Genomic DNA, 72089 nt, shown 5'->3' with positions numbered 1-72089 from the left:
AATAAAATGTTCCAAAGATAATCAAATGACATTATTTGTATTCTGGGCTCCACTACGGGATTTGTCTTTGAATCCCAGCATCGTGAGGGTGGCATGTGGTGATGGGTTCTGGCAGATCCACGGTGTTTGATTGACTTGTTGGGTACCACCTCTCCCAGTATAAGGTTGAGCTAATGCTCCATAGCAAAGAAGACAAATTACACATTCATTAGTTCGTTAGAGTCTGGGATTACATTTCTATTGTTTGCTCTAAATGTTTTGTTTAAACTAAGCTCTCTGTTAAATGAGTCGTAAATGGTAATGTTTGGATGTTCATAATTATAATTGAATTTTACAGGTCTTAAATCAGCAGGAGCTCAGGCTGAGTGAAAAGTTTTAATACCTGACATGTGACACTAAGGGGTTAGCTAACTTATTTTAGCTATTTTTGAGAAGAAAACTATGAATTCCAACTCATCAATTATCAAGTCCAATCCACTATTTGGCTTTAGAGGTAACATACGTACAAATGGCTCAAGACAAGTCACACCTCACATTTGCACAGAGTTTAAAGGACACGGAGCTCTTCCACACGTATCTGCTGCATTCCTGGAACCCCCACACTCAGGAGGGTCTTTTCTCCACAGATTTTCCCACCGGTCTTCCAGGATGGTTTCCGCAGGGGCTATCTTTTCACTCATCAATTTTAAGGTTGATTTTGTTCACCCTTGATCGAATATATCTCGTTTTTCAAAACATGTTCTGAGGGAAGCATATTCCCCTCATTCATCTGAGATCCATCATGAGAAAACTCCCTTCTTATAACTGAAGACATTGAGTAAACTGTGATTTTCAAAACGTTAACAGTTTTTTTTCCCCCAAAATCTTATGCAGAACGTGGATTTATGAAAAACAGACAGAGACAGACTACTCTGCCTGGACTCTGGTGGACTCCAAAGTGACAGTCCTCATGGCCTCCCTTGGTGACCCTGCAGCTGTCCCTGAGCCACTGTCTAAGAAGCTTAAATTCATGCGTTGCACGTTATTCATCGAGTTGATTCTGGAACATGCAAAAGGGTGTCCGCAGCCAGTGACTTCCGAGCCAGTGCCGCCCTGGGTGATGACCGCCAGAGCCTCACGGAATGTGGTGGCTGGGGCCAGGTGTAGGAACCTGGTAGTCCTCAAGTAGAGTCCTGTCCTCCAGGCCCAGCCGGTGGGGTCCTTGGGGGAAGAGTCCCAGAATGTTGCCCTGAGCAGCCACTCCTGCTTGCTGCAGGCTTTGCTCCCCCAGGACCTTGACCAGGAAATTGATGTACCTCATTGCCAGGCGAAGTGTTTCGTTTTTGCTCAGCTTTTTGTCTGGAGGGTGAGTGGGGATGAGCTTCCTCAGCCTGGCAAAGGCACTGTTGACATTCTGCTGCCTCCATCGCTCCCTGGTGTTTGTGAAGATTTTCCTGGTCATGTCTGAGTTCCCGAGACTGAAAAGAGAAAGGGCCCCGAGGGCCAATACTTTATAAGAGACCTGGTTGTTATCATATGTTCTGCCAAGTACTTGAGAGGTTAGATTTTTTTTTGCACCCAGATTTTAGGAAATTCATTTCCTCCTTTTCAGGTTTTTTGAATCTTCCTTTTGGTAAGAGAAGAAAATGTGGCAGGCCAGGCTCAGTGGCTCACACTTATAATCCTAACACTCTGGGAGGCCAAGGCAGGAGGATCACTTGAAGTCAGGAGTTCAAGACCAGCCTGAGCAACAGTGAGACCCCATCTCCACTAAGAAATAGAAAAAAAAATTAGCCAGGCAACTAAAAATAGGAAAAATTAGCCGGGCTTGGTGGCACGAGCCTATAATCTCAGCTGCTCGGGAGGCTGAGGCAGGAGGATCACTTGAGCCCAGGAGTTTGAGGTTGCTGTGAGCTAGGCTGACACCATGGCACTCCAGCCTGGACAACAGAGAGAAACTCTGTCTCAAAAAAAAAAAAAAAAAAAAAAAAAAGAAAGAAAGAAAAAAGAAAAGAAAATGTGGCAGAAGAAAGGGCAGGGCAGGATAAGAGTAACACCCTTCACCTTTTCAGAACCCTGGTTTGGCTTTTGGCTCTACTTCCCCTGGCCCTGTGATGTTGAGCAATCTACCTAACCTCTCTGTGCTTCAAATGCTTCATCAGGAAAGAGCAACTCAGGGTACTACTTCACTGCATCATTGTGAGGACACAGAAAATAATCATGTAAAGCACCTAAGCTCAGTGCGTGGCACACAGTAAATGTGCAATAAATATTAAAGATTACAGTTAGTATCTCTATAAATAAAACAGAAAAGTAAACGATGGTTGTAATTTGTAATTGTTTTCCTAATGAAGAGGCTATAGTGCAGTAGAAAAGGTCTCAGTTCTATTTACATGTCATTTGTTCCACTTTACAGGAGTGTATAGACAACCACATGTGTGTAGATGCAGAGCAAAATATCTGGAAGGATTCTGGCCAAATGGTCAACAGTGGTTCCTTGGCAGAGGAGAGTGGGTTGCGAAAAGATAGAAAAAGGAAACTCGCGTGTTTTATTCCATATACTTTGGTATTGTCTTACGGTTTCATAAGAAAGTATTCCTGTGTTATTTACTTCATAATAGACATTTTGTTTTACATGTTTATGGGCTTTAAAGCAGAAACACCTAGCTTTACGTCTCGGCTCTCAATTTCCTAGTTGTATGATTCTGAGAAAATCAACTAACCTCTTTAAGCTTTGGTTTTCTTCTCTGGCAAATGGAGATAAGGGCACCAGCAGGGCGCTTGTGAGGATTGCAGGAGATGCAAAACAAAGCACCTGGCACATAATTGCTAAATACGAGCATTTTCTTTCCTATACAGATGGGGAAGTGTCATCACTGCAAAGAACCGCATTTTCAACCATCTATATGACCCGTTCTTTTCTTGTTGCCTTTCCTGTTTGTGTCTGGGTTGGAGAGTCCAGTGCTGTGCTGAGAACCCCCTGGTAAGCTGGAAGCACAGCAGCCCAAAGTCACTTGAGTGGCTCCTTGTCCCCTCCACCAGCCACTTAGGCCAATTTCCTCTCTCAGTGGAGACACCGCCAGTTAGACCATGACCCTTGGCACCAACACTTATTGACACTACGCACAAGGTACTGTGCTGGCTGCTGAATACTGAATAGCTAGCTGCCTGTGTCGGCATGTGACAGGGAAGCACAGGGACTGCAGGAGTGGGAGAAACAGCACCTAACTGGGCACTCTAGTGGGCTCCCAGGCAGACCATGTCTCCTTCCAAAACCGAAGGGGGTGGACCAAGTGATCCCCAAGGCCTTTTTCTGCTCTGAAATGCCACAATGCCCTACCCATTGCCTTTTATCTAACTTAAGTCGTTTCTGAATAATCCGGCCTTGGGTTCTACAATGAAAACATGAGCGTTGTCAGAACTGTACCCAACTATACCTGAAGTATGAAAGTTTAAACCTGAATCAAGGAGATTTTTAAGATAGAAAGAGAACTACCAAGTTTTGTTCACACTGACTCTGGCCAGGACTGTAGGCACAAAGTTACTTTCAAGCTTTTCTTGTCAAAAGAGGGTTGAGCTCATTCACTAAGTCAACTCTGATCCCACGGGGGGTCTTTTTTCAAGCTGGAAGGAAAAAAGATTAGGCTGGATAAACTAACTGTGGTGTTCTCTTCTAAGAGGGATCTATCCCATTGTACCAGAAGCAGACAGAAGAAACAGAGAAGAGAAGACTAGCTTCTAAAACATAGCCTGCCATCTTAGGAGGTGTTTAATAATTCCTTGTTGATTTATCCTCAAGTGTGTTACTCTCCTTCTCCACAGGGGGGAATAGAAATCAGTGATTTAACAAGCTAGAAAAGCTCAAAGTAGAGGTCACTGGAAAATTACTGAAGTACTTACTAAATCAACGGAAAATTGCATTAGTGTTTTTCCAGTTGCAAGGGCTGATTATTGCTAATCTGGATTTCAGAGTAATGTAAGAGCTAAAAAAATACACTAGATGCTACAGAATCAGAGAACAATTGATAGATCCTGAAACAGAGGTGAAGCATTTAGACCACACTGGGACTCAGTGGCAAAGCCTGTGCCCCAAGCCTGGGTAATTATGCATTTACATCACCATTGAGGACTCCTGCTGGGTCAGGGTCCATAACCTTTTTTGTGTTGTGGAACCTTTTGACAGTCTGGGGAAGCCTAGGGATGGATTCCTTTTCAGAACATTGATTTTCAATAAAGTAAAAGGCCTCTGGTTCCCTTCTCAGAATAACAATTTCAAATGCATAAACTGAAATACACAGGTAAAGAAAATAACCAATTATATCTAGCAGTTATTAAGATAATTTAAAATGCAATATAGTAATACATGTGCTTCATTTTTAACACATTAAATAACTAGACTTATTACCATAATCTCTAAGAAGTGATATGTAAATGATTTTTTTTCAATAGATCTGCAACATCTGTGACATCAGATGCAAGTACCTATGATTTCTATTGGTGAAAAATTCACCACCACTGCTAATACTACTGTAGTCATTACCCATGTTTATAAATAAAGGAAATGCTACCTTTAAAGTTTAGTAGACGTAAAGACGTAATTTTTCCCCATCCAAATTCATAGAACCCCTGAGTGCTATCTACAGATCCTTGGGTGGGTGGGGGTTATGTACCCCAGGTTAAGAATGCCTGAGCTAGAGGAAAGCCATGGTAAACACAGCAGGAATATAGATGGGCACAAACTTCTCTATATTGTCACCACTGAAGGAAACACTTTACCAGAGAAAAGAAGGACAATTATGCCCCCAAGAAGGTGACCAATGCCCCCAACAGGAGCTGCTACTCTTTTGTGCCAGGAGTTCTGGGACACAAAGCCCAGGTCAACTAGAAAGGAGACAGCACAGCTCAGGGCTAACATTCACACGGGGCCCGTCCCCCAGGCATCAGACTCGCACAGCTCTTTTTTCACCCAGCTTTAAATTTCTCTTCCTGGCATTTGATCCCACGCATTTGTCTCTTCTTTCATCCTTCTCTTGAAAGTAAGCGAAAACACTTGCCAGAAAGGGAGAGATGAAGGGTGGTGTATATAGTTAGATTGGAAGAAGGTGCCTAACCTCCAAGACTAGACACAGCTCTGCCTTTTGAAATTATTATAGAAGTAACACATGTTCATTTAAGAAAAAAAAAAATCAAGCAGTACACAAGTGCATAAAATAAAACGTAAAATACTCCCTACCTGTCTGTCTACCTACTCAAGCTCACTTCCCAGTCACAGTCAGTTTGGTGTGTATGTCACACACACACACATACACGCACACACTCCTACCATTAAAAATCACTATACATACTATTATGCAAGTTACTTTTCTCACTTAGGCAACTCTGCATGTTGATATATTAAATGAATACCACTCTTTGGGAGGACGCCCTAAGCGGGGGAGGTTCGTCCAAGCCTCACACTGGGGGAGCCACCTGTTCTAAGGTGCGCTCCACACCTACACCTCCAAGCCTGGGCGCACCTCCAACACCCTGCCCATCCAGCGCAAGCGTCCGCCCGCTTCACTTCCAGGCTTTCCAGTTTTTCCTTTTATAACAACTTTTGCTCTCCCTTGCAAACTACGGCCCTGCCGAATGAATAAGTATTTCAGGAGTCCAGGAAAGCATCTTGTGGCTGTTTCGCATCCGCCAGGTGTCCGGGAAACGTTCACGGAGACGCAAGAACTATCTAAAGGGCCCTGGGCAATGCACTGGGGGGAGAGGAGACACAGGGTTCCCAGCATCATATATTAAAGTGAAGCTGCCCCGCCAACACGCTAGGGGGTTAGCCTGGCACCCCAGGAATCGTGCCACCGCCTGTGCCCCAAGAAAAGTCCCCAGGTCTTCCCTCTGAATCGCCTTGGTGGCTGCTACCAAGTCGCTGCCACGCCCCTGTTCTCGGGGCGAGAGTGGCTCAGATTCGGGGGGCTAAGCCAGAGACCTGCGAGCCTACAACAGCCCAGCCCGGGTGGCGCCCACGTCCCCCCGGAGTGGACACACCTCTTTGCCAGAGCCCGCGCCGTCGCTGTCGCTGTGTCGGTTGCTGGCCCTGTGCGCCCTCGCCTGGACGCCGCGCCTCCGCCGCCGCCGCCTTTATAGGAAGCCGCCCTTTGTCTGGCAGGACCAGGGGGCCCCTTCCCGTCGGGGACTCCCACCGCTTCCTCCCCACTCCCTGCGCCCTGGCTTCCCGGGACCAGCCCTCCCTGGTGCTCCGAAATGGGAGCAGGTGAGGAAGGAGAACCCCGCTGTGTGCGAGGCTTGACAGCGGGAAGGGGTTCTGTCACCTACCTAGGCTGGGGGTGCCGCTTACCAACACCCTTTCCCAACACAGACAAACTCGGTCAAGTCCGTAGCCATCGTTAATTCATCGGATGTTTATTTAAGCCCCGATGAGCCTCCAGGGGTAGACCAGGAGCCACTTATTTCAGAATTACGAGCTGGGATCCCAACACTTACAACCCAGTCCCACTAAATCAGGATTTTGGGGAGTGTGGTCCACAATCTGTATTTTTTTTTTTTTACTAAGTACCGCAGGAAATTAAGACGCACAGCAAAATTTGACAATCACGGCGCTGGACAGATCCCTGGATTTATTCATCTCAGTTTCCACAATGCCCAATACAGGACCTGGTTATTTCAGCGAGAGAGGGGCCTCCTAATTGGTCTTCCTGCTTCTGCACTTGCCTCCTTCTGTCCATGTTCCAACATCACTCAGAATGATCCTATGAAAACACAAGTCAGATTCCCATCACTTCTCTGCTTAAAACCCTTCAGTAGCTCTCCAGTCCACGCAGAATTCAGCTGAAGCCTTTATAATGGCCCCCCCAGGATATGCTTTATCCCTCTGACCTGCCGGTCCCTTCTCTTCCAGGGGTTAACTCAGCTCCCGCCTCTCTGTTGTTTCAGGAGCACATTAGACACCCTCCTGCCTCATGGCCTTTGCACTGTTTCCTCTGCCTAAAACACCCTTCCCCCGAGTTATCCATATAACTCCCTCCCTGACTTGCTTCCTTTCATTCATTCAACACATCAGTACCCAGTGCCTACAATGATCTAGGCCCTGTTCTAGGTGCTGGGGATGCAACTTCAAACAAAACAGATACAGTCCCTGGCCTCAAGGAGCTGACATCCTTCAGGTCTTTACTCAAATGTCACCTTCTCAGTGAAGTCTTTGATCACACCATCTAAAATTGTACCTTCACACACACAGAGACTCTTCATCCTTCTGCCTGCTTTGTTCTTCTTAGCACTCATCTCTACCTAGTAACATTAATACTTATTTATCTTGTCTGCCTCTTCCCCACCCCACCCTACTCCCAGTAAATAGGTGCTCATCAAATGTTGGTTAATTGATGAATGAAAAGTAATGAACTTCTAAGCATCACTCTCTCTGAAAGACCTAGCATAGGATTTTGCACAATGATTTCACAAATACATTATAGCTTTGTGAATAAGAGCAAAGGGCTTTGGAGTTAGTTACATTACCCAGGTTGAAATTCCTCATCTATTCCCTTGTATAATCCCGGGAAAATTATATAACTTCTCTATGCCTCAGTTTCTTCATCTGTAAAATGGGGACAATGATAGGACTGTGAGGATTAAATGAGGAAAAAACAGGTAAACCATTTAGCACTGCCTAGGACGTGGTCAGTATATTGTGAATTTTATTGTGGTCAGAACAGCTTCTGGCTCCCTTCCCTGGGAGAGGATTATATAGCCCCACTAACTGCCATGTGATTGGCAGTGCCTCCTAGGTAGAGGGAATACACTGCTCTGCCCTATTGCCAGGCTTGGCCATGTGACTTGCATCAGCCAATGGAATGTGAGCAGACCTAACGTTTGCCATGATGGAGCAGAAGCTTTAAGAGTGGGTGATTGCTGGTTGGGCTCAGTCATGTTTGGGGTTGCTCTCAAAGTCTGCATGCCATGAAGCAACCCCATAGCCAACCACAGCCCTCATGTGATATGAGTAAGAAATCAATCTTTATTGTTGTAAGCCACTGAGATTTTCAGATTATTTGTCACACCCCCACCCCTACCCCCCACCCAAACTAATACAGTTTTATTATAAATACAAAAGATGTGTGAATTGCTAGGTTCTGGGGAGAGGGACAGGAAGGTGAGGAAAGCTCTGTATCTGCCTTCAAGTAGCTAACAGCAATTGGAAGGGAGAGGATATGACAACACGATTGAATACAAGATAGACAGTCCTGAGTTCCAGAGAGTGTTAAATTGGAGTTAGAAATAGAGAGGCAAACGATTTTAGCTGGAGGAGCAGAGGTTACTCATGGGAGGATGGCATTTAAACTAGGCCTTGAAGCAAGGCTGTCGCTGACATTTGTGGGGCCTAGGACAAGGGTACAAATGGGGACTTCCGACCCATCCCCATGCCCATTTTTTCCCAGCCCTTAGGTCTGTCCCGTTCTGTGAAGGGCCTTGTGTATATGATGTGAACTCCCAGACCACATGGACCTAAGGAAGAGCCCTACACAGGCTCTGAAAATGGGCTCAGGACCATGAGAACAGAAATAGAAATTCAGGGGTTCCAGATACCCAGAGTATGCTCTAGAAAGTGGAACATAGGGGCCAGGTAGGTGCTGGAGGAGGGCCAGAGCAGGGCCATCTAAAGCACAGTAGCCCAGGCAGGAGCCTTGGTAGTTTGGGTGCCTGGGTGGAAGGGTGGTAAAGGCTGGGTAGGAATTACAAATGTAGGATGCAGGAGAGGACATTCCAGGTGAAGGCAACTGTGTGCTTTGAACATTGGAATAATATGTTTAGTTACAGGTATGAGGCTCATTGTGGTGGCAGTACTGAGGATGGATTTGAGGGTGGCTTGGAGAGAATCAACTGGTCAATAGGCACAAAAGGCACCTTTAGAAACATAACCTAATTTTGCAGTAAACTTCCCTGATTTGCTCCTCTCCCTGCCCCTCCATTCTCTTCAGGAACAGAGAAGAGAATGTCGAAAGGAATTGCTGCTTCACAGTGCCCACGTTTTTTCTACCCTGCCCTATTATATGGCAATTCTGATAGAGCGCATTACCAGGCATCTACATTACTCTTCACCTTAGCCAAAAAAACTGTGAGGTGATGTTTTTTCAATGGCATATTTTACAGCTGAGAAAAAGAATTGTGGCAACTAGGGAGCAAGACAGAAATGTGTGATGCCAAATGAAACAACAATAAGCTGTGAAATAGGATCTGTGTGCAGGTGGACAAGAACAGAGTGAAAGGACAAGGGCTACAGAGAAAGGAGCACAATTGTGTTGGTGCACTGGAACCAGAGTTGACAATTGTTTTTTCTTCTCAAAACTTTCTTAAATGTTATTACTGGTTTTATACTTTCAGAAGCAGGAGAAACAATTTCGGTGAACTATTCTGCCAGCAGTGATCCTTCAGACTGATAGGCCCTCTCCCATGCCAGTCTCCCAGTGTGGAGAGTTTAGGGGCTGGGTCCTGCAGGGGAAGGGGTTGAAGTAGGAATTTACATAATCCGATTATTGGGGGATTAGGTTTGGGCAGCTAAACGCCTCTGTGTGCTTGAGCTAAAACCCTTACTATTCATGGCTCTCACCGCCCCCTGGAGAGACTGCACCTGCGAGCTCCTGGGGAGGGAACAGGGGCTGGGACGGGAAGAGCAGGTCGCTAGGAGAGCTTGGGCGCTGTCAGGCTTTCTGGTTCTGCTGGTTTAATTGATCTGTCTGGATTAGTCTGTGAACACTGGCCCTCTAGTTCTGTATGCGGGGTTTGTCAGTTTCAGGAAAGATCAAACCTGCGATTTTGGAAGGGATTTCTGCCAGCCCAGGTGGGTCTGGGTCAAGGTCATTCTGGCTAGAGGTCAAGCTTTGGCCTTATGTAGTCTTAAAACTCCTCTTTTTCCCACTTCATTCCTAACCCTTTTACAAAATCCCCAATTCTGCGTATTGAGGTCCCAACCCACTCATCCATCCTTCCATTTATCCAGTCAGCTATCCAACCCTTCCTTCTTCCATCCACCTATTGAGTGTGCAGCCACCAATTTATTTATCATATGAATTGGCTGGTTCTTGATATTTAATATAATTTATGAGTAAATCCTTCTAAGTAGGTTTTGTTCCTTCATGTGTTCTATCTCTTCTTAAATCAATTTTGGTTCTTTGACATATAAATTTTGATGTTTTCAGATTCATTAGTAGAGTGTTATATACAGTTATTCAATTAAAAATCTCTATATTTGTGTTCTCCTCCTTTTCATGCCTCATATTACATGTTGATGACTTCTTTCTCTCTTCTTGGTCAGCTTTGTAAATATTTATCCATTTTATTACTCTTAAAAAAAACTAGATCTCGGCTTCATTTATCACTTTTATGATTTTCTAATGCATTAATTTCTCCCATACCTTTATTAAATCTGCTCTTTTTATGTTTTTGTTTCCTCTCTACCCTCCCCCCATTCTTGAACTGAATGCTTATTTATTTTTATTCTTTCTTGTTTAGTAAGCATTCCAGGCTATAAACTTTCTTCTGATATACCTTTGGTGATACCCTGTATTTCTACTTGCAGTATCATTGTTAGGGTTTTTCTTTTAGAAAGTGTTTTTAATTTCCTTATTGTATTTTTTGGCAACCATTTGCTATTAATTTCGAATTTTATTGCAGTAAAGTCAAAGATATGCCCTGTATGTTTTTTGTTTTGGGATATTTATTGAGATTTTTCTCTTTGGTGAAACACATAATCAACTTTTATAAGTGCTTTGTAGGAACTAGAAAAGAAGGTATATTCTCTGTTTAAAAGGTAAAATGTTTTTGTACACATCCACTAAACAAGTCTCTATATTCTTGGAAGTACTGGTCTATTTGATCTAGTAAGGAGAGAGTTGTGTGAAGATCTCCCTTTACTATTTTGTGTCTATTCTCTGTTGTTTTTCCAGGAGTGTTTGCTTTACATCTTTATATCTTTTGATGCATTGCTTTTGAAGTATAAAGACTCATGGAAGTTTTATTCACTGAGAGAATTGTACCCTATATCAATATACAATGACTCTCTTTGTCTTGCTTTTTGTCATGAATTCCATTTTGTCTTATATCAATATTACAACCCCTGTTTTTAAATTTGCATTTTCCAAATAAAACTGTGCCCATTCTTTTACAGTTAACTTGTGGGTATACGGATGTGACTCTAGGTCATTTGAAACATTTTTTGGTAAATTTAAATTCCTTTTACTCTCTTTTTTTAAAAGGCACTCCCATCTGCATATTGAATTCTTCAAAACAAATCTCCTTCTAGTTTACTTGCTACATTGCAAACTTCATGAGGACAAGGACTTAGTATCATTGATCACTAGCCCCCAGGAACTGTGCTCACTGCATGTAAAACCTGCTTGATCAGATGTTTGTTGAACGAATGTAAGAAAGCTCTGACTTATTTCTCCGAATAGCTGCCTCCAGCCTGCCCTGCTTTCTGTCAGGAGACATAGCTTGTTTCCATGAGGCAAATGCTTCCAAGGCCATGGAAGGGGGGTTTTGGTTATTACTTGTTTTTTAAGAAGGACAAAACATTCTGTCTACCATATGGAGTGGGGCAAGAAAAGACCTGGTGGGAACTAGTTAGGAGGCCATGGCAGGGATGCAGGTGAGAGGGGATGATGGTTGGACTTGGTGGGGTGGCACGGAGCGTCAGCTCTGGGCCAGGCACTGAGTTCTCTACCCCCATTATTCAACGCTAAGTGCTAGGTGTCATGCTAGGCATTTCACCCATGTTTTCTCATTCAATATGAAAAATTATAGATATGAATTAGAAAGCTATATAACAAGTTATCCTAGACAAAACAAAATACTCACCCAAGCAAGTTAAATACTAAAACATATACTCAAAGAAACAAACCTTCAGCCTACAACTGACTGTTTCACTGGTGGTTCTTCGACAGACATCATTCCAGACCCAGCAGGGGCTGCAAATTCTCACGGGTGTCCGTGCCACTCCATTCACAGGGCCAATGGGGCAACTGAGTGAATGGCTCACATCCTCCCAGGCTTCTCCTGCCTCCCTCAAATAAGAAAATTATCAAGAAAATCCCAGCAGATGAAAGCAGGTGACAGGACACCAGGGTACCTAGAAGGGAGAAATACACTGTCGTGGCCCATATCTCCACCTGAGCAGTGGGAGGGGCACAGGAGGGGTGAGAGTTTTGGTCTTCTCTCATAAGCAAAGGGAGATTCGGTTATTTCATCATCATTTTTGGACTTCCCCGAGGTCTTCCCTAGTCATGACAAAAAAGGAAAGATACTAGATTCTGCAGACCACAGTCTCATATACACTGGTTTTGTGGTCCTGGACAGGTATCCTTCTGAGCCTGTTTCCTATAATACGGGAATACTAAATACTCATTGATTTGCTGTGGATTAAGTGAGAAAAGATACTGAGAAATGCCGAATGGCAGGGAGGTTAGTGTGGTAGCTAAGAAAAAAACCTTTGACTTGGCTTTGGAGGCAGACTGACTGGTGTTTGTATCACTGCTCTGATACCAGTTGTCATCCTGGGCGAGTTACTTAACTTCTCCCAGACTCAATTTTATCAACTGCAAATTGGAAATAATATCAACGTCATGGGTTACTGTGAAGATACAGTGAGGTGATGTACATAAAGTTAGCTATTTGGAGTAAATACTAAAAAATAGTGGTAATATGAAATAATAGTTACTCAATAAATATTTTTCTTCTCATTACCAGAAAAACTCTATCCAAAAACTAGATTGGGAATCTAAACACATGCCTCTGATTTGCTCCAAAGGGCACCTCCAGTTTTTTTTTCCTTTCATCTGCCCACCCAGCATTCTGGTTCCCACCTTTCTCCTTCAAGTGACTTGGGTCCTGTACTGATAAGAAGCATTTATTTCCTTCCACTATTTGGAGCAAACACGGAAGTCAGAGGGAAAAGAAAAACTTCTCTTGAGCATCAGGCCTTTCTCTTACAATTAATTTCCACTCTCCAGGATCCAGACCCAGGAACTCTTGGTAACACCCACACCCACACCCACATTTCCTCTCCAAGACACCTGGTGTTAGCACCAGGCGGGTATTTCTTCCAGAGCAAATGTTGACTATTGCAGCATAAAGCGTAGTAGCATAACTACTTCATGTGAGCTTCCCATAGTTACCAATTAGAGGGACACACAGCCCTGGGTGTGCCCAGCTGTCCACCTCTCAAGACCAGGCTGGCTTGGCCTTGACTCTGTAGGCCTGGAGCTGTGAGTGCTTCTATTTTCAGCCAATAAACCCAAGGGCAGCGGGGAAAGCGAGAGGAGGGGTTGGGTTGGGCAGGACCAGGTACTGGAAAAAAGAAAGAGGTGGGTGGGACTCCCCTTTCCCTCTTTATTCTCTGGTCTTTGTATAAGAGACATGGCTCATCAATGGGTCCCCTAGATGAGGATTTAGATGCTCTGTGGGCAGCAGATAAGAGTGCAGCCTACTTGCAGAAAGTAAATTCGCTGAATACTCCCCATAAAGTCAATATTGTCAGGCTTATCAGCTGTCCTCATTTCCCACTCAGCCCCCTGGGGACCAGACTTGAAATAAAGGCCACGGCTCCAGGGGCTGAGAGTGAAGGTGCAGGACGGGGCGGGGAGGGGCCTCTGCCCCTGCTGGGCTGCATTGCAGGCAGGTGGGAGAAATCTTCCAGGCTCAAGCTGCCCAGAGCCCTCAGCTTCCCAGACTGACAAATCCCAAACCAAACACAGACACACCCAGGGGATGAGGGAGGCACCCCCTTACCTTTCAAATCCAACAGATGTTTCCAGGAGGCCCCACCAGGGCTTAGGAAAATTAGAGGATGTCACCTTAAAGGCAACCAATACAAAACCTAGAGAGGAAATCTTGATTTTCTGCCACTGTTCTTACTTTTACTTTTCATAACACAGATACTCCTGTACTATTCAAGAACACATCCATCTTTTTAGCTAGTGGGGATTTTTGGTTTCTTTGCAAATTGTCTGAAATAAATAGCTTACCAGCTGGGGTTTCAGACCCATTTCTGAGACTCACGCTGTAGCCAAGCAGACTAGTTTAACAAGATACAACCTGTGTTTGGCCCCCCTCCCACTCACCATCCCTACGGTCTCTGCAGGGATTAAAGACCGGCCCAGGCCCCATCAGCCAGCAGTCCCTGCTTGAGCTCTCTGGCCCAGGCAGCAGAATCTGTCTGGGTGGGAATGCACAAGAATGAAAGCCAGATGAACTTGACCTGGCCTGATTTAGCAAGGCCCGGAAAGCCAGTGGAGTTCCAAGCCTTTTTGGAGGCGTAGAAGATAGGGTAGGGGAAGTGAGGTCAGTGGTTAGCAAAAGCTACTCTCTCAGTACAACTAAAGCAATTCCTTTTTACCCTTTGGGACCCATAGTCTCCAGAGGAGAACAGACAATAGGGAAATGAGCACTAAATTAAGACCTAGAATTTGAAGTCTCTACTGAGCCATCTCCCCTCCTGGCTTTGCTCTTCCCAGCACCCAGTTAAGCCCTGTTGCATCCCCACATGGAGAGTCCATCCTGTCCTGCAGCAGGTATAGAAATGGCTCCAGTCTCTTCGCCACATCTCTCACATTGCTTGCACTGTGGTGCTTAGGTCTAGCATTGACCATTGGTCTCCACTCTGCCATAGTGTTCCAAAAATTGCCTCCGTGTCTTCTCCAGAGCCCAGAACCTCACTCCTAGGTCTCCTGCCCCAATTCATCAAGTTGAGCTTTTGCCTTGGCTCTCAAAGACCTGTTCTAATTCCCTGGAGCCTTCTGGATAAGGCCCTGCTCTGTTCCATCACATTTCCTCTGTGTGGCCTGCAGCACTACTCTTGAGTGGCACTTCCCGGACCATCACCAAATTGCCCCCTGCTCACTTGGCCTCGAGCACTTCCTGCCCTTGGACTTCCTGTGTCCACATCTGGCACTGGCTGAGAATGCCTAGGAGTGACCTTACTTGAGACACTTAGGGTCTTATGCCCACCTGGCTAAATTTCTGTCCTCTGTCCCTGTAGCTGTCAGGATTCCAGGGTCTCTGGGATCAGTCTCAGTGAATCTGAATTCTCTCAAATCCCTGCTCTGGCCTTAAAGGGGCTTCATGAATGTTTGTTTAACCTCAGTCCTTAGTACAGTGCCAATGAGAAGTAATCAAGCCAAACGTGGTTACTGAAGTCATTACGCTCCTATTTAAAACTTTTCTCTACTTTCCCTTATCCAAACTCACTGCAGGACATTGAGACCCCCGTCCCTGCTCCCTCATATGTCCTTGCCCACTTTGCTGGTTGTATTTTTCATTATTATCCATAGGTAAGCTGATGGTCTTATTTACTGTCCCATAGAGTCTATTCTGTGAATTTACTGACTCCTTTTCTTCAGGAATGTTTTCTTCTTTCTTCATTTATTCAAATTTTCTGTTCTTCAAGTCCTAAGAACCAGGCGAATCTTGTTGCCCAGTCCTTGCCCTTCTCCCTGGAGCTTGCTCTGGCCTCGAGTGCTCGGTCTGCCATTTACAAAGTCAGGGACTTTTGGTCCCCCCGCCCAAGCCTGGTCTTTCAGACTCAACACGGTTGCGGGTGCGTGAAATGTTTTAACCCCATGTCCTCTCTCCCCAAAGCACAGGCCTTGCACCTGTGCCCTGCCAGGGTCACTTCTTATCACCAATCCTCAGGACAAGGCCCTCTAACCAGAAGGGCTTGGAAATACCAATCTTACAGAAAAAAATCATTACATGGGATTATCAGAAAAATAGAAGTTAACAGGATTTATGCCAACAGCAAAAATAAAAGCAAGGCAATATTAACAACAGCTATCACTTATTGAGCATCTACCATGTACTAAGCAGTGTACCAGATACTGCAGATTTCTTTTAATGCTTGTAACAAGCTATAAAGGTAGGTATTAATTTTAGGTCCATTCGTTGGGGGAAAAAAAATCAAAACTCAGAGGTTAAATAACTAGCCCAAGGTCATAAAACAGGGAAGTGGCAAATTCTGGATTGGAGACGACAAATCCAAAGCCCTTGGTGATCCCTCTAGATCTGCACTGTCCAATGTGCTAGATGCTAGCTACATGCTGCTATTTAAATTTAAATTTAAGCAAAGATTTACTTAATTACATTTGCCACATTTCAAGTATTCAACGGTCACATACGGCTAATGGCTACAGATACAGAGCATTTCCAGCATCACAGAATGCTCTCTAGATAATCTCTGGTCTCCCACCAGGACCCTGGGGAAAGATGGCTCCTAGCAAACCACAGCTGGGATGATAGAAGACATCATCCTGATAGGAGAGTTTTTCCCTTTGTTTATGAAGTCATATGCCAGAAATTTGATTTTTCTGCTATGCAGATTTGGCTGAACTATAGGGTTGCCTAGTTTAGGCTCCAAAACAAACTCTTCCACACTCCAACTATGAGACTGTCCTTCTTCTAAGACACTAGAAATATATTTGGTAGTATAAAATTTTCAGAAAATTAGCCACCCAATAACTTTTCCTGAAAAATTCACTAGAAAATATTCCCCAAATTATTGAGACTGACTAGGGAAAAAAATTTTGAATTTAGAAGTTTTAAATTAAAAAAAAAACTAGTGATAAATTAATTAAAGCTACAGAGACCTAAGAATAATAACACCAGCTGCTAAAGGGCTTTTGCTAATAAATCTATTTGGAGAAAACTAAAAGGGTTATTAAAAGTACAGAGTAAAGCAATGAAGAATTGGAGGAAAGAAAGGTGAAAACAAAGAAAAAACTAAAAGCCTGTCTTCCAAAAATTGAGACAAGATTATTCCTCTTTATTATAAAGAATGTTACCTATTACGTTTGTAAAATGTTTAAGGACATGCTAATAAAATCACAGTAAAAACAAACAATGGTACATAGTACACATTCAATAAGAAAACCATAAAAGAAACAACTAAAAAGATTTGGTGTTACCATTATTTTTAATTTTAGCCATTCTAATAGGTGTGTAATGATACCTCATGTGGTTGTAATTTGCATTTCCATGGTTAATGATGTTGAACACCTTTTTTTGTTTATTTGCCATTTGTATATTCTCTTCAGTGAAATGTCTGTTCATGTCTCTGCCCATTTTCTAATTAGATTTTTTTTAAAAAAATTGTTGAGTGTTCACGTTCTTCATATATTTAGATACTACTCCTTTGTTAGATGTGTAGGTTGCAAATATTTTTTCTAAGTCTGTAGCTTGACTTTTCATCCTCTTCATGTGAGTTTTGCATAGCAGTTTTAACTTTTGATGAAGTCCAATTTATCAACTTTTCCTTTTATAGATTATGATTTTTTGTGTCAAGTCTAAGAAAGAATTCTTTCTTTCCCTAGATCATGAAGATTTTCTAGTTTTATACCGTATGCTTAAGCATTTGATCCATTTTAATTTCATTTTTATATAAAGAGTGAGTTTTAAGGTGGTGTTTGTTTTTTGGTTTTTTTTTTGCCTACGTATATCCAATTGCTCTGACATCATTTGTTGTCCAAAATCAGTTGTGCATATTTGTACAGGTCAATTTCTGGGTTGCTTCATTGATCTATGTGTGTATCCCTTTACCAATACCATACTGTCTTGATTACTGCATTAGATTGCTAGGGCCGCCATAACAAAGTATCACAGACTAGGTGGCATAAACAATGGAAACTTACTTTCTCACAGTTCAGGAAGCTAGAAGGTCAAGATCAAGGTGTTGGCAGGGTTGCATTCTTCTGAGGCATTCTCTCCTTGGCTTGTAGATGGCCTTCTCCCTGTGTTTTCACATGGTCCTCCCTCTGTGCCTCTCCTTGTCCTATTCCCTTCTTATAAGGAAACCAGTCACCAATGAATTGGGATCCATCCATATGACCTCATTTTACCTTAATTAGCTGTTTACCTATCCCCAAATACTTTCACATTCTGAAGTACTGGGGGTTAGGACTTATACAAATTTTGAGGGCTGCAAGGCAATACAATTCAATCCAGAACAATTACTATAGCTATATATTAACATTAATAGTAACCCTTAATATTGGGTAGAGTGATCCTTCTCCTTTTCAGTATGAGGTTGGTTTAAAATCATAATCTGGAAAAAAATTTTTTTCAGACCAGCAGTTAACTAGAATTGGTGGAGAGAAGAGCCACTGGATTTCAAGCCAGAAGACAAGTGTTTAAGATCTGTGTGACCTCTAAATTACAGCTACCTCATCTGTAAAACAAGGGGTAACATATAATAAGATCTACCTTGTAAGATCAGATAGGATATCTATTTAAATGTGAGGAAAAAATCAGGTCTTCTGATTCCAAGTCTTTTTTTTTTTTTTTGAGACAGTCTCACTCTGTTGCCCCAGCTAGAGTACACTGGCATTATCATAGCTCACTGCAACCTCAAACTCCTGGGCTCAAGTAATTCTTCTGCCTCAGGCTCCTGAGTAGCTGGAGTGCACTACCATAGCTGGCTGATTTTTTTCTATTTTTAGTAGAGACAGGGTCTCACTCTTGCTCACACTGGACTTGAACTCTTGACCTCAAGCGATCCTCCAACCTTGGCCTCCCAGAGTGCCAGAATTACAGGCATGAACCACCGTGCCTGTCCTGATTCCAAATCTTTTTGCTACTTTTTCTTTTTTGTCAAGATTGCTTGAGCTATTCTAAATATATTTACATACATTTTGTTATAAGCTTGTTTATGCTTATGAAAAACTTTGCTGAGATTTTTGATAGGAATTGCATTAAGCCTATAAATGAATTTAAGCAGAACTTACATCTTTACTATGTTGAATTTTCCAATCCATGAACATGGTATGTATGTCCATTTATGTAGGTCTCCTTTTTATTTCTTTTATCAGCACTTTCAGCATACAAATCTTGTATATGTTTAAGTTTATACCTATATACTTCATTTTCTTTGGAGTGACTGTAAATAGTATTGTGTTTTTGTTTTCATATGTTTGCTGTTAGAATACAGAAATGCAAATGACTTTTGGGTATTGGTCTTGATCTTTATACTGTGACCATGCTAAATTCGCTTATTAGCTCTAGGAGTTTTCTGTTTGTTTTTAAAATAGATTCCTTGGTACTATCTACGTAAACAATCATATAATCTGTAAATAAAGACAATTTTAAAAAATTTCTTTCTTTCCAATCTGCATGTCTTTTATTTCTTTTTCTTGCCATACTGCAGTGATGAGAACTTCTAGTATTAAGTTGAATAAGAGTAGTGAGAGCAGACATCCTTGCCTTGTTTCTAATCTTAGGGGAAAAACATTCAGTTTTTCACTATTTAGTTTAATGTATAGGTTTTCAGTAGCTGCTCTTATCAAGTTGAGGTAATTCCCTTCTATTTTTAACTCAGAGTTTTCGATCATGAATGAGGGCTGAATTTTGTCAAACTCCTTCTTTGTCTATTGATATGATCATGATTTTCTTCTTTAGTTTGTTGGCATAGTACATTACATTGACTGGTTTTAAGGCTGAACTAGCCATGTATTAATATAACTGAAATAAATCCCACTGGTCATGGTATGTAATTCCTTTTTAGACATTGCTGGATACAGACAAACTAGGACTTTTTACTCCATGCCCTGTGGTATTTCCACTCCACCAGAGTTACTTTTCACAATTTTCATTTTAGCTGAAATCCTATAAAAGACCTTTCTAGTTCTTTTCTTCCTGAAATATGTTATAGTTCCCCACAGTGGCTGTTTTCACTTGTTACAACAAGCTAATCAACCTAACTTTGTTTGATTACAGGTGTCTTCCTGGTGGTCTTTGGCTGGCAGGTTTTACTGAAGAACTTTTGGATTCCCCAGTAGATGTGTGCAGATCCATAGCGTTCCAAGATTGGAATTTTAGAAACAGTGTACTGATGGCATGATTACTATTTTATCAGATTGTTTATGAATGTTAGAGGCTCTTATTTCTACTGCAAATTTCAAAAATAAACACAAAAAAAACTCAAGAGATTAGAAAAATTTTATTCAACATCTCAAACTGGATTACATATTACAAATTCTGATCAAAATAATAACAGTAAATGTATTTTCAGTAGTACCACAAACTATCTGTACCTGAAGATAAAGCCAAATAGTAAACTGGTAAGCACACATTGAATCCACTTATGCTTAAAATATCACTTTGTTTAGAAAATCCATATACATATTTTTATAGTTATGAAGTGGAAGGGACATACAAATAGCTACATATGACTTTCATTTAACAAACACATGAACTATTCTCCATGCTTTGAATGAATCATTAGAAGGCTGTCCATGAGACAATATCTCATTTTGTACAACAAAATACAGTACTTTTAACTATCCTCATACTCTCTTTCAACCCTACTCTGAGAGGTGCTTCTAAGTATATAGCAGCTTGGCTGGCTAATGGGTCCCTACATAATCTCTGTATTAGGTTGGGTTAGGAGTGATGGGGTAAGGGTCATTCCAGACTAGCAAGTAGACGCAGATATTTCTCATGAGAAAATTTTTACTTGTCTATGTTAAGCACTGGACCTGTATAAAAGGTATCACCATTGAATTGGTCTGTTTGACATATAAACTATAATTAGGATTTCATTCTGATGTGGAACAGCTTAAAATGGCATCACATACCCTGCTTATTTTTGCCTACTTGAGACAGAAACACAACTTTAGGGGAAGAAAGTAGAAATGAGTATTTTCAATTCTCCTTTGTTAATACTGATACAGATAATCATCAGTATAAACAATTAAATGAAGCTAAGTATTCCAAGTTATTTTCCTCTTCAAATCATGGCTTATATCTAATTTCACTAATAGGGAGCTGAGGGTTTCTTCTAGGAAAAGCAAGAATATTGAAAAAGAAGTCCAGGGTAGAGCCAGCACCACATCTAGAGAGGTACAGAGAATGAATTGCTTGGGATCAAGGAACTAGGTAGCATATGGGATAATATAAGGAGACCCTAGGAGATAACAGCTTGACCGACAAAATGATAGCACAAGTTCTATTTAGAGAAGGGGGCAACCCGGTAATGTCTCTGAGTTCATGAACTGTACAATTTGACCTTTAATGACTTGATAGAATAAAACTTATTTTTCTTAAGCATGTTCAGTATGCAACCTTCTGAGTAAGGCAGTGTGTCTTGATCCACGGTCTCTATAATCCTATTTGAAGAATAATTAGAGAAGAAACATGGAACTAAGAAATGGTACATTTCTTGAGTACTTAATCTTCAGCCTGAAGAACTGAAGAACTTTATATTTCATTTAATCTTCTTAAAAGTCCTTAGAAGTATGCAACATTTCCCCAATTCACTAACGTGGAAATTGAGGCCAAGAGGCCCCCTACTATAAACCCCATATGATGAAGCCAGAATTCAAATTCAGATCTTACTCAAAAGCTTATGGTCTTTTTATGCCAACATGTTGCTTCCGTAAGTGAAATGTCAGAGGTGACCTCACCCACGTCTTAATGATAGAGGAAGATAAGAAAGAAAGAGAAGTGTCCACTTCTTCAGAGAAATTCCTTTGACTGTTTAGTGACTGGAGTTTTTCCATGTCTTACAGCTGTTACAACTGATGATTATATGTTAGAAGGTGAGAATACGGCACTTTCCTCTACTAGGTTTTGAAGGGAGATTTCCCCTAGGGATTTATAACATTTGGAATAAAAGAACTGTTCATTTCCCAGAAGATGAAACTAGCAGTAGGCTTAGAAAAATCTCTAGCCATAGGCTTGTGGTATTTGGTGAGATTTTAGACTAAAGTGTAAGAGCTTGTTCCAAGAGTGTTTTCCAGATTTAGCTCTGATACCCAATCTATAAATCCTTGCCTATACAACATCCTTCTTATATATGCCATTTCTTTTTTTTTTTTTTGATACAGAGTCTCTCTCTGTCACCCTGGCTAGAGCACAATGGCATGATCATAGCTCACTGCAACCTCAAACTCCTGAGCTCAAGTGATCCCCCTGCCTCAGTCTCCTGAGTAGCTGGGACTACAGGTGTATGCCACCACACCCAGCTAATTTTTCTATTTTTTTGTAGAGGTGGGGTCTTGCTTTTGCTCAGGCTGGTCTTGAATCTCTGACCTCAAGCAATCCTCCTGCCTCAGCCTCCCAGAATGCTAGGATTACAGGCACGAGCCACCACACCTAGCCCCCATATGCCATTTGACAGTTGTATAAGAATAGACACAACAGTTTGGGGTTACAGATTTAAAAAGGAATGAGCACAATCTATTCTTAACTACTTGCATCTATAAGAAAGTATCTATATAAATAATTAAAAGCAGTCTAAATACTTGAAACTAGATACTCCAGTCTCCTTTCCTGTCAAGCAGATTAAAAAAAATCCTGAAAACTGCAAAGTGCTTCAATAACATCTACCTATTGTTCTCCTTGGTGAAACAGACCACTACTACCAGGTAAAGATCCTTCAGGAAGAAAAGGGCTTGACACAGAAAGAATCTCATGAAAGTTACTTTAGGAAGGGGAGGGACTCTTCAGAAACAGGCATTTAACAGACTGGTACTGATGTTCCCTTGGGAAATAGAAGGGTAGGGTAGCAATGGGGATGCATCTTGAGCTTAGGAGAATCAGGTATCAAAGCCTGATGTCTCCAGATGTGAACTATCTTATTTTTTGGAGATAAGGCAACTTTCAGATAATGGTATGAAGGCAGCCTAAGAATTTTGGACAAGAAGGAAACACTTTCTCCTTGACCTCTTTGTCACCTCAGGTTCTGAAACGGAATGAAAAGATACTAGCCGGGGAATGGCAGAAATAACTTAAAACTTAGTCTCACTGAGGCACTGGGTAACTTCTCTGGCATATCAAGCAGAGTTAAAGATGTTTTGCCATATTGCAAAACAGACAATGGACTGGAAGTCATGGCACTCTTGGGTTATAGTCTCAGCTGTTTCCTGCTCAGATCACTCCTTTTTTGGATTATTTATTTAATTATAAAATAAGTGGGTTAACTCTTATAAAATAAGATGCTTACAAAGTAATAAGTCATAAAATAAGGGTTATAAGTATTAACTCTTATAAAATAAGGGAGAACTCCAGAGGTTATGGCCTCTTCTAGCTTTTCAGATTCAAAGGCAGGATGATTTTCACATAAATTTTAATTTGTTTTAGGGGAATTCTGGCAAACATTTTGCCACCTAATGGTCACATTTCAGGGTTTGTAGCTAAGGGGTCAAGGGAACCTGCTCTCCCACTGCCCAGCTGTCCTTTGGGATGCTCAATTTTGGGAACTGTGGTTTTATTTCAGGGGCCAGAAGTCAGTAGCTGCAGCAGAGGAGAGAAGAACAAGTTCTCCCTGTTTAGAGGACTCAGTGGCTACCTGGTTGTGAAACGAGAGGGATCTTGCCCTCAGGATCTCTCTGGAGACTTCCATGGGTGTCTAACTACCGACAAGTTAATATAAGAAGTCTTCTCCAGGTAAGCCAGGCAAACTGGACCTGAAAGTGGTCCAATTAGGAGACTGACTGTTAGAATCCTCAGGTGAGGAAAGAAAAGTGATTTGATAAGGTATCGATGGTGGAGACACCTAACCTAAGGTCTCAGCAGAGCACAAGTGTTAAAAAGCACAAGATAAAGTATGGCTGAATCAGTATCAGAAGCAAGCCTGACCTTCACATCCTGGGGAAAGGTTTTCACTCCCCCAAGTAAAGGTGGAACCCAAGAACTGAAGCCTGTGAAACCACAAGGAAGATAAGACAGGCATTTCAGCAGCCAGTGGTCTATGTAGGGAAGGATATAGAATCCCTCTGTCAGTGGGGCCAAGATATCTTAAATATCAGATAATCCAAGATTTTGTATTCCAGGGACAGATAAGGATCTACTGGCAAACAGCGGGAGTCCCAATTTGAAATGGGCAGAAATATGGAGCGTATGAACTTCTAGATGCTGACACAAGCAAATGGTCCTCATCAAGTGGGGTGGATTTTACTGAAGACCACTATTATTATCTTTTATATTGTTTTTGAGCATGAACAATGAAATTAGGGAAAGCTATTTAGAATTTGGGAATGTATTCTATGGACTGATTTTCTAGCAAAGAGAAAGCTGATTAGGATGACCTGTTATTTTGGGACAAGTTTACTGATAATCTATAAAGGTCCTAGAAAGCCTGTTGACGTTATTTAAGAAAAGACCCAATGATTTTGCATTGAGAATGCATCCTAAGAGAGGAAGGCTGTTGGTTATTTATTAAAGAAAGTTTTAGTGTTTTTAAAATTTGGAATGGGGTAGTTTTAGGTTACTTTTTCTAACTTTTTTTTCCAGGAAACTGTCAGCCCATTCCTTCAGACATTCTGGTTTCCATTTTTGAGATTCCTATTATTCTCTGGTTTTAGAGGAAAATCTGCCAAGCTGGTCCAGAAAGTAGTCCTAAGCAGCACAGATAGGACATAAGACTCAGCTTCCTTTCCCAGACAAAGAAAAAGGTAGCAGCACTTATTGTGCCTATATTTCTCTTTACCTCTCACTTTGAATATATCATTCAAGTGAGAAGTGAAGACATGGGGGAGGACAGAGCCATCCCAGCCCATTCAGGGATGTATCTTGAGGGTGAAAAAAGAAACTGGAGTGTTCTAGAATGAGTGGTACTTGATAAAGTAGGGAAGTCTGAGTTTTTACTTCATTAATATTCAACAGATTGAACAACTATGGATGGATACAAACTTACAAACACTTACAAACACTATAATCTGGGGTGGGTTAAATTCACCATTAACTTCCATTTTGGAGACCTGATGTGCTATTGGAAGAGGAGAAGGAACAGATAGGTTTACATGCCATTTAAATTGTACATAGCCCATAAATTAAAGACATAGAACTGTAATTGATGAATGAATACAATAAAGAGTATATTTAGAAAAATTAGAGGTATCTCTATTAACATTTTAGTGTTAATATTAAGAGTATAAGAATTATAAATTCAGAAAATATAAAATGTCCATGGATAGCTCATATTTTTACCTAACAGAGTGACTGAGAATAAAATAAGAAAAATCAGTTTTGTGAAATCATGACTTTTTCAAAACCATGTGTGGTAGCATGGTCTCACTTGAATGATTTGTCAACAAGTACCATCAGAGGTCAGTGAAAATACTCTAACAATGGCTGGAAATTTAAGCATCACACAAGCATAAGCTTTCTTCTCACTTCAAATATGAAAATAGTTAAGTGTATGGAAATTTATTTATCTTGATAAGGCTAGAAATAAGTTCTCACCTTCCCTTATAGAATAATGCCCTGTACTCTAAATCAATTCCACATCAGATTGCTTGTAAAATCAATCTTCTACCATCTATTCTTGATACCAACTGAACTCTGATCACTTGAATATTAACTCAGACTCTACAATCTTAAAAGTAGTACTAATGTACCAGCTTAAATGCAAAAAACAGGTATGGGTTATTCTTTTTAACTTCCTTACCTTTGCCTGGTGAACTCATCTTCTAGTCCAAACATTACTTAACATTTTTAAAACCCTTACAGAACATATCCTGTTCTACTTGAGCTCTTCAAAGGGTGGGGGTGTTTCCCTCAAAGGAAAACTGAGGTGTTTAAAAGGAGAGAGAAAAGACGCAGGGATTTGTCTCATTCATCTCTCTTTCTCCACTGTAATCTAGCATTGTACTTGGCACATGGAAATTCCTCAAAAAATATGGAATGAGACAATTAAATCAGATGGCTCAGGAGTTATGACTCTCTGTTTTCAAGCTTGTCCTTTTTTTCCTTTGGCTCCTGCTTATGTTTGACAAATAGACGTGTCTTTTTAAACAGTTATCCACCTTTTTTTCAGGAGGGGAATTCTCCCATTTCAACCTAGTATCTCAGTATAACTGGATAACCTCATCCCACTCAGAAATAGGCCAGATTCCATTGGGCTGCACATTGGGAGGAGAGTGCTTCCAGTCCCATGTCTTTACAGGAATTTTCCAGGTCTTACCATAGTTGGCTTCAATGTATTCGATGGTTTCACAGGGCACATGGACCTTCATGTCCACAAACTCAGTCCAGCACAGTGTAAACTTGGGGAACAGGTATCTGCAGCAAAATAGAAGCAATGTGAGGAGGGGTTAGGTTTCAACAATGGAAGGTCTAGCTAGGGAATCCAGCTGCCAATGGATTCTTGACTGAAGAACAGTCCTCTCCCACTAAAAAGCTTTGGGAATAGAGTGGATGTTTTATTCTGTTTGTCCATAATCCTTTCCTCTTCTAATGTTAACAGCACCTTAATTTTCCTTTCCTTTTCCAAGTCCACATGGTTGAGGAGAGGCTGACCCCAACTTGAAGCTCCAGAGACGGGTAAAAAAGACCCAGGCCTGGCCAGTAAGTTATAGTGATTGGTTCAGGGATAGAAACATACCCAAGTTAAGCAAATCAAAGTCAGCCTTGGGATTTCTGTTGGAACTATTGGAAGAACAGGTATCAAAGCAAAAAGTTGCCACAAGATGGAGGAAAATGATCATATTTCTTTTCTTTTATAATCTGGATTTCCTAAGGATATACAGTAAGCATGACTCCAAGTTGCATTTCCAGACTTCTCCCTTGGTTCCATACCTTACATGATCTTACCTGTAGTTCCTGCCTTTCTTTCATTTCAAACCCTAAAAAACATATTTAAACCAGCCCAAGGAATGTTAGTTATAATGAATTTAACTACATCTAATGCAGAATTACGTCAATTACTAGGCAAGTTTCAGAAATTAAACCAAAACATGTTTCTTAAAGGTACTTTGGATGAAGTAAACTAGACTCTATATATTACAAAGGAAAGCTAAAACTAGCAGGTCTGTTCAATTTATTTTAAGTTTATATTATAGCCCTATATTCTGCATTGTTTTTTTCTGGGAAATGTTTCTTCTTCTCTTCTCAACATGGGAAGAACTTTCAGTAATGAGATTTGATTTGCAACAGCAGAGATCATAGGAGTTTAAAATATCGGAGGATTAAAGAAAGAACAGGGAAAAGCCTCATTTCAAAATGGAATCATATCGTAGAAATGGGATGTTCTCCAAAGAAAGGCCAGTCCTTACACATTCTGCTTTTGGATATCATGTTTTACTACCAAATGAAAGGGAGAGGCTGAACAAATTCTGAAGAAAGCAACAAGTCCCTTCTACCCAAACCCAGTTAATGGACAATCCCAGCTGGCTTCTGTGAAAAGGCAGCCACAGCAAATCTCATAGCTGAGAAAGAAATAAGATACAGCTTGGCCCCACCATCTGCTGGTCCCAATTTTACTCTGCACACTCATATTCATGGAATTGCTTATTTTGTCATCAGACATTTCCATCCATCACCAGTCTCCACCCTCCCTAATCAGATGCTGGTCAGCAGAATGTCCACCTGTCTCATTCTATCAAGTTGACACACTAAAGTTGAATTGAGGCAGAAATCATGGTCTATCTAGTAACATAGCCCAGGAAACAGCTCTCTCTTAAATGTTAGCCTCTACAGTCTCATCAAAGAGCTAAAAGAGAGAAAAATAATAGATCTAGGATAGACAGGGTATTAGAGAATACTGCAAATTTTTATAAAAGCAAATGTTTTGAACAATGAAGGATTTATGAACAAAACAAAAACATTTTAAATAAATGATGTGAGAATAACTCAAAGAGAATTTAACTCAATGCTAATTTTAGTACCTAAACAGAAACACCTCAGTATTTCCAAACCTAAACTCTTTGTGATTTTCTTTTCCCCAATTATTTTTCAATCCATTCAGCAAAAGAACATCCCAGCTTCCTAGGAGAAGAGGAAAGATAAACAAACCATAAAATGTGAAAACTGATTGTAAAATCGGATTGTGGAGAGGAAGTGGGGGAGGAGTGGGGGGTAGTAATAGAACAGCACATGCCATGCACCTGTCCAGGCTACCACTGAATAACGACTAAGACTAAAATACCCCATGGGTCTGCAATGTTACCTTGGCTTTTAAAGCTGAGATTAAGTTCAGCCAAACAGTTTGTACTTTAAGGCCCTGGGATGGGATCCAAAGTGTAAACAGATTTAAATTTGGACTAAGGCAACCTTAAATCAAAATATAAATTTAAGGAATGTTATTATCATAAAAAATCCTTTCACCCATTTTCAGTTTCATACCACTTTTACTTCATTTCATTTTTACATAAAACAGTAGTTAGAATTAAGAATTAGTTGGAGTAAGACCATTTTTTCCCTCACAGATGTCCTTAAAATCTATAAAATTTAGCGGTTGGATACAAAGTAATTTCATCAGGTTAATTACAATCAGTTTAAGTACAATCTATGAACATAACTGCTAAGTGAAAAGGAAGTTCTTCCACCGTCCTAGAAGAACGCTATTTATTATTACTAGTGTTAGCCTGGCTCAGTGAGATAGAGACATCATCAACTACAGCTGAACCTGACCTTTTTAAAAATAAGCTTTGTGTTAAACTCTAGAGCTGGAGCAGCAGAGCCACTTTTTCACAAGAATTTCTTGCAAAACAACACAGTTTATTCTCATTACCAAATTTTGTCTTCTCTTTTAGCTCTTAATTTATTTTTCTTACGTTATTCCAGTGCCTAAGCCCTCTAGCACTGTGGTCCCCAACTCCCAGGCCTTGGACCAGTACCAGTCTGTGGCCTGTTAGGAACCAGGCCACACAGCAGGAGGTAAGTGGTTGTGAGCAAGCGAAGCTTCATCTGTATTTACAGCCACTCCCATAGCTTGTGTCACCGCCTGAGCTCTGCCTTCTGTCAGATCAGCCAAGGCATTAGATTTTCATAGGAGCTTGAATCCTACTGTATGTAAACTGCACATGAGAGGGATCTAGGTTGCGTGCTCCTTATGAGAATCTAATGCCTGATGATCTGAGGTGGAGCTGAGGTGGTGATGCTTGCGCTGGGGAGCGGCTGCAAATACAGATTATCATTAGCAGAGAGGTTTGACTGCACAGAGACCATAATAAATCAATTGCTTGTGGACTCATATCAAAACCCTATTGGTGAGTGGCAAGTAACAATGTAATAATAATAGAAATAAAGTGCACAATAAATGTAATGTGCTTGAATTATCTTGAAACCATCCTCCCTACCCCCATCCATAGAAAAATTGTCTTTCAAGAAACTGGTCCCTTGTGCCTAAAAGATTGGGGACTGCTGCTCTAACATACGGTTTAATAGAAGCAGGGAAAGCACACGTTCTGTTTTTCTCTGATTTTAATGAAAAGGCTTCTACAGTTTTATCATTAAATATGATTGCTCACTCTATGTTTTTGTTATATTCCCTTTTTCAGTTTAAAGAAATTCCAGATCACTTTTAATTCAAGTTTGCTAATAGGTCTTTTTTTTCTTTTGGTTAATTACAAAATTTATCAAAACTTTTTAATGTCATCTATTGAAAGAATTATGTAAATTTTTTCTCCCTTTAATATTCTAACCCTTTAATGTGAAGAATTACACCAACCACAATATTTTATAATTTCTACTATGATTTCCTTTTTATGCATAACTTATTAAGGAGGGTGTTTTAAAGTTTCCACACATCTGAAAGATACACTTTAATTGTCAATTTATAATTTAATTCCATTGTGGTTATAGAATTCTATGTATTGAAATAACCATGTAGTTTTTTCCCCTTTAATCCATTAATATGGAGAATTATATAAATACACACAAAGGAATAATTTTATTAATGATTTGAAAGTTATTAAAATTACCTTTATGATGTAGTACAAAATCAACTTTAGTAAATGCTGTGTTTATAGCTGATTAAGAAAGTATATTCACCATTTGTTGGGTGAATACTTTTATATGTATCAAAAAGATCAAGCCTGTTAATTTTGTTCATCTCTATGATATTTTAACTCATTTCTTCTTTAACTGAACCAACAGGTGTTTTTTTGTTTTTGAGAAAGGGTCTCACTCTGTCACCCAGGCTAAAGTGCAGTGGCATAATCACAATTCACTGTAACCTTGAACTCCTGGGCTCAAGTGATCCTCCTGCCTCAGCCTCCCAAGTTAGCTAGGACCACAGGCACATACTTCCGTACCTGGCTAATTTTTTTTTTTAATTTATTTTTTGTACAGACAGCATCTTGCTATGTTGCCCAGGCTGGTCTCAAACTCCCAGCCTCAAGCTATCCTCCTGCCCTGGCCTCCAAAAGTGCTGGGATTACAGGAATGAGCCACCATGCCCAACTGTTATTCACATTTTATGGAGGAGAAATTTGAAGTTCATAAGATTATGTGAGTGACACAAAGAAACAGAACTCAGATTTGAATACAGGTGTTCTAATTCTTGAGCTCACTCACCTAAAATCACACCTGTATAAAATTTATAAAGCTTAGATACAGAAGCCTCTACAAAAATAAATGTCTAACAAATACTTTTAACAAGGTATTCAAAATGGACTTTAATATTTTAAAGATGGATTTTGAAAGGGAAACTGGCAGGGAGGGGGAAGATATGTGTTTGGTAGTACTAAAAACCAATGGATGCTAACAGAAAGGTAATAATTGTTGGTAATTTGCCATCAATGACTGGTTTTATGATAGAAGATACCTTGGGATAATGAAAAGAAAGTGAAAAAAAAGTTACTCAAAGGAACCATCAGGAGAATCATGAATGACCATAACTTAATACAAAACTCTCAAAATTATGTAGCAAAGTAAGCACTCTCATTCACTATTGGTGACTATATAAAAATTTGTGTAGTTTTCTGGGAAGGTAATATGGCAATATGTATCAAAACTCTTTAAAAGGCTCACATCTTTTGATTTAGTAATTCCACTTCTGGTTATCTATTCAGGGAATACATAATCCTTTAATAAAGCTTTTACTTTATGTAGACAGATGCTCACAGAATTTTAATTTTAAAAAATAGAAATAATCTAACTATAAAAATAGTTAAGTAAACCTAGTATTATTAGGACATAATTCTCCTAAGTCTACCTAACATACTTTTCTATTTTTAAGCCACACTTCCTTGCCATTGTTTCTAGCTACGGTTGATTTGGTACCTCAACTATAGATTATACATACTTTAATTACTGTACTGCTGATAGAGTACTTTAATATTTGTTTTATGGTCTAGATTATAAGATCCTTGAGAGTAGAAACTAAGTTATATTCACATCAGTATCCTTAGTACATAGTAGTTAGTAAATAAATGTTACAGAAATGGAGTGATAAATTACATAGGAGCCACACTTGAATGGAAGTGTAGTCCACAGAGGATGAGTCCAAATTTCCTGAAGATCTATCCAGTAAGCAGAAACTGCAAATATCAGAAGGTATAAGGAACCCACTACTGGCCCAAGGAGTAGCAGATTTCCTATCAGAGGAAATAGCAGTGGCTGTATTACCCTGACAATGTTTTCATGGAGGGAGTATTAACAGTGTGATAGAGATCATGATGACACTAATACAATGATATAAACCTAGATCTGAGTCTTAGCTCTGCCTTAATTTCCTCATCCATAAAATAAAGGTAATGATAATAAAATCTCCCTTATAAACTTGCTGTGATGGTTAAATGAGATGATACATATAAAAGCTTGGCATAGTGCCTAGCACACAGTAAATATTCAATAAAGTTAACTGTTATTACTGCCTCTCAGACTTCTAGCCTCTAACCACATCAGCTGATTCAGATGGGAAGGAAAGAAACAACCCAGAGAAACCTGGGCAGCATCTGTAGGAACTGTGAAGTTGAAGAATAAAAACTTCACACCCTAGAAGCACAGTTATTATATTCATCACTTTTTAATTCTGGTGCTTTGGATTCTGGAGAAAAAAAGTAGATATAAAAAATCCAGACAATATTTTAGAATGAATTTGGATTTTAGATAAAGGAATGGCTTCAGGTAAAGAAGAGAAAGACTGAGAACTAAAGATGGAATGAGTATCATAAGACTTGGGAAGAAAATGCTTGCCCAGAGAATAACTAATTCAAATTACTACTGTGTTGGAAGTGCTATGCTTTGTACCACTGCAGCACAGTAGTAATAATAACAGTAATAGTAACAGTAATACAGCAATGACAGTAGCAGCAGTAGCTAAAACTTATACAGTACTTACCATGGGGCAGGTAGTGTTCTAAATGAATTACATGTACGAATGAATTCCATGTACTCACTTAACTTATTAACTCTTAGAAGGAAGCATTTAGGCTTAAGAATCAAATAGATCTGGGGAAAAATCTTGGCTCTGTCATTAATGGTCAATGATCTTGAGTAAGTTACTTCAATTCTTTGAGCTTTAGTTTCCTCCTAACTGGAGGTAAGAATACCTCACCACAGGGATAATATGAGGATTACCCTAAGTTTATATAAATAAACTACCCATTATAGTGCCTGATATCTAGCAGATACCCTGGTAGCTATATCTTTATTATTGCTGTTAATATTATAATTATTAAATCTTAGGACCAAAGACATTATTCTGTAGACATGCAGAGTAGTTTAGAAAGAGGAAAATGTCTTTTCTTCCTGAGTTCCTCAGCAGCCTTTTAAAAAATGGTAAGCATTCTATAAACTTTTCTCAGAATCGACTCTGCATGAATTAAAACAGAGTATTATGAAGATAAAAAGACCCTTAGAGAAAGTAAGGAGGTGCATTACAATTTTAATAGTAACTGTAATGTGCTGTTAATTATATTTGGTGTCTGGTATATTCACTTCGTTACTAATTGTAAGGCACAATGGCAAATCTCTTTATAGATAGTACACATCTTACAAATAAATCCATATTCTCAAACCATGTTGCTGAGAGTATAAATTGGGCAACCATCTTTCGAAGGCAATTTGGCAATAACTGTCAAAACTGAAACGTGCCTATGTTCCCTTTGTCTCAGAAATTTGAGCCTAATACTTTATCCTACAGATAGTTTCACATCTGTGCACAAAGATATCTGGACAGAGATAGTCAAGGCAGAACTGAGGGTCATAGTGAAATATTGGAAACAACCTAAATATTTATCAACAGAGAATTGGTTGAATAAATTATGGTATTGCCATACAATGGAATAAAGACAGTACTTCTACATATACTGATTTGGAACACTTTCTGAGATATGTAGATATGTGAGGAAAACAAAATAAAGAACAGTGTAAAATATACTACTATTTGTGTAAGGGGAGAAAGATAAGTGTTAACACTATATGTATGCAAGCATGTTTGTTTCTGAAAAGATACACAAGCAACGAGTAAACATGGTTGTCTCTGGAAAGGAGAACTAGAGATGGGAAAACAAGGGGCACAGGATGAGGAAAGGTCTACTTTTCATACATATTCTCTATATCCTTTGACTATTTTATTATGTAATATATAACCTGTTCAAAAATTAAAAATGAAAAATCCATTAAAAAGATCCTTAGACTAGCTTTAAAGGTTTTGGTCCCCCCTCCCCCCCCCATGGAATAGTAGTGTTAAAAATACTACATTTCCCTCAAGTAAATAGTGCTGAAAAGAATAAAAATGGCATATGGCTGGGGGAATCTTCCAAAGAAACTACGCAGCCATCTCCTGTTCTTTTCTCTGCCTTTTAAGGTCACAGTAACATGATAGAAAATCTGGGACTCACACCATCTGTCCACACAGTTCTATCACTGCTCATTTCTCTTGTTAAATAATCAGAACAGTTCACACTTCCCAAACACTGCTACTATAAAGAGCAGTTAAAGCAGAATGAAAGAAGCTTTTTCTATCCAGACATGTAGTAGTTGGAAATGAACAGTTCTTTTGAGGTTTGCGGGTTTCACATTATGTCAGTAAGGGGAAAAATTCAAGCCTTAGATGGAAATTTAAGATTTTAATACTGGCTCTAGAAATTATCTTTCTTATAAAAAAAGTGACACTCTCATATGAGTTCTCTAAGAATAGATATAGCAGTTTAATACTGAGATAATTATACAGGTCTCTAATTTGTAAATTTCTCATAAGAAGAGAAATAGTTTTTCTAATACTACTATAGTAGTATTAATAACAGCACCTAGTGATTACTTAGTACTCAGGACATCTTGACAGTCCTCAAAGCCTTTTTTGTATGTTAACTCTTCTAATCCTTAACATCTCTCTATGTGGCAATTTCTACTATTATTTTCATTTTACAGTTGAGGAAACTTAGGCCCAGAGAGGTTAAATAACTTGCCCAAGGTAATATAGCTGGTAAACGTGGAGCTGGGACTCAAAAGCAAGCCCACTGGCTCCATGCCCATCATATTTATGTTATACTATCTTGTCATTTTTTAAGCTTCTAAATCATATGTTAAATTTGGCATTTATCATATTTTGAATAAACGTACTGTAGAGGAATGCCAAAAACACCTACTCCCATTTACCTAGCCATAGTGACAGTGTCAATTACATATTCATTATCTTACTAATTTCTAAGTGTCTTACAATCAGAGATTACCTAGCATAAAAGAGTTTGTTATCATAAAGCAAAATAGTTTTTTTTTTTTTTTTACAATAAATAAAATTTCAAGGGTAGGCTCTGAGATCAGTGTCAATTTGGGGGTACTTTACGACTTTGAGAAAAAGGTTTGGATTACTCTCCAACCTCCAAGTTTAACTTTACATGAAGATTCTGTCTTCAGGTAAAGATTAAAGGATCCCAGCAGGGTGTGCAACGTGCCCAGGAGAAACCAATCTGAGTTTGGAATTCCTCCTCTGTATTTACAGAATACTCTTCTTTGTGCCCAATGGCTCAAATTTATTCACTGATATAAGCCCCAATCTGGGCTATTTGGTGAGGTAAATTTATGCCACTGGCCACATGGCTACTATAATAATGGCAGTAAAGATAGCAATCACATTAATAATCATGATATTGAAAATTTAAATAACAATGATAACTCCCATCGCTGATAACTTGCTAAGTGCTTCACATTGTCAGGTATATCAGAAAGGTTGTGTGGAATAGTGGTTAAAAGCATAAACTCTAGAGATAGACTGCTGTCTGTATGACTCCTTCACTTACTTGCTGTGTGATCTCGAATAAATAATACATAAGTTCCCAGTGCCTCACAGAATATCTACCTGCTAAGGCTGTTGTGAGGACTAGAAGGGTTAATACATGTAAAAATGTTCAGAAGAGTGTCTAACACACAGTAGTATCACTCAAATGTCACAGATAAAATGATTAATGTTCAGAAAAGGTGAAGGCCACAAATTAGTTAGGGTTGAGCTGAGGTTTCCCAGGTTTGCCTGACTCCAAACCCCATGCCCTTCAAGTTCTCATTCTCATTTTCTCTCTTGGAATTGAGGACAGGGCAACTGCATCATAAAGGAGAGCACAGTTACTCTAATGTCATTTCCGTCTTTTCCAAAAAAGAGTTTGATTACAGCAGCATTTTTAAAAAAACAACTAGATGTTAACAATGCCAATCTAATATATCATATTTCATTAGTTCTGAAACACCTTCCCCCCGATTTTTCCATCTGTGAATCATGTGTTTTACAATTTTAATTAGCAGTGTTTTTCCTTTCTTAGTAATACATAAAATAATGGTGCATCTTACAATCAATGTTATCTTATTACTATATTCGACAAAATATGGTAGCTATTAAAACCAATGAGTATCCTTTAATGATTAGCCCTTAGTCTATTTTAAAGGCACATTCTCAAGTTTGCTCAGCACATATGGCCTTAGCTCTGTTCAATCCCAATTTCTTCACTTAAACTTCACTTCACCTTAATGATCTCCTTCTTGCCAACCCTTATTGATCCCGATATAATTATCAAGCTCCCACAGCTCTGACAATCAGTTTTTAGGCTTAAGCTCTGGGCTTGATTTGTATTCCTTGCTTTGTTATTCTCTTTCTCGTGACTCAATGGCTTCTAATCGTAATGAGTCCTGACATTGACAAACCCAGGGACACTTGCTCCTCGAAGACTATCCTTATAGGTATTCTCACTTCACAGGCATAACTGGACTCTAGGAGTAAGCTGAGAAAGCATTAGCTAATAATGGAGCTATAAAAGGAAAATCAAATTCTCAGGGCCACCCCCTCAACTCCTTATGCAAAAGAAAAGGTAAAAGCCTCAGGCACCTATGAAGAACTAGCCCGGCAGATCAATCATTAAGGAAATTTCTTGCTAACCTCCCATGAGCGAGGACATACAAATTGTACCTATGTCTAGCACCTGAAACTAATGCCTGTTCAGTTCCACACTAATAATGAATTACAAGTTTATCCTGCAGGTAACAGAATGGGAGGCAAGCCAGAATCAGACATTCTTCCACCTACCCAGGGACATCTACATAATTGACGCTTCATTTACTCCCTTATTTTAGGTAAAATGTAGATTTCTTGGGCCTCACAAGAATGTAACTACTACCTTATCGGCCCCTCTGCCCCGCTGCCTTTTTCCTTCTGTCTGTATGCCTTTAAAATGCTGAAGGTTCCAACTTCCCCTTCGGAAAAACAGCCAGTGTCCTCAAAATCTTGGCTTAATAGGCCTCCATTAATTGAGATTTTTGCCTCAGTTATTTATTTGGGTCGATAGAGCCTCGACAGAGATCCCCCGATGCCCATTTTCAGTTACTTCCTTATTTCTACATTCTGAAGTTTCTACAGCCCTTTTTATAAGTACTTATTTGATTCATACTTAAATTTTTTTCCTGTTTTGGCCTGAGTGCCTCCATTCCACATGTGGTCAGTCTCTTCATAGAAGAAAAAAATGTCAAGTTTTACATCATCTTTTCCCTGGAAGGATAGTTCCAAGCTGTCTTCTACCTAAGGGGAAGATGAAAACCTTTACAGACTGAATCAAAGGAAATACATTTTTAAAAACTTTTCTTAAAAAAGAAAGAAAAAGATTCTTATGTTTTATGCATATCAAGTACTAATTCTAAGATGTGATTTTTTCAAGTTAAAGCACCTCTGAAATTGGGATGCATCAGTAGCATGCCATCATTTAATTTCTTTCTTAACTCCATCTAAAATAATGTTGCTTCTAATAATTGATCACAACTCAGAGTAAATGACTAATGGTAGTTAAATTATCACTCTACGGAGAAAATAGAAACATCCTATTCCAGAACAGCTTTCTGATTAAAGAAGGAAAGAAACCAAGGAAAAATTACCCCCTTCAATAACCAAGTAAAATGATCAGGAACTAAGTTTCTCATCATGATCAACAGATAAGTACTTAAGTCAAGTGATATTCCTCACAGCCACATACATAGTATACAGATCATTACATTATATGCATTAAAAAAAAGAAGAAATAAAAAGTTATGGTACAGGAAAAAAGTCCTGAGAGCATTTCCCTAAAGAAACTTATTCTACAAATAATTATGTTCCTGTCGGACTTGGTACATCTGTTATAACATCAATCACAAAGTAATTATTTATGCCATTTTTTCCCCTCCCAATTATACAGTGAGCTTCTCAGAGGTAAGAACTGTAATTTATTCATCTTTGTGTTCCAGGTGCAGAGGACAGAGCAAGACATACAGTGAATGGTCAGTAAATGTTTGCTAAATGCCTAGAGCTCTATTGCTTTGACTTTCACCTCAGGAAGATATTTTATTAAATTTTTTAGTAAAATAGAATGATTATTTATGATAGGAGAAATAGTTTTCTAGTTATTAAACATACTTCTACTGGCTCTGTAGGACGCTGCCCTGGGAACAAGCAAATTAAGAACAAGGTGACTGCAAAAAATCATGGGCTCAGAGCATAGGAATGAAATTGTCTCGAGGGAGATTTCATCTAGCCTATGATGACTTATTCCTGTTTGACCTCTGAAAAACTTGCTAAAACCTAGGACATATGAGATAAGAAATTATTTATTTGAAATGATTGTATATTTCTACCCCTTAGCAATCAATGGAATATTTTCTGTTGATAATGATATCCATACCTCAGTGAACATAAAGTTAAATGACTCATGAAAAATACAATTTCAGTTAGGGTGGGTGAGATTCTTACTTAATATGTTCATTATATATTATATAGTATATTAATTTTGTATTGTTGGCTAATATAATGGCAATAAATTCATCTATAAGATTCCAAGATTATTCTTTCCGCATTGTCAACAGAAAGCATATTTTTCTAGCTTCTTCTTAAATAGTGCAGAAATCACAAGTGGTAACAAGCTTCTGCTGAACTCATCTTGGTCAATATTGAGTGACAAAATGATGCATGCACAGCGTTCTTAACCATGTCTGAGTTGCTTAATATAAACTTTACAATTGAGACATTACTTAAAAAATAAAGCTGATTTTTGTTACTGACCTTTCCAAATTTATGTTTGAGTGGAAGTCCTGCATCCTGAAATGCTAAAATAATATCAGGTTTGTAATCGTGTATAAAAATTCCTAGGTCGACATCTTTGCTATAAGGAATAATGTTGCACTGCCGATACCATCCTAAAAAAAGAAAAAAAGAGTGATACAATTTTTTAAAAAAAATTTAGGTTTGGAAAAAATTAGTCATTATAATGGATGTTCTTTGTATTTATAATAATGAATTTTACTTCATCGGATTAGACTTAAGGTGCTTTACCAAAATTATTTTTTAGAAAATTAAGTCCCAAACTAAAGGCTTGGTTATAGGAGTCGCCTGAACCATCTGCCTACTATTTTTACTGATCTGAGCACTCTCAGATTCCTCAAAAACTTTCATGATGTATTTTAATTTCTGAATAAATCATTATCTTTCATAACTGGACCATCCATTTGAAAAAGTTAAGTTGCCCAGGCACAGTGGCTCACGCCTATAATCTTTTCATTCTGGGAGGCTGAGGCGGAAGGATAGCTTGAGGTCAGGAGTTTGAGACTAGCCTGAGCAAGAGCCAGACCCCGTCCCTACTAAAAATAGAAAAATTAGCCAGGCATGGTGGCGCATGCCTGTAGTCCCAGCTACTCGGGACGCTGAGGCAGGAGGATCACTTGAGCCTAGGAGTTTGAGGTTGCTGTGAACTAGGCTGATGCCATGGCACTCTAACCCAGGTGACAGAGAGAGACTCCGTCTCATAAATAAATAAGTAAGTAGGTTAAGTTGTTGAGAATGTTTAATCATTAACCTCTAGTGATGGAGGCTGCCTTTAAGATAACACTAAAAAATGCTGAATTATTTTGCTTAACCAATATACCTTTCCTGAACAACAGTTTGTAGAACTTAGCTCTAAACAGTGCCTAAGTGATGGGTCATATAAAAAAGAAAAGCAATATCAGCTTCAATTTTCAACACACTGCCAAAAGATATTTCTAAGTGTTTATGTCTCAATTAGGTGCTATAGCACTGTTCTAAAAAAATACAATTTATACCTTAATATTATTAAGTACTCCTGGGTCTTCCCTGTTATCCTTCTAATTATTCCATACAAATTATTTTAGAAGTAAATAAATGACTACAATAAATTTCCAATTGCTATTGGGCAATATTGTCTGGAATTCTAAAAGAATTCTATCAAAGAATTATAAACTATTAAAAATAGCAAGCTCCTTAAATATCATCTAATACAACCCCCTCATTTCATAAATGCCCTTAAATCAAGAAAACTATGGGACTAAAAACTCAAAACAAATCATGACAAATGATTAAGAAGTTTTTGATGACACACACTATAAAACAATCTTGCTTCTAAAAAGTCAAACCTTAAAGCAAATATCACATAAATGTATGAGATATACTCTTTTTTTGGCTTATTCTAGGGGTAACCTCCTTGAAAGAAAGAACCATGTGAATTTTCTACAAAGCCTAATAGATAGGGTAACCATCCCAGTTTATAACTATTGTACCAACATGATTATTAATGGCACTTTCTTTCACTCTCAAGTCTCTTGAATTGGACAAAAAATTATATGCCAACCCTGTAATAGCAGGAGCTGAATTAACTTTCATACAAATACAGTTGTAATTAAGAAGGAACAAATACAATAAACTACAATTATAACCAAGTGGGAACAAATAAAAACAAAACAAAATTTAAGATTCTAAATAATTCTACATTCTAAAGAAGTTTGATCTAATGGATAGTGGACAGAGATTCAGAAATCTTTTTCAAATTCTAACAGCAACTTGCCTAAGGACTGTAGAAAAGTCTCTATTTCCATCTCAGATGAACAGTGATACTGTCAATGACCTGGAAAGGGCTAGGAGAAGACTTTACGACATTCCCTTAAATCCTCCTCTCATTAGAAACTTCTGGTGCAATGCAAGCTGTTTGTATGGTGTATAAAGTAAAGATACAGAGTTTTCAAAACAAGCAGTAAGAATCTTTGGGATAGAAATAATAAAATGCTAATTTATAGATTACCTGAGAATCAATTACAGTAGTCCCCCCCATCCACGGTTTTGCTTTCCACAATTTCAGTTACCCGTGCTCAACCACGGTCTGAAAATATTAAATGATAAATTCCAGAAATAAATAATTCAGAAGTTTTAAATTAGTTTTCAATAGTAGCGAACACTATGTCACAATGATGATGTCATTCACCTCACTTCATCTCATCACGTTGGCATTTTATCATTTCACATCATCAAAAGAAGAACAAGAGTGAGCACAGTATAATATAGTCTTTTGAGAGAGAGACCACACTCACACAACTTGTATTATAATATACTGTTATAATTGTTCTATTTTATTATTACTTATTATTGTTAATCTCTGTGCCTAATTTGTAAATTATAAAACCTTTATCATAGGCATGTATGCATAGGAAAAAAACAATATTAAAAAGGGTTCAGTACTATCTGAGGTTTCAGGCATCCACTGGGGGTCTTGGAACATATTCTCCACAGATAAGGGGAGACTACTGTATAGTCTACATACTGTGACATAAATTTTAAATATATTACTTAAAATTTTAGGCAAATGCAAACATGGCCTTCCTAACATTCTACTTTATATTTCTGAAATTAATTTCTTTAAAGAAATCAATAGATCCTTGCTCCATTCACTAATGTTTATTCTGTCTATAAATATGACATATCAAATATCACTGATGTTTTGTCATCTCAAGCAGTCATCCCTAAAGTCAAAGAGGATAAAATGACAAAAGACAAAAGAAACATAATAAGAATTTTACCTAGACAAGTTCCACTGCTCAGCCAGAATTGTACTCCCAATTTGTTTAATGTTTTGGCTGCCAGTTGCAATAATTCCTTTGCACTCTTCCGAAAGGCCATAGCTTCCACAGTGTTATCATCAAGGTACTGCTACAGATATAACAAATAGTCAGCTACTATAACCATTTCTAAACTGCTAGAAACATTTCTGTGACATCTGAATTAAATTTGAAAGTTAACTACATATCCTATCTTTTTGTATTATAAACCCCCCCTAGTTACTTTTTAGTCACACGTTAAAATGAGAATATAGGAGTAGATTCTAGGAGAGACAAGTTAAAAGGGAAAGAATATAACCAGGATTCCCAAAGGACGAGACTTATACTTTCATCAGCTCCTCCTGCACATCACTATTTAGCAGGTTGGGCAGTTAGGGGAAAAGAAGGCTAATTACCAGAGCTGCAAGCATGGCTGAAGCAAAATGAATTCAATGATATTTTCATCATTCATATGCTATTGGTCTTTAGATACTGTGTAGCATAGTAGAAGGAGCCTGAGATTTTGAATCAGATTATCTGTGTTCAAATTTGGCTCCACTTCTTTTTAGCTGTGACCTTGGGCATAATCATCTTAAAAGATGATTATGAAGAAAATGACTTTGTTTAACACTGTACCTCCAGGCCTAGAACAGTGCCTGAATATTTGTTGAATGAGTGAAAGAATAAAATAAACAAATCTCTCTTAGATCTAATTTCCTTATCTGTACTTTAACAATAATAATTATACTTTGTAGGACTGCTGTGAAGATTTAAGGATAAAAATGCTTTACGAATTTTAAGGTCTTATACAAATATTATCATCATTTACTTAGTCATTTTGGTTTTCTGATTTTCTTTGCTTTTAGGATGTTCTGGAACCAAGGAAAGCATTGTAAATTCTATAGTAATGCTCTGCTACCTACGGGACAAAATCTAAACTTCTTGATCTGGCAGACAAGGATGTTGTGTTCTGGTCCCTGACTATTTGTCCAGCCTCATCTCCACTCTCCTCACACTTCACATGACAGCAATAATCGGTAACTCCCCAAATATACCACAACTTTTTAAGCCTCTGTGTCTTTATACATGTTGTTTTCTTTGTCCGACCTGCCCTTGACTAACAAAATCTTTCAGGTCTCAGCTCCAGCCTCTGAGAAATATTCCCTGATCTCCCAGAAAGACATTTATGTATTTATTCTCCCAGTGTTCCTATTCAGTTCAACATTTATAGAGCAAAGAGTTATGTTTGGTACTAGATATATTAGAACAAAGACAAATGAAATAACCTGTTTTCTCACTGAGTTTATAATAGTCATCACTTGTATAATACATATCTTTACTAAAATTCATACCATATTTAATTCTAATTGTTGATTTTATTTATATTCCCTCCACTAGACTGTAAAGACGGTTCCTTGAGGGCAGCTACTGCATCTCTCCATCACTGTATTTACAGATTTAGAATGGTGCCTGGCATATAATATGTGAGCAACACATTGATGAATAGGCAAATGAATAAATGATTGACTAAGCCCCTCTCATGCCTACAACATTCTAAAATATCCTGTGATTCTTTTACAATACAGCAGGAGAGACTGGATCTCCTAGATGGACTATAGGAATCGTAAGCCAAGATCCAAGGAAGAAGGTGAGTTTCCTGCAGATAAGTCACTATCTATAGGATATACAAATTATACAAGATCCCTTCAATATGAACATATCTCTTTCCTCAGAGCCATTATATCTCTTAGAACATAGGACTGGGATGAGAGATATATGTTCTTATCCTTGTAGTGAAAAAAGCCTGGAGCTAGGAGTTTGGAGAACTAGGATTCAGTACATGCTCAGCCAATAATGACTGTGTAACTGACATCTTGAAACATCACTTTTCTTATCCATTACGAGAGAATACTTGCCTTATTACAAAGAGTGACTGAAAGGATCAAATTAAACAACAGATATGAAAATTTTGTGCTCTACACAAACATTAGGTCTGACAGTTATGTCCTGCTGGGGCTGCCCCGATGGACATACTCCCACCCAATATACCTTTCCTAACATGACACTCTAAGAAATTCCACTTCTTAGAACTGACCCTTATGGTTGTTAAAGTGTACATATGTATATACCTTATACATCTGTTATAAACTTTAAAAATTACAGTATGTATACTTTTTTCATTTAAAACTATCTTGTACAAATCTTGGGATTACTTTTCCTCTAGGAAAAGACAAAATTTAGTATCTTAATTGAAATATAGTGGTCATTTAATTTTTCCTATCTAGCCAGTAAACGAGGACACAAAACTCAAGAAGAATCCTGGAATCCAAAAGCACAATTTTCCACCAAAATATCAAAGAATAATAAGATGACAGAAGGTATCTTCTCTTTTTACAGATGAGGACACTAACTAAGACTCAGAAATTTGCCCAAGATCTCAGAACAAAGTAGTTGAAGAAGCAGGATAAGAATGTAGCTATCTAGATATTCCTAGGCCAGATGTATGGATATTTCCATATTCCCTTCTGCCTTTTCACTGAAATTCAATAGGCTGGAGCTTATTAATTATTTTATATTGGTTTTTGCTGAAATACAGTCAAGTTTAGGAAAATGTACATTAGCCTAATATTGAACTTCTTTGGAAGACTGAGAAAATAATTAAAAGTAAATAAATAAAGTCAGGGTAATACTTCCCTTTCTCCCTCTCCCTTCCTGAACTACTCAATCCTAGAGCCTTTAGGTAGGGCACAGCAAGAAAGGTTTTTGTGCAAAAGGGTGGCCTGGTATGGGGTATCAGAGCCTGCGAAGATGATAAGGGCTTCCACATGAAGGGGGCAGGGGGTGTCCAGTGTTGGAAGTCAGAGCCCAAGCAGGGTGAGGAGAGCCTCTCAGCAGAAGAGCAGCCAGGTGTGGGAAGTCAGAGCCTGAGCAAGATAAGAAGGGTGTCTATACTTGGGTGTAGCCCAACAGGGGATAGCAATGCCAAGGTAGGGTGAGAAGAACATCTACATGAGGGAGGGGACACATGGCAGAAGACTGGTTACATATAGGGAGACTGAATAAATAAACATATTAAGGACGATGGGAGTCAGGTTTAGAGACTCCCTTCTTACTGTTTGAGAAGAGAGTCACAAATGTGGAAATGAATCTTATATTGCATTATATAATTGGAACTTAAACTGGAGATACTGATGTGAATTCACAGATTTTAATAGGTAAATATAGAAATAAATATACATAGATATACCCTTCCCTTGTCTACTGAGAGGACCTGTGTGCAGCAAGCCCCAAATAGCAATGGCATCCAGATTTCGGCTTCTAAAAGGAAACAGAACTTGGAGAAATGGCTGATCCCAGGGTTGTTGCAGGGAAATTACAAGAGGCACCTAGAACATCTGATTGTATCAAAAAAGCAAGAAAGTGCTCAAAAAAATGATGGAGATGAGTCAAAAATACATAGAAACCAATGTGAAGGGGTTTCCACTGGCCAAATATGGAACAGTCTGAAGAACAAAATAAATAATGAAAATAATGTAAAATATGGGAAAATACATCCTATTGGATAAAATAGGAAACCACACATTCATAGTGATATAAACAAATTGAAAATTTGATGAGAAACAATATTTATATAGTTTTAATGTAACTTCATGCCAAATACTTATTAATTATAACAGGAAAAATGGAAACTTCATAGGAGCAAGGCTATGAAGCTTCACAGACCACTTTAATCAAGTGAATGATATATCACTAGTAATATGACAAATCAAAATTATACAGCACCTGATGCGATATAATGAGAACAACACAGCATAACTTCTATGTTATTCCTTCTAAAGACCTATAACTTGAATCTAGCATCAGAAAAAAACGAAACTCCAAATGAAGGACACTTTATAAAATACCTGTGTAATCCTCAAAAGTATCAAAGTCATGACTGCGAAACTGTCCCAGACTGAAAAAGACTAAAGAGATAGGAAAACTAATGCAACATGTGATTCTGAATTGAATCCTCTTATTATATTACAAAGGTCATTATTGGGACAATTAGCAAAACTTTAATAGACATTAAATAGTAATGATCTATATGTTAATGTCCTAATTTTTATATTAGGATATGTAAGAGAATGTTCTTATTTTTTAAAAATACTAAATTATTTGAGGTTGTGTGGCATCTGGTCAAATGGTTAAAAGCAAAAAGTGCCTGTAGGAAGAAAGTGAGTTACCTGAAGCTAAGTCATCTACAAGATATACAAATTATACAAGATCCCTTCAATATGAACATATTCCTTTCCTCAGAGCCATAACTTCTCTTAAAACGTATGACTGGAATGAGAGGTGTATGCTCTTATCCATCCCAAATGGTTCAGAAAAAAAATAGTTATGCGTATCTACAAAAAATAGAAAAATTAGTTGGGTGTGATGGTGCATGCCTGTATTTTCCAGCTATAAATATTTGGGAAGCTGAGACGGATAGTTTGAACCCAGGAGTTTGAAGTTGCAGTGAGCTATGACAACGTCACAGCACTCTAATCCAGGCAATAGAGCAAGACCCTGTCTTTAAATAAATAAATGAATGAATAAAGAAGGAAGGAAGGAAGGAAGGAAGGAAGGAAGGAAGGAAGTTAGGAGGTGCTTTATATTGACTATTAGATATCAATGCTTGTTTTGCACCAAGCATTGTATTTAAGACTGTTTGGCGCCATCAAGTGTTCAATTATATATGTTCACTTTAATTTGAAAACGAACCCTTCTGGGAGCTTTTCTTTATGCCAGGTAATGTGATAGATACTGGGGCTACAGACGTGAATAAAATCATATGCCTGTCATCAAGCTCACAATATTTAGTAGGGGGCCAAGACAGACATTCACAAGTCATCCCAGCTGGGCTGTCAAGCCTAGGTCTTGGGTGCTAGCATACTGTAACAAAGAAATCTTGCATTTGTGGGTCTTGGGCACTTGGTAGCAATAAGAAAGTTGGTACCTCATTTTTGCATTCTGTTTCTGTCCCAGTGTATATAGCTTTCTTGGCAGGGAACCCCAGAAAATAAAGGACAAGTGGAAGGTACCAAAACTCCACTGTAAATTTGTCTGTTTTCACTGTATCTCTGTTTCATATCATCTGTAAGAGCTGAACTTTCATCCCTTTCAAAATTATTTTTATATTCCCAGGATCAGAAACCTAAGAATAGGCTTTCAATAAATGTTTACTGAATTGAAAGCTACAGGAGCAGAATAAAGTTCAAAAAGCACTTGATCTTTGTGTAGCATTTATCTTCAAAAACCTTCATAAATGCAAAAAAAATTCATATTCCATGCCAACCCTCCAAGAAAAACTATATTCTCCATGAAGTCTTTTCTAAATCTACATGGTCCATCTTCTACAGTGGCTTCATCCTATTTGGATTGCCTCAAAAAGACAATATACCATCTTTTATAAAGTTAATGGGCTATCTTAACTGAAGGTAGAGATGAGTGTTAAACCTATCAAAGCATATTCAAATAAAACAATAAATAAATATCAATCTATTCATTTAAGAAAGAAAGAGTTTCTTAAGGTTAATTTTTAGTCTACTTTTTAAAAAGTTAACAGAAAACAACAAGAAAAAAACAGATGAATTGAGAAAAGATGTTTTCTTATTTTCTACAAGTCCCTTCATTTCCCCCCAGAAATATTAAAAATAAATACAACACTTCCTTTAATTTAAAAAGTACATCATTTGGCTGTCTCTAACCTGAAAGAACGCCCGTGCTTCCTTATACCTACACTCAATAAACCTAGAGTGTGGTATTTCTTCTAGAAAGTGCATTGGATCTTTTGGAATGAGAACTTCTAGTCCATCAACAGTAACTTGCTGTAACTCTGGCCTGAAAACAAAAGTTAAGATTAAAAGGACTTAACCCAGAATACTGGCAGCTTCTTTAAAATATCAAACATTAGCAAAATAGTGAAACATCAAACATATTTTCTTCAATTATCCCAGATATCAACTAGCAACTTTAATAAGACCTTGAAAATCTGACATCAAACAGCAATTGAGTTTTAAGTATTTTGGTTAATGTATTTAAAACATTTTTATACTTGTTCATATACACTTTGGCATCTTAAGCAGAAAGGAAAGTTAAGTGACGTAATTTTAAAGCACCAATTTGCTTTTAGAGAAGTAAATGTCTTCAACACTTAAGACACAAGAATAAATTACAATGGCCTGAGTCTCATTAATGGGCAAAATGCTAATCTGGATATCAGATTTATGGATACCATACTCTACAAATATTCTTTGAAAGTTTTTGAACCGTCATTATATAAAATACACAATGTAGAGACAGCTTTTATCTACTCGCACACATTTATGTTTCATAACTATCTGTTGACTGACAATTGTGAAATTTACTGAATTATTAAACTTTGAAATAAATTCACAAGGCTTTAAAAAAAGATAATGTCTTCCTACAGAAATGTATTTGAAATACAGAATAAGAAAGCAATATGCATAAAAATGGTAAGAGAATAGTGGCTATTAAGATTTTGACTAAAATAGTAAGAAGAGCCAACATTAACAACAAAGTATATTTTTCCACCCCTATTCTTTTTTTTTTTGGGTGGGGGGGTCATTTTATTTCTAAAACCTGGCTTGGTTAAGAAAAAGTTTGACTTCACATACACAAAAAATGTAGAAGGTGCCAGTTTTCAATATCTTTTTTAGTTGGTCTCAAATATGTGATTTTAAGTACTAATTATAAGAAGGCAAGAATAAACATACTCTGCATTTCTCAAGTATAACTGGTAACTAATGTTTCTGGAAGTTGCCTACAAAGAGTTTTTAATATGGAAATTCTTACAAGTATGGTGAATCTTAAGGTAAAAGACAAAGGTTTACTACTACCTTCACATTATGTTCTGGTATTTAAAACACATTGTAACATCACTATTGGTGACTTCAAAGGGAGAAGAAAAAATTTAACTCTGGGTTAGAAACTTCACACTTAATGACTAATTTCAAGATTATTTTATCCTACAATTGTTAATATCATAAGCTATAGCTAATCAAATTTTACATAAGTACCTTCAAATAACTGTTTCTCATAAGAAATATATTTTATTGTGATAGCTAAGGATATATTTTTGCACATAGTTTTAAATATATATAAATTTATTTCAGTTTTTAGGTGTTTCAACTGTTATAGGCCATCATGACTTAAGCAAGAGGAAAAAATACATTTGAGGAAGGATAAGAAATCTTTTGTTTAAAGAATGAAATATAAATTGTTAATTCACTTCCAAGAAACAGAAAAAGTCCACAACAACTTATTTTTAAAACATTTACTGTGATTATTTCTTTTTTGAATATTGCCTAGAAGAATCACTTTTTCCCCAACTTAACTGAGATAGAGACTTACCTCTATCCAAGCTTTGGGTATAAGCAGATAAAAAGTAATTTTCATTTTCTTGAGACTGATTTAATAAAAGGCCATATGGTGTCCCCAAAAATGTCTGATGAGAACATTAAAATGAATAAACTGATGGTACATATTTGACTGTGATACACCTTAAAGTTGCTATATGAATCTTGTTCTTTTCAATTGCTGTTCTCTCCCCCAAAGCATACTATATCAATAGGAGCTCTCTTCAGAATCAATTTGATAAGTCTAATCTTCTAATAAACTGTTTTGCATGTCAAGAGATGAATGTAACTCAATTTGAATATTTGTTTTTTGATCTGTTCCAGGTGATCCTTTGGTCTCTTTTGCCCATATTTCTGAATGAAAATTGCTATTATATTTGTGAGATTTCATCCCCTGAATCCAGAGACATATCTTCATTGTTTTCATCGCTTTCTAAATGGAGCTATATTTAAAAAACAAAAAGTCCTTCTTTATTGAAATATAAAATTTGTTTAAGTTTTAAAATTATACTTTACTTACACAATATAATGTGTCAGGGCCTGCAAGTCCACAATCCCTTAGAGCTTGGTCTTCTGCCACAAGTTCACTTAGTCACAACATTCACACTAGGTGTGACTGCCCAGATGATCTGATGTTAAAAGTTTCTGTCAAATGTGTTAACATTTAATGCTGAGAAATCCCAACTCCAAAGGGGTTAATGTCAAAACAGCATCTGAGGCAGGGCATGGTGGCTCACACCCATATTCCTAGCACACTGGGAGGCCAAGGTGGGAGGATCGATTGAGCCCAGGAGTTCCAGACCAGCCTGAGCAAGAATGAGATCCTGAGCAAGCGCGAGACCCCATCTCTATAAAAAATAGAAAAATTAGCCGGGTGTGGTGGTGTGTGCCTGTAGTCCCAGCTACTTGGGAGGCTGAGAGGCAGGAGGGTCACTTGAGCCCACGAGTTTGAGGTTGCCGTGAGCTATCATGATGCCACTGCACTCTAGCCTGGGCAACAGAGACTGTCTCACAACAAAACAAAACAAAACAAAACAAAACCAAAAAAACAGCATCTGACTGTAACTCAAGAGTCTCATGAGCACCAAGCAGCAGGTTTTCTTCCGTGACTGAGTTGTGACAGCCCGCAGGATTTTTAAAGTTTTGCATAAAGTCTTCAGTAGTTGCAACCACTATTCCATTACCTGTAAACCTGGAAAGCATCTTGATGTTTTTCTCTGGTAAAAAGACTATGTGTTGATGCTGTATGTTCTGAGCCTGAAGCCTGGGAAAGCAATGCAATTCTGGAGTATTTCGAGTTTGTGAATCACAATTGTGGTATGACAAAATTTCAATCAGATGTTTCTTCTGATAGACATTCAGAAGCATCAGCAAAATTAGAGCTTTGGCATTCAATCTGCCAAGCTCCTTTAGTTTTTTTCTAAAATTTACAGTGAACTTTCCATTGCCATTTTCCTTCTGAAATGCTAAGTTCTTCAATGAATGTCAAAAAAATTTTAAGGTTCTCAATTGTGACATCCTCTGGGTGTAGAATCGATTCATCAGATATGATAAAACTGCCAGATACAAATAATTCATTGTATGACTTTTGACATCATCTAGGCTATAAACATCAGCAAAATGAACACAGAGGAGCTTCTTTAAATTTGATCATCTGGCCAGGCGTGGTGGCTCACGCCTGTGATCCTAGCACTCTGGGAGGCCGAGGTGAGCTCAGGAGTTCGAGACCAGCCTGAGCAAGAGTGAGACACTGTGTGTACTAAAAAAAAAGAAAGAAATTAGCTGGACAACTAAAAACATATATATAAAAAATTAGCTGGGCATGGTGACACATGCCTGTGGTCCCAGCCTCTCAGGAGGCTGAGGCAGTAGGATTGCTTGAACCCAGGAGTTTGAGGTTGCTGTAAGCGAGGCTGACATCACGGCATGCTAGCCCAGGCAACAGAGTGAGACTCTGTCTCAAAAAATAAATAAATAAATAAAATAAATTTGGTCATAATGCCAGGTATCACAATTGTGAATGAAACCTGTAATGTCGGGCCGGGCGCGGTGGCTCACGCCTGTAATCCTAGCACTCTGGGAGGCCGAGGTGGGCGGATCGTTTGAGCTCAGGAGTTCGAGACTAGGCTGAGCAAGAGCGAGACCCCATCTCTACTAAAAATAGAAAGAAATTATATGGACAGCTAAAAATATATATAGAAAAAATTAGCCGGGCATGGTGGCGCATGCCTGTAGTCCCAGCTACTCGGGAGGCTGAGACAGGAGGATCCCTTGAGCTCAGGAGTTTGAGGTTGCTGTGAGCTAGGCTGACGCCACGGCACTCACTCTAGCCTGGGCAACAGAGAGAGACTCTGTCTCAAAAAAAAAAAAAAAAAAAAAAAGAAACCTGTAATGTCTTCATTTTGAATAATAATCAATAGTTTATATAATTTTAATCTTCTTTCCAAAGAATGTTCTGGATGACAGTCTGTATTGCCTAATTTGATAAGATATTCTTTTATTTCTTTACAGAATATACTCTCTTCTTCTTTACGAATATAAAATTTCACAGTATTTTTTCAGGACATCTTTCATGATTCAAAATATTAAATATTTCAGGTTCTAACTGGCTTGTAAAATTTGAAAGAGCTGGTTGGGCAGAAATGTTTACATCACTGGAAGATCTATTGTTTATTTTTCTACTGGTTCCAGGCAATTTAACCAGGTAGAGTATAATCAGAAGGAACCATAACTCGGTGGCATGATGTGGCTGGTTCATTTCCACTTGGGTTAAACTCAAAGTTGAAGAGGAATGCTGCTCATAGGAGATGGTGTCTTTCAAAGCATCACTAAAAAGTGGCTCAAAGAGGTGTTTATTGTCAAAGTCACTTGAGGACACTGGTATGACATGCCTTTCCAGAGCATTCAATGCTATCTTAGCACCAGAATCATTAGGACTGACAGGTGGCAAATTTCCAGCCTTAGCTGATGCTTTAACAATAATCATATTTAGTTTCTCATGCAAGCCCTCTATAAACTCCTGCACATCAGCTTTGGAATTTTTTGGATATATGAACTCAGAAAGCTGCTTCATCTTCTCTTATGTTGAAAAGAGAGGTATGGGAATTCTACTGACATATGAAACATTGTTTTACTTAAAAACTCTTCTATCTGCCTAGGAAAGAGACTGTGCTCTCCTAACACTGTCCTGTCTGTGGTTTCACTCACTGCAGATGGCTCTGCTGCTAGCACACACTACTCCTCTACTGTCACCACCTGACCTGTCAACACATCATCCTCAGTGGTGCCCTTCAGTGTGTCTGTAAGCGGAGAGGATGGAAACTGGTAATCAGAATGTCTGTCTACTTATTATCACCCAGGGATGGTTAGGAAAGGCCAACTGTTGTTCTGGTGATTTCACACCTGTAATTGGAATTAGTTTCCAACATATTTCACTCTCTTCAACATTCTTTGACTTAGGCTGTTGTCTTCGGAATCCATGTTCAATGGGAATAGTAGGACACAAACTGCAATCTGCGGGATTATTCACACTAATTAAATTTGTATCTTCTTTCAAATGTAGCTTATGGTCAGTGCCTACATCACTGGTAGAAACAGCAACAGGATACTTAAAGATGCTGCATCAACTTCTAGCAATGGGCTCTGAGTACCCTTAAAACATGCATTTTCAATTTTTGCACAAGTAGGCTGCTCATGTTTTTTCTTATCTGGGGTAGAGTTCAGTTCATACTCATGTTTTTGCCTTGGCTCTTCACAGGTATTATCAGTGCTCAGTCCTCAATCTCTGTTGCCTCTGTCTGTTAGGGATGCACCAGAAGGGCGTGCACTTGCTAGTGTTTCTGACAGCCAGTTAAATAGCCTATGGGTGTCAGCAATGCCAGCGCTCCAGGTGTCCTGCCGCTGCCACCTCAAAGTCAGCGTCATGCCCAAGTGAGCCAACAGGTTGTTGCACATCATTTTAAACAATATACAGGAAAGTGCATACAACATAAAGACACAAAATAATGAATTATAAAGTAAACGCCCAAATCTGTACCACAGAAACAGAATTTTGTCAGCTTCCCTACAGTTCTCTGTGCCTTACCCGATCACTCCTCCTCCACTCCTCCTAGACATAAACTCTGCTGTCTTTTCTGACACCTTTCTTATTCTTCTTAATATTTTTACTACGTAAGAATACATCCATGAACATAATTTAGTTTGTGTTTGAATTTTATAAGTGCAATCACAGTTGTATTCTTTTGTGCCGTATGTCACTCAACATTGTAGGATTCATCCATGCTGTTGCATAGACCTCTAGTTCATTTATTTCCCACTGCATACTTGTATGAACAAACATATATGTATAAATTTACTTATCCTTTTATTGAGTTGCTTCTAATTTGGGGGTATTAAGAACAATGTTACTATGAACATTTATGTGAATTATATATTAGATTTCAATACTAATTGTTAAAAAAGGGCAAGAATTCATGACTGAACAACACTCATTTCACATTTCCCCTTTTCACTCTGAACTTACCTGTCAAAAGCTCCAGGATAACGACCGAACTGTAACTTTCTAAAAGGAACAAATTTCCTGTCAATGTGCCTTTTGAGTCGTAGATGGCCGTGCCAGAGGTAGTTGCCACTCCTCTCATGAAAGACCACCAAGTGGATGGTATGAGTGGCCAATTTGCAGATATAGTGCAGGGGAATTTCGGTTCCAGAAAGTGAGTCTATCCCATCTAGCCGGGGATCTTTGCTTTCAATCTTTAGGCACTGAAATCCCATATTCTCAGCTATCCGAAACCAGCCTTCCTAGAAACAAAGATAAACATCAAGCTTGAAAATTTAAAACCAAATACTAGTAGAAAACCAAAGTGATCCTTACATGGAATTGAGCCATACTTTTCTACTAATTTGTTCTTTGTCAGAGGATTTTAAAATGAGGGTGATGAATGGAAGGGAGTGGTGGGAGAATACAGTAAAGTAACAAAAAGAGAAAATATATAGCGTGGAAGATACTGCCAAATACTCTCTTTATAAAAATTAATACAAATTTCTTCCTTGAAATGAGAGTGCATATTAGTGTTCTTTGGTTAGTTTCTACAAAGTAAATGTTATAAAAGGATAGCACTTAAAATGAAACTTGTAACTCTTCTTCTCTTCTTTTTTTAAATAAAGATGAGGTCTTGCTTTTGTGGCTCAGGCTGGAGTGCAGTGGCACCATCATAGTTCCTGGGCTCAAGTGATCCTCCCGCCTTGGCCTCCCAAGTAGCTGAGATTACAGATGTAACCCATTGTGCCCAGCTTATAATTCTTAATTTAACTTCTAATAACCTTTATCTTCTAAAATACTTCAAAAAAGTAGTTCTTTCATCTCATAGTTTATATCCCAACACTCAAATACTACCATAATAGAACCCCATCATAATGCAAAGCATTAGAAACAGACTGAAACATAATGTAAAACGAAGTACATTTTCTAATATCCTTAGTTACAGCATAAATCTCACATAATAAGATTAACGTATATAGTATATTTTAGTCGTAATCTCAACAACCAGTAGATGGTTAAATAGTATTGATTATTAAGAATACCTTACAATTGAATAGGAATTTACAACCTCCAAAGAACTTCTATACACATTACTGAATTTGCACATGACATCTACCCTATAAGGAAGCACAGGTATTACAGATAAGGAAACAGACCCACAGAAGTCAAGTTTCCTGTCTAAAGAAATAAAACTAAAAAGGTGCAAATCCACTGCAAGCACTAGCCTGTGCTAATAAGGACCAAATCCAAGGTCTTTTTCATTATATAACACTACCTCTCTAGACTATATAATGTATATAAAGCTTATTCACATTCACATCTCATTTGATACCCACAAAAATTACATAGGTCAGGAAGGAAGATATTACTATGCCTAGCTTATAGTTAAGAAAAATATAGGTCTAAGAAGCAATACCAGATATTAAGGTTATTAAATGATAGGGCTGTGTCTTTAAGTTTTTCTCAATAGCCACAGCATTCATCAACATTTTTCAAGAGTACTTTCTTCACACCATTTTGCCTTTCAATATAGTCATTTGACTTAGTTGTACCCTCATTATGCTCTCATAAGACGCACACACCTCTTCATACTATTTATTTATATTATCTTTTAATTGTTTAAATGATTAAATTCCATTAATAGACTGCAAGTTTCTCAACCATAGGAATCAACAGAGTGTGCAGTACCCAGTAGGTACACAACAGATATTTGTTGTTGTTCATATTGTTAAATGAGAGAAAGTGATACTTCTGGTAGAGAATGCTAACTAGTACCAATAACAAGTATCTTCTCGTTTCTGGATGTAAAGCTTAACTGTGTTCTGACTAGTGGGATGTGACAGAAGTATCATATACTTGTAGGCCTGGCCTTACAATATCCCAAAAGATCTTCCATGTTCTCTTTCTTCCATCTGCATGAATGAAAGCAAAGAACTCCAACATAGGAAAGCCACACAAATGAAACAGCTGGATCCCTGAGCATATTATAGAAAAATTGCCTAGGAATATCCCTGACCAGAAATATTCAAACCCTATTTTTTATAAAGACAAATACTCCTTTCTTGTGTTAAGTCAATGAAATTTTAGGGTTGTTTTTATTAATAATAGCAACTTATGTAACTTACCCTGGCTAATACAATTTCACTTTGGTTCTTATATTAGAATTATCAACTGTAAAATTCTTTTCCCTTTTCTTTCTTGGTACACCTAAGAAGTAGAAAGTTCTGACCTATGGCCAATTCAGAGAAAGACGCTACTATACAGAATGAAAGAAAGGCATTATAAACTGGTAAATTCAGGAAAAATTTAAAAGGCCAGCCAGACCTTGACAGGAATCTGACCTTGGGTTGTAGGAGGAAAGAAAGACTGACAGACAAAATAGGCAGAACTATGATACGGTTTGTCTTCTTATAACTATGAGAGTGAAAAAAGTCAAGAACAAAGTAGTTGCTCTAATCAAGTGGAGTAAATTCCTAGGTCAAGGCTGTGCTGCACAAATCTATTTCCAGTTGCCTTGGCAGTGGTTTGTTCACTTTATGCTAATTACATTAATAAAGGCAAATGAAGCCTATAGTTATTAGATCTAATGATCCAGTTATCTTTAACTTGGGCGAAGTTTTAGTGAGGACTATCCAAGGGCTCTGTAAGATATCATAATGTGCTTATTCTGGGTTTAGCTGACTTTTTGCTTCCACTGACTCTGGTCATATCAGTTTTGCCAATTGTGGCATATTCCCTTTCTTTTAAAGTAGCAATTCTCAAGGCAAGTAGGACTGCACCCAACAGACATTTCAGAAATTTGTGGGGAAATTTTGGTTTATCATAATGATAAACTGGTATTTAGAGGTCTAGGCCAGGAACACTAGACATCCTACAATCCAAAATATGAAAATCTGACTGGGCACAGTAGCTCACACCTGTAATCCCAGCACTTTAGGAGGCCACGGTGGGAGGATCGATTGAGGCCAGAAGTTCGAGACTTGCCTGGGCAACACAGTAAGACTCTGTCTCTACAAAAATAAAAAAAAGAGGTGGGTGTGGTGGCCTGTGCTTTATAGTTCTACCTACTCAGGAGGCTAAGGCAGGAGAATTACTTGAGGCCAGGAGTGCAAGGCTGAAGTGAGCTATGATGGTGCTGCTGTACTCCAGCCTGGGGCATAGAGAGAGAGACCCTGTTTCCAAAAAAAAAAGACAAAATATGAAAATTTACCCTGTGTACCACATAATTTCAAATGTCCTATCAAACAATCACATAGTAAAAAACTTGTTTATAATTATCCAAGCCCTTATTTCCCAGGAATACAATAGCCATTATCAATTGAGAGAAAATTTTACTTTTTTGTTGTTGGAAACTTGCTCCCTATTTTGGAAAAACACCATACTAACAACAACACCATTCATAGTATGAGTTTATATATGTAGCTACCACATTCTGTGATCCTGCTTATAAATACAAGCATGTGAATAACTTTATTACAATAGTCTTCCAGTATAGTCATGCCTGAGTCATTTACACACTGAAATATATATTATTTCCTTTTATTTCTACATTATATTGTAGTTAAGACACTATATTGATTTGGGAAGTTATGTGCGTAGGAAGGTGTAACTTCTATGAACTTCATTTTGGGAAAATAAAGGGACATTATAAAATACTCTTTGTTAAAATCATTTAATAAGCCTTGTAGGCTTTTTCTATGAGAAAACCAAACAGTACAATAGAAATGACCTACAAATACTGATACTGAGGAATCTCCCCAGTGAAAAAGCTATCATCCTTCCTCTCATCTTCCTGCCTTGCACATGGATGTGATACCTAGAGCTATGACAGCTATCTTGTGATAATGAGGGAAATTAAGAAAGAATTTCAGAGCTACATATCCTGACATGAGTAGGCAGCTGAACTAATACTATAATAGCAGCCACCAACCTTTTAACCTCTTGTTATACACACACAAAAAATCCCCTAGTTGCTTTAGTGATTGTTGCGTTCTGTTACTTATACAGAAAACATTCCTGATACAATTTATAAAGAGTTTTAGGAACAATTTTTAATGTTTTACAACTTAAACTAGTCTAATCCTATACTATTTTGTAAAAGATACATATTCCATTACCTGAAAACAAATCATCTTACCTCATTCTTCCATAGGTGATACTGTAGTGCAAACACAGTGAAGTCTCTTGGAACACAGAAAAACTTGCATTCTGAAGTGGAGCCACGAGAAGTATTTTTGACTTGTTCAAAGTTTTTATTAATTAATTCCAGAATCAAAGGATCAATAAGGAACACTGGTACATTTTGGCTGGATGTTAACATAATAAATTTTTTAAGTGCACGCTGTTTGAGAGGAAAAGAATCTTCTTAATTCCACTACACCAATACATCAGCCTGTTTAATTTATTACATTTTTATTAATTAATTTTATAATAATGCATAGTATTTACCCAATAGATACCATGCTTGTCATTGTGCTTAAGAAAAAACAAATAACACATATGGTTCCTGTTCTCAAGAAGTACACAATCTTCTAAGAAAGATGAACAAATATTTATAAGGTGAAATATGCTATAATAAAAATATATATAACATACGGTAAAAGTACAGACCAGTAAGCTACTAATTTACTATACATCAAAAAGATAAGAAATCTTCATAGAGGAAGTAGTATATGACATAAAGACTCTGTGTTTACAAATTATTCTCTTGGTATTAGCTAAATCTCTTTCTTTCTTTCTTTCTTTTTAATTAGCTTTTTTTTTTTTTTTGTAGAGACAGAGTCTTCCTATGTTGCCAGGCTGGCCCTGAACTCCTGGGTTCAAGTGATCCTCCCACCTCAGCCTCCCAAAGTGCTGGGATTACAGACATGAGCCACTGCGCCTGGTCAAGCTAAATCATTTCAAACAAAAGTGAGAGAGGAAATATCACATCTGTTAACTTTTAAAAATCAGTCATGTCAATCTTTCAAATACAAAAATCAATTGTGCATGCCATTTCTCTTCATATTTGTAATATTGCTTGATAATCTTTCTAAGCAAAAGACTCAGACCAAATACACTGCCTGCTTGATCATTCCCACATTCACAGAAATACTGTGCTTTTCTATTTTTAAATATAATTCTGCTGGGCAGTAAGTAAGGTCCTCTACTGAAAAAAATAAATTTCAAAATTAAAATGGAAACTTACTAAATTACATTTAGGAGTAAATAATACCTAAGAATAGCAAAGACAAATAGAATAACAGATACACACTACAGTTTAAAAGCCTATTTCAATGAAAGCAATACTGAATTTAAAGGAATGTTTGCACACCAAAAAGGTGCTTCATGGAATTAAGAACAAATTCTTATTTACAAAATCTGAAGAGAATTATTAAAATACACACAAGATAATAAATAGACAAAAATATCAAGAATTATAAGGATGAAGAATGAGATAAAGCTAGGAAGCAGTCTCTTATCACTTATTTTTAGTGTAGAGTATTATGCAAATGCAAAGAATATATTAATCTCTGCCCTAGAGGGTGTTTATTATTTCTTAGGGGGAGAGAGAGCTAAAAGTTAGAATTAACCTTATGCCAAAAAATTCAACTTAGATGAAATAGATGAATTTCCTAAATACAACTTAACAAAACTACACGATGAGACAGAAAATCTGAATTGCCCTATACCCATTAAGGAAATTGAATCTGTTATTTTAAAAAATCTTCCCTCAAAACAAGAAGAAAATAACTCCATACTCACATGGTTCAGTGGCAAATTCTATCAGTTTTAAGAAAGAATACCAATTCTATAAAAACTTTTTCAGAAAACTGAGCAGGAGGAAATAAATATTTCCTATCTGATTTTATGAGGCCAGTGTAGTAATATTTATAGCAAAACTTGACAAAGACATCACAATAAAAGAAAATTATAGATCACCATCCCTCATGAACATAGATGCAAAAATACTTAATAAAATATTAGAAAATCAACTCCAGTAACAACAACAAAAATCAGGCAAAGAAGAAAAGTAAATATCCTGACCAAGTAGTGTTTATCCCAGGAATGCAAGCTTAGTTTAGCATTTGAAAATCAAGCAATAAAATTCACCAAATCAACAGAATAAAGGGGAAAAATTCTGATAATTTCAATATAGAAAAAGTATTTGACAAAATTCAATACCTATTCATGATTTAAAACTTTCAGCAAAACAGTAATGAGGTACTTCCTCAACCTGATAAAAGGTAAGAATAAAAAATCTATTATTGAGTTGTAGGAGTTCTTTATATATCTTTGATACCAGGCCTTTGTCAGAAACATATTTTGCAAGTATTTCCTAGTTTGATTATTCATTCTTAAGGGTGTTTTTTGATGAGTACAAATTTTAAATTTTAATAGTCTAATGATTTTTTTCCCTTAGGGTTATTGGTTTACATTAGAAAGAAAAAGAAAAAAATGGTTTTGGAAGAAAAATGAGATGACAGAAAATAGTGCATAAAAGGTGCTTAAATGTTTGTTGAATCAATCGTAAACACAAATATGATGAACACATTTATAGCTTCATTACAATCATTAGTATAAATATAGATTAAGGCAAGGTCAAGGAGAGATTCTATAACTCATCTTATAAATACACCCTCCAGGTTGTTACCAACACAATCATTAATGCTCCTTGGAAACAGACTTCCAATTGATTCTAAATCCAATTAATTCTAAATCAGCATGACTATTACCATCTGACCTTCAGTAATTCATTTTGTTTCTAAGAATGAAATATGTTTTGTTGATTATCTTGAGATCCTAAGACCCTATTCATCCACTTGTGTATTAAAATTTTATCAAAACCTAAAAGAGCTTGGCAGGACTTGTTCTTAGTAAAAGCCTAGTTCCTAATTATCATCATTTTTTTTCCTAAGTGCTCTCATGTCATCCCTTTAACAACTCATGCTAGTATTTTATCAGGCCTCAACATCACTTACTGATCAGATTTCACCTTTCATTCTTTCTAAAAGATTAGAACAGAAGTATTTTGGTACTTCTGCCTTCCTTGTGATTTTGCAAATATTACAGTGATTCAGTGACCATATTTATAATTTTTTTTAGTACCCTGCAATGTAATTAGCTTAGAGTACAAAGAGAAGTCACTGAATGTAGTAAGCTGCTCTTCAATATTTTGCTCATTTACTTTGGAAATAAACCCTTTTAAAAAAAATCTGTCATTTCCTCCCACTTCAAGGATCATTCCCTGAATGAAAAATATAAAGTCACCCTATTTTTCTCTGTTATTTTAAGCTTTAAATTATATACAAATTCCACTTTAAAATATATCAGTGAACTTGTACCCTCTTTGCTCTATGTACAAAAAGATTTAGGAATGTTGTCAGACCATTGTTGATTAATCCAGAAAAGCAAAATCTTTTATCCTACTGAAACTATTGCAAGCTTTAACATTTTTTCTTAACTTTTTCAGTACATATATGGAGACTCTTAAAAATGGCAAACTTGAAAAATTTACATTCTTGTAAGTATCATCACATCTTAGAATGTTAAAACCTACAGTGGATCACTTCCATGGTCTTCAGACAGGTATATTCACAGCTGTTAAATACTGAATTTTAAATCTCAAAAAATTACTTCAACCACACGATAATAAATCTAGTCCAAGCATTGTGTGTGTGTTTCTTAAGGGTGGGATAGAGGTAGACAAAGACTAGAGAGAAGGGTACAAAAGTCCCCTTTTTATTTAACCTAGAATCTTTATAACTGTGATGGGGTAAAATAATGCCAAGTATATTCCCCAGACTAACCTAAATTCATTGAGCAAAACATTTGCTATTTTTAAATAAATTAAAATTTCACATTAATACCTCTAGACTAGATAGCTAAGGAGACTGATAATATCCCAGGCTTTACTTTTCAAATAGCTGTTCAAATCTACTTGGTGTCAATAATGACCTAAAATGATCACTACTTGATGATGTGAAAATTCACTTTAATCTAAAGCCTTCGACATCTCTAGTTACAGAAAAGCCAAAGATTGAAGCATATCTATAAGAAAAATATCCAGTCATTTTCATAATGTATAACATGGGTATGTGTGTGTTTAGCTATACATATATAATATATATGGTATATCATATATACATATATGTATACGTATACATCTACATATATATGTATCAGGATAAATGTTATGTTTTTATTAGTAACCCTGCAATGCTTTTCATTCTAAATTTTAAAAAGAAAATATATTTTATAAATGTGTAGGCTCTGAAATTTATAAAACAAAACAAGGATATATATTGTATATATTGCTGGTTTCCCCTGATCTTATAAAGAAAACATATTGAATAAATTTTTATTCCTGATCACTAATTTTCCCTTATTGGTAAATTCAATTCTAATTCACATATTCACTCATTTAGGGAAGCACCATAGTTCAGCAAATGAGGGTTTTAGAGGCAGACAGTTAGAATTGGAACGCAACCATTTATAAGCCAACTAACCATAACTTCTCCAAGTGAACTGAAAATAAGTATTATACCTATGTACTGACTTCCTGGGGTTTCCATAAGGATTAAATGAGATATTACACGTAAAGCATTTGGCATAGGGCCCGCTCCTTCCCTGCCGCTACCTACTTACTGGCCACCCTCCACCACTTCAAGGTAGCTATTATCATTGTCATCATTCAACATGTACTTACAGAATAAACAAATGAACTAAACGAACACCGTAATTGAGGAACTTCTTGTTTATTGTACATACCCACTGTATGCTATCAAATCCAATTCGGCTTCCTTTGGATTTTGATAAACCAGCTCCATTCTAGGAATACAACAAAAGAACTTTTTAGTAAATTCAAAGCTTACATTTAGCATAAGTATGAGATTCAAACTAGAAAATTAGCTCATAATCATTAAAAAGCATTATCAAAATACTTATTTTCATATAGTCATGAGCTAAGCATTCTACAATTTTATGATATAACAACCCAAGATGGAAAACACTGATAGATTATAGTAAGTTAATTAAGTTATTGGAAAGTGAGGTATATATGGTCAACATCTCTGAACCAGTTAATTCCCATCAATGAATAGGAAATTCTTTGCTATCTCTTTGGAATTAGGGTTTGTCTGTTTAGTTCCATACTGTTAATCTCATATCTACACACACTAATGAGTGGTTGTAGATCTTGGCAAAGTGATAAGAAAGTATAATAATACTTATCGAGCAACTCCTAAGTATAAGGTACTACATCTGAGATTTCCATATATGAATTATATGTTCTCATTGACCCCTCACAACAATCCTGCAAAGTAAGCATCATTATTTCTGTTTTATGGACAGCTCCGGTGTCCACACTTTATCTAACATATATCATAATTTCAAATATTATTTTTTAATATTTTTTAAAATATTCAGGTCTAGAGAATCAGAAGGAAGAAAAATATTATCAGGTTTCATCTGATATGCCCCCAAATACTTTGAAAGGAACAGAAGAATGTCTGATGGTCTAGAGACAAGAGGAAGAATATATTTCAAGCTCAAAGAAGACCCAAAGTAATTTCTTATGCCTTGAATGCATTCTTTATCTATAAGCTATAAATGGGAGAATGTTGAAGAAAAATTAGAGTAGCCTCACCCTAAAAATGAAACATGCTCCAAGTACCTAAACTCATCTCCTGACTAAACTGCACACTCAAGGGCAGGGACCAAGACCAATCCAACGTTGTATCAACAGTGCCTAGCATAGTCCTTGGTAACTAATAAATGCTTAGTAAGGGTTTGTTAATTGGAGAGAGAGAGGTAGGGGAGAAGAAAGGGATGAATATACTAAGTAAGGTAGAGCTAGAATTGGTCTCTCCTCACAGGCTCTGCAACTTAGCCTATATCATTTTAATATTAAGGAATGTTTGAGAGAAAACAACACAGGCTGCTTTGTAATCTTCAATCTTCAAAAGAGACTGCAGATTCTGTAATAATTTAGCCACTTGTTGCTCAACATGGCCCTACATTAGTAGATAAGACTACACTTCCAGGCTGTTTAATTTGTTGAGTTTGGGATAAGCAAATTTCTAGCTAGCCAGCAGATTATTTTTATAATATTATAGCTTTATTGTCATAATTCATATACTATAAAATTTACCCTTTTAAAGTGCACAATTCAGTGATTTTTAGTATGTTTGGAGTTGTGTGACTATCACCATTATTTAATTTCAGAATATTTTCATCACTCCAAAAGGAAACCATATTCTGTGGGATCTTTAAAAGCTGTTCCTTTCTAAACCATTGACTCTACTTCTTTATTCCTATAGATACAGATAAAGGCAAGTCATACCATTACACTTCCCTCGTAGGTACTAAATTAAAATATACACTGTACTAAAGTAAACTAATTTTGATATTTTAACAAAATCATCATTGAGTTCATTTAGATGAGGGATAATGTGCTTATCAAAATAAAATTTTTAAATAACTATATGAGAAAATTTCAATAAACATCATCTGAAACTTGGCACCTTTGTCTTTAGTTTGTTATTACAATAATATTTAATGCAATTTTGAATTGGTTGCCACATCTCTTAAAGATGAGAATCTCAGTAAGAAATATTTCTGCAACGATTTGAATAACTATGACTGATTTTATGTATTACAAAGCAGAAGGATGTTAAGAAAATATACAGCTAAAATGAAGTCTAATGATGAAAAAGAAAGAAAAAAATTTACCTTTGTTGATAAATAGTGCTTATAGTAGTACAACTGAAACAGGAGAAATGCAGAACTTGTTAACGTTAAAAGGGCCAAAATCACGTTCTTATTGATTCTACTCATTAGTCTGCGGTGCTCACTTGGTTGTCTTTTGAAAGTAACCCAGTCGTTTTCATCTTTTAGAACAGGAAGGTAATTTTGTTTTCTGTGAACAGAAAGATATTTTGAAAGAGACAAAAACCTATTTTTAATTTTTCACCTCTAATAACCAACAACAGAACAATCAAAAAGTTATTTAAAGTTCCACAGACATTCTTTGACCTGGTAATTTTCTATCCTACAGAAATAGATATGAGACCAAAGATGAAAGAACAAAAGTGCTTATCATGGCATTCTATACAATTGCAAATAACTGAGAACATAATTAGGATATTTATAAGAACTGACCAACAGAGATTGGGAGGGACTTCTCCAAAGTTTGTGATTCAGTAGATCTGGCGTGGGACCTCTGAGTTAGCAGTTCCCACAAGTTCTCACGTGATGCAGATGCCCCTACCACAATAAGAATCACTTCCATAGAAGAAATTGAGAGTCTCTACTCAAGGAAAACGATCTGTATGATAGCTCTTTGTTGTTTTTCGAGTTTCTATGATCTAGGATGTGGTCAGTTTTTATAAATATCCAAAGTATGTTTTCAGTTTTCTGCAAGTGTAAAGAATGCCATGATGGACATTTCATTCTTTCACCTTAAATCCCATTTCTGAATATTTCTTTAGAATAAGAAATTTAAAAAGGTTTTATTTCTTCTTATCTCATCTGCACTGATTTTGGCTAAATATATTTTGTTCTTTAAGTGCTTATCTTTATTCCTTCAAATACACACCTCTATTACCTGATGTCTAAGCTTTATAAGTCTTTTGTTCTCCAGCTATAAAATAAGAAATCAGCAAATTCACACTAACTTCTGCCATCTCTGCTCTTTCTATCTTGACTTTTATTAGTTACTTCTACTTTGTTACAGTTCTATTCTATTTCATAACTACAAATCTCACTTATTTTGATCTCATTCCTACAATGTTCCCTGCCAATCCTTTTAGTATATCATCTCTGTTCACCTACTGGATGACTGACATTCATCTTCTTGCAGTTTATCAAAAAGAACTCATGGGTACTACTTACCTTGAGCTCTTACATTGTTCAAAAATAGTTGTCAGTTGACAGTTTGGCTTTGAGGTCACACTTCCTTCCTCTGATGACTTACAGGCTTTGTATCATTGTCCTGTAATGCTAAATATTCCCTTGACAGTATCTGATTTCCCACTCCACCCACACAGGTAATTTGATCTCTTTAATGAGATGAGCAAAGGATGTATTTCTTACCTTTGAAATCCAATGTTTTTCAAACTAGCTTGTGGAAGGATGTTGATGACAGCATATTAGTTTTTCCTCAATCATTGTGTGTCCTTCCAATCTGCAGAATAAAGACTTACCTGTGTAAAGTTTTCTTAAGTTATATGTTTGAATATTTTTCTGTTATAATGTTGAATTCTCTATTTCCAGAACCACAATTAAGCATTTGTTTTATCGCCTTCATTCCCATTTCACTTTAATTTTCAAAAGCCTGTCATCAGGTCCTTTACTCAATTTTCAAAGTTAATTTTCCTTCCAATGTGTTCTTTATTTCTCTAACTTTGTCTCTTTTCTTTCCTGAGCTCTGACAGATTAAGATTCACCATATACTCTTGCGCAACTAATTCTTCTAGCTCTTGAGCCAATTGCCTTTGTCTGTTACTGTCTCAGGGTAATTTCAAATAGAAGAGGACACAAATGACTTTACTCTGCCATCTTAAAATCAGAAGTCTTGGTTTGGGATTTTAAAACAATCCAAATAAGCTTCTAGAGCTGAAGGCTATATAAAGCAAATACTATAAGAATTTATATAAGGTCAACAAACTACTTAAGAGAAATGATATTAACAGTGACATGAACAATCCACTTGTTCTACAGATAATGTATATTAAGCAGAGATAACTGAATAAATCATGATTATTCTCTATCTCCCCAAACTGTGAAAACTAGCAATATAAACCAACATTGATGGTGGTATTAGTTTTTACATTAAAACCTGCTAAAATAAAATCATCAAATAAAAGTTGAGTATGCATTATATGAAATGCTTGGGACCAGAAGTGTTTTGAATTTTGGATTTTGGAATATTTGCATTATACTTACTAATCTGAACATCCCAAATCTGGAAATCTGAAATGCTCCAATGAGCATTTCCTTTCATCATCATGATGGCACTCAAAAAGTTTTGGATTTTGGAGTACTTCAGATTTCAAATTTAGGATACTCAACCTATATTCTGAGAAGGGCAGCTCACATGATTAACAAGAATATCCTTTGTTTTCAAGATTTCAGCTCAGTTTCTTGTATTTGTATTAACTAATACATCAGTGTATTGTACATTGATTCTTAGTGAACTCTAAAGTGGCATTCAGATTGTGCCACAGCCCAGTATCTTCTAAGCCCAAATAAATAAATGGGAAAAAAACACATAATAGGCCTAAATAAGCCCCTACAGACATAAAATCTAAATATCTTCTTTTCTCTTTGGAGACATCTCTAGTTTACAATAAATTCTTACATGAAATAAATGTACAAAAATATTATCAATATCTTAACTACATTTTTATTATCAAGAGGATATCCAATTAACTTTATTTCATTATTTTTTATAAATGCCAAGGCAATCCAATTGCAAAGGAAATTAGACTACAAAAATGTTCTTTTTTATTAGCAATATCTCTTCATTAGCAACATAGTAACCACATAAAAATAAATAATATAGACCGGGCATGGTGGTTCATGCCAGTAATCCCAGCACTTTGGGAGGCAGAGGCAGAAGGATCACTTGAGGCTAGGACTTGGAGACCAACCCAGGCAACATAGCAAGATCCTACCCTGTCTCTATAAAAAAATTTTAAAAATTAGCCGGGCGTGGGGTGCACACCAGTAGTCCCAGCTATTTGGGAGGCTGAGCCAGGAGGATCACTTGAGCCTGGGAGTTTGAGGACAGGCACCTTCAGCCAAGAATACATTCTTTTATCCTTCCTTTCATCTCTTATTATCAATTTTACTATGTATCAAGACATGAAAAAGGTTGGGGAAAAACTGGTAGCAGATAAAAGTCATACACAGATGTGACAAAAAAAGGTATGAGATGAGAAGTTCAAGATAGTTCTCAGGGTCTTTCTACAGCCAAGAACAGCACTAAATGTTCTTTCAGCTTCCCACTTAACCTTTTACTTTATTATTTGTCCTCTGAAGGTCCTGGTATGAAAGATTGGCACTTGGCTTACCCTAACACTCCTCTCCCTGGTCCTACTCTTTGGAGACTCACTTGGGTAGGAATCTGTTTGAAAGAATATCTGACTACCTGATTTTTTTATTCCACTTCTCCCCACTCCTGCCTTCTAGATCACCTCTCTTGATATCAGAGCCCCTTGGACAAGAAATGACTTGCCCTGACACCTAACTTAGGTTCACAAGACAATATGTGGTAGCCTAGTCCCCTTAATGCTGCTAAGTCCCAACATATTTGGGGATATGGGGGAGTAAAAGGGAGGCATGGGTAATATGAATCAGACAGAACAGACTTTCAAATATGCTCTGAACTGCAAAATAAAACAGGATGATGAACTACAGAAGGAAGAGGGTAGTGTAATTACGCAAAGGTATGGTTAGAGACATGAGGTAGCAGATTGGGAGGCATAAAGAGAAAATGCCTCCGCAAATGTTTTCAGAGTTAAGACAAGAAAAAAAAAAATCAACATTTTTCAGCTGTTCTTAGAGGCCAAAAAAGGCCCAGTAGCAATAGCTACTACTATCCAATCTTCCCAAAATAGTGCTGGTCCTTCTTGTTATTCATTCCCTTTCCTTTCACTGCTATAAGAGTGTCAGCAGCCTGGAAGTAAAGATGAGACTACAAGGGGTTAAGGAGCCTCTACTTGCTTACCACTCATACATCTATTAATCTTTTGCCATATAATCTCTACCTCAACTTGCTGACACTTGAAGATAAAAAAAATTTAGTCTCTCCATTTGAAGCTCCAGAAAAATCATGAATACACAGTGATTCCTTTCTGAATGACTATAGCATAAGAGGGTTTTGGAAAGAGAGTGGCTGAAATGAAAGACCTAGATCAGAGAGGTTAGACAGAAAGATAGGAGGGGTTGTCTTTGGATTGGGAGGAGTAAAGGTCCTTTTCTTTTCTTTCTCTCTTTTTCTTTCTTTTCCTTTCCTTCCTTCCTTCCTCCCTTCCTTCCTTTCTTTTTTACTATTTATTTATCTTATGTGAACATCAATTGATTTTGTAATAAGAAAGAAAAGTAAGCTTAAAAAAACTTTAAAAATTCTTCTCTCACCCTGTGGCTCAATTACAGGTTATTTATTTACCAGAGCCCACACGTGTTATAAGCCTTAATTATGCTAACATCTTCCCACTTTTGGAGTAACAGAATGGTGTTAAACCAAATTATTTTTGAGTAAAATCTTCCCCTCAAGAATGCAAGTACTTAATTGCTTAGTTGAGGACATTTGAGTATTTATCCTAGTAAACTATAAAGCTAATAGAATTAAACACAGGGCTTAGGGGTATCAAGTACTTAGTACAACATTAAAGTGTGAATATACGTACATATATAAAATCTATATGGATGTTTCCCAAAATCTTAATGGTTATCTTTGGATGGGGAGAATTAGGGGTGACTCTTACATTGTTCCTTATGCTTTTCTATATTTTCCTAATATTTTTATAATGATCATATATTATTTTCATGAAGAATAACATTTTTTCATTTAAGAAGAACAGACGATCAGCAGTGATGTGACTGTCACATTTGCTAGGCAGAATCTAGATCCTTTTCACTTAGAAGTATGGTCCACAGAATGGCAACGTCAGCATGACACTGGAACTTTTCAGAAATACACAATTTTCAGCACCTCCTAGTGATTCATAATCTACATTTTAACAAAATCCTCAGGTGATTCACATGTACATTAAAATTTGAAAAGCGCTGACCTAGATGCTAAGGCCTTCACATGCAGGGAGAATAAGAAGAACATCTACCTTGCTCATCATTATATCTCCAGGACCCAGCAGTGCCTAAAACACATAAATATTCATTGAATAAATAAATATGTAAATGATATCACTTCTGAGTAGACAATTAGAAAGGTAGTGGAGATTACATCTATTTGATTTATTTTCTGCCAGACTTCCCAGAAATGGGTGCTTAATATCTGTTGTAAATGCTGTTAAATTAGTTCAATAATAATGTTGGTCTCCAAGAATCTATGATTATAGGTAACTCTTTTTTAAAAAGAGTCCTTGTTTTTAGCTCTGAGACCCACCTGCCTCCTTCGGTAATTTCTCTAGCTTCTTATCTATGGATACATCCTTTAGTTACTCTCTCCCACAAATCCATTATCAGGATTTAACTACCACCTCTAAAGAATACACTACCTAACTTACAGTCTATGCACTGCATCTGCCTATAGTTTCAACTCTATTTCTTATACATCAAATTTAACATGTTCAAAATTAACAATTTATTCTTTGTCAACTACCTTCCTCTCCCCTTCCAGAAGTAGCCCTCCATCCTCACAGACTCAAGTTTTACAGGTTTTAGAGAAGAGAGACTACCTGGCTCAAAAACATCACCTTTCAGGAGAACAGGATCTAGAAGAATTAAATGACAGCCAAGAGGCTAGTTATTGGCAACACCAGAGCTCAGCCTGAATCACCGTATTCCCAATACACTACTGCACACTGGAATTCAATAGAATTCCAATTTTTTGCCAACAGCACTTAAATTCACTTTTTAGAAACCCAGGTTCAAAATATCCTCACCTAGTTCCAAGAAATCAAGTCCTGTGTATTGTTCTTTTGACACTCCCCAATTCCTTTCTTCTTGCTTGTCAAAACATACTGCACTTTCTTTCCACTTGGGGAGTTCCTTCATCATGCAATACCATCCTTGCAGAATCTGCTACCCTCACAATCCGCTCGCCTCTATATCTCCACAAATAGACTCTAAAATATGATTGCCTATTCTTACATTTTATACCTCTATCCATGGCTCAACAGAGATGATTTCTAATCATTCACACCCTATTTATCCTCAGAGTCCATCTCAATCACAGCCTTTTCTACTGGGCTTCCCTCTTCCAAATTCCTAATGTACTGCTCTATCACTCCTTTTGTATTTGTTCATAGGCTGATTTTTATTTATTGGAAACCTGCTATCTTCAAAGGTACAAAGAATCTGGGATATCACCTAGGTCCTTTTGGTTTTTTACATCCAAGAAAAGTGAAGGTCAGAGAAAAGTGGCTTCTCTCATGTTACCTGAAAAATTGGTAATAGTGATGAATCTAAATCCATTTATTCAGAGTTCCACTCAAAGCTTCTCCCAGAAACTTATACACACATCCATTCTTCCTCGACATCCTCCAACAATGCAAACAAAAGGCAGACCCCAAAGCTGTAGGAAACTATTTCGCATGGCTGGCAGTGTCCACTCTATTATGGAGCACACAAAGTATATTCTCATCCAAATGAACTGAAAGCTGAACCCGGGGGTGGGGGTGGGGGAGCATCGGAAGAATAGAAAAAGGGATGTTTAATTAAATTATCCCCTATATAAAGCTGTTGTAGCTCCCCACTGCCCAGGATAGAACTTCACTCCTTCACAGAGAACATCCAGGTCCTTCCCAGTCGGGACCCAACGTTAGCTCCCGCCAGATTCCTGCTTTCCCTTCCCCATGAGCTCATTTCTCCAGCCACTGCTGTAATATGCACGCAGTACTGCTAAAACCTGGCAGTTCCTTTCATGTTTCTGCACACTTTGGTCCCACAACCTGAAACGTTCTCCCCACGAGATCCTCTAGAAAATTCTGAGATGGCTGTCACAAGCCGGCTCAAACATCACTACCCCAAACCAGCTCCTAGAAGCGTCTCGATCGCCCTCCAAAACTGAACCTGTCCCAGGATAAGGATTTTACCTGCTGACATGACCAGGAGCGTGGGAAGGACTGGCAGGGCAGACGTCTACCACGAAATGCTCAAGGACTGGACTGAGGAGCGCCCAGCCCAGAGCGCGTTCAGGCTGTGGCCAGCCTCGGCCGCCTCCCCGCCGAGGGGAAGGCAGGTGCCCAGAAAGCTGGGAGATGCCCGGTAAGGGCGCTCGAGCCACCAACGATACCTGTCAGAAAGCGCCAACCCATCCCCAGCGACCAAACTGAGCATCCCACTTACCTCACTCCGCAGCAGTGGCGGCAACCCTGCTTTACGGCACTCACAGCAACCGCTGCAAAAGGGGGCCGTCAGGCTCTGAGTCGCGGGTATTGGTCTGGTTGGGACCGGAAGTTCCGGCGGTCCAGGCCGGCTTCTGTTTGTTTGCCATTGAAGGCGCTTCCTTACGGCCCCAAGTTTACTGAGCCCTGGCGATTTCCTCGCTTTGTGAATCTAGTCACTTATCTCTTGCCTAGGTAACAACTAGAGCAGCGCACTGAGGAAATCTGCGATTCTGGGAACATCTTTCAGAGTGGACGATGAACTGGAGGTACCAGCTGAGCTGTTTCCCACAGCGTGAATTCACCAGATAAAATATCGAATGCCCGTTAAATATGAATTTCAGATAAACAACGAATAATTTGTTAGTGCGTGTGCTCTGCAGGCAGGGATTCAGAATAACTTCCTGAATTCTGGTTTGAGTACAATTAGGAGAGCTGGGAGATAGAGTGGAAGGAAAATAGCAGCTGCGTTTAATATTGCTCATGAGGATCAGGTGCTTTCATGACATCCAAGATCAAGCAGACTTATCCTCCAGTTTAGGGCTGGAAATATACAATTCTGGATCTGGTTCTTTAACAGTGGAATCCAAAAGATGATTCTTAAGGATTAGATATGAATTAATTTTGTTATGAATTTTTGAAAGCTACAAAACGCTAAATTACTGTAATTTTAAGTTCTTTCTACAAAAATTACCAGCTCATGGTAGAAACTGAAAATACTCTCAAAAATTTGAGTTGTTTTCTATGCTTTGTGTTTTTAAAAAAATTCTATCAATACAAAAAGGAAAGGAATAAAGTCTTTCTCACTTCTAGAGGTTATCACTCTTATCACCTTTTTGTTTTTCCTTCCAGAAATGTCCTGTGTACATACAAGCTTACTGTAGAAGTCCTCTTATCCAGTGCACTCAGAGCTGGTACTTTGTAGGTTAATCAAAAAAGTAGGTAACACGAAGAGGAAGGAAGTTACCAAATTACTAATGGGATCATTAACACAGGTGCTAATATGATGGACCTAACATGATAAAATTTAGCATCAGATAACTGTTATTGATTGAAATACATTAAACATATAAAAAT

The 72089-nt window shown here is 37.6% G+C and overlaps 2 protein-coding genes and 1 pseudogene across 3 annotated transcripts; all 3 read right to left on the bottom strand.

The window, feature by feature from the left end:
- Nucleotides 1-1114: 1114 nt before the first annotated feature.
- TAL2 (TAL bHLH transcription factor 2) lies at nt 1115-1441 on the bottom strand. Its single transcript, XM_069474522.1, has one exon. The coding sequence runs from the start codon at nt 1439-1441 to the stop codon at nt 1115-1117; it is 327 nt and encodes a 108-aa protein (XP_069330623.1).
- An 18830-nt stretch (nt 1442-20271) lies between these two features.
- On the bottom strand, nt 20272-63816 carry FKTN (fukutin). 2 transcript variants are annotated; one of them, XM_069474521.1, is made up of 10 exons: nt 63673-63816; nt 61711-61770; nt 57098-57301; nt 52942-53219; nt 46749-46881; nt 40996-41125; nt 38198-38331; nt 36561-36688; nt 25925-26022; nt 20272-20609 (listed from the first exon to the last, which is right to left on the bottom strand). In XM_069474521.1, the coding sequence occupies exons 1-10, from the start codon at nt 63775-63777 to the stop codon at nt 20587-20589; spliced, it is 1293 nt and encodes a 430-aa protein (XP_069330622.1). In that variant the 5' UTR covers nt 63778-63816; the 3' UTR covers nt 20272-20586. The 2 variants fall into 2 exon arrangements, with proteins under 2 accessions (XP_069330622.1, XP_069330621.1); XM_069474520.1 differs by lacking the exon at nt 20272-20609 and having other exon boundaries at nt 25762-26022.
- LOC138387955 (protein TASOR-like) lies at nt 48347-52377 on the bottom strand (annotated as a pseudogene).
- Nucleotides 63817-72089: the final 8273 nt, after the last annotated feature.

This window comes from Eulemur rufifrons, chromosome 7, assembly GCF_041146395.1.
Source record: "Eulemur rufifrons isolate Redbay chromosome 7, OSU_ERuf_1, whole genome shotgun sequence".
NCBI classification, from domain to species: domain Eukaryota; kingdom Metazoa; phylum Chordata; class Mammalia; order Primates; family Lemuridae; genus Eulemur; species Eulemur rufifrons.
The sequence above is the reverse complement of the archived record's forward strand: the minus strand, read 5'-3'. Positions and strand labels throughout refer to the sequence as shown.

What these genes read in the sequence shown, in the direction of transcription:
- TAL2 (XM_069474522.1), bottom strand. Translation starts at nt 1,441, where the DNA reads ATGACCAGGAAAATCTTCACAAACACCAGGGAGCGATGGAGGCAGCAG.
- FKTN (XM_069474520.1), bottom strand. Translation starts at nt 63,777, where the DNA reads ATGAGTAGAATCAATAAGAACGTGATTTTGGCCCTTTTAACGTTAACA. An exon ending in GATTTGATAGCATACAGTGG is followed by an intron (nt 57,302 to 61,710) that starts GTATGTACAATA and finishes CCTCTCAAACAG; the next exon opens with CGTGCACTTAAAAAATTTAT. An exon ending in AAAACAGGAAAAAAATTTAA is followed by an intron (nt 26,023 to 36,560) that starts GTATGAATCAAA and finishes ATTTTGCTGCAG; the next exon opens with ATACCTGTTCCCCAAGTTTA.